The following is a 72089-nucleotide window of genomic DNA, read 5'->3' as shown; positions in this document are numbered from 1 at the left end:
AGGGCCCAATTTGGGAGTGTTTTCAAGATAACTTCGGTGCTGTTGGATAATATTTCGGCACCATCTTTGAAATATTTCGGTATTGATTTGCTACGATTTCGAGGCTATTTACAGATAATTTCAAGATTGTTTGGAATTGGAGTTTGGTACAATTTCTGTATTTGTTTTGGGATCATTTACTGAACAATTTTGATTTTTGAAGTCAATTTCATCCATTTTTCTATTTCTCCCACTTTTTGAATGAAGCTGCAGCCCATAATGCAGTGCAACGTGCCGTTCCCGAACGAAAAGTAAATTGGCACTGAAGATGGCACACGCCGTAACTGGTTCGTGTCCAATAAAATTTGACACGGGATGACGGAAAATCGTTCGAATATACATCAATTACCCACCCCGTCGGAAAATCCACAAACAAAATAAGTCAGTGATCGCCCTGCCTGTTTGGTCGGAAACTTATCCGTATTCATTACGATTCACTTCTTCACAAAGCTTTTTTTCAGCAATGAAGTTTTCTTTGTTTTATGGTTGCCCCAAGAGGCTTGTTTGCTCATTTCTATATTTTTGCATATTTTTCTGACACGCGCGGTTTGCCAGTCTCTGCGTGGAATTTAAGCATTTCAGTTGTGATGTCCTCTGCCGTAGTGTCAGCCGCTTTGGTACTGTGGATCTGTTGGGCGCCGCTTGTACAATAAGGTACAGTCTTGTAACACCAATCTCAGGTGCCAATATAATCAATCACATCATTCCTGAGATGATCGGGTGTGTACCTTAATGTTTTTGTTGTTTTAAAACTGATTCGCCCTATTAAAAAGTTCGACCACTCACAAGTTGTCATCAAAGTCCTCTAACGGAAGTCCAAGGAAACTAGCAATTTGAACAGGGCCATAGAAATGATGTCGTTAAAGGCGTATTTTCCACATTATCATTTAAAGATCTTTGGTGACTTGTAGGGCCACATCGCATGCAGGCCATTTATTACGTATGTCGGCAATGATTTTGAGTTGAATTTGGTTTCCCCGCAAAACTTATACGGCTGTGCAAAATGACCTTGAGCAACACCATCAGCTCAGTCAGAATTGGGAAGGACCTCTCCGAGCCGTTCGAAACTAAACGAGGTTTCAGACAGGGTGACCCCCTATCGTGCGATTTCTTTAATTTGATGCTGGAGAAAATTATACTAGCTGCAGAACTTAACCGCACTGGAACAATATACTATAAAAGCGTGCAATTACTGGCATATGCTGATGACATTGATATCATCGGCCTAAACACCCGCGCTGTTAGTTCTGCTTACTCCAGACTGGAAAAAGAAGCGGTAAAGATGGGTTTAATGGTAAATGAGGAAAAGTACCTGCTGTCATCGAGCAAAGAGTCAGCGCATACGCGCCTTGGCAACCACGCTACTGTTGGCAGCCATAATTTCGAAATAGTAAAAGACTTCGTTTATTTGGGAACCAGCATCAACACTAGCAACAACATCAGCACTGAAATCCAGCGAAGAATCAATCTTGCCAATAAATGCTACTTTGGACTAGGTAGGCAATTGAAAAGTAAAGTCCTCTCTCGGCGAACGAAAATCATACTCTACAAGTCACTTATCGTACCCGTCCTGCTATATGGGGCAGAAGCATGGACCATGACAACAGCAGATGAAGCGGCTTTGGGAGTGTTCGAGAGAAAAGTTCTTCGAAAGATTTGTGGACCTCTACGCGTTGGCGACGGCGAGTACCGAAGAAGATTTAATGATGAGCTGTACGAGCTATACGCAGACATCAACATAGTCCAGCGAATTAAAACGCAGCGGCTGCGCTGGCTAGGCCATGTTATGCGAATGAAAGATGATGCTCCGGCCAAGAAAGTGTTTCTATCGGAACACGCCTATGGAAGCAGAGGTAGAGGGCGCCCCCACTCCGTTGGAAGGACCAGGTGGAAAACGATTTAAACTCCCTTGGTGTGACCAATTGGCGCCGGTTGGCGGAGCGAAGGAGCGACTAGTGCGCCTTGTTGGACGGCCATAACCGTTTAGACGGTTAAGCGCCAATTAATTAAGTAAGTAAGTAAGAGTTACAGAGTCTTACATAAAGTTGTGTCAGCCGGTCTCCCTTGTTAGACTACTTTCTTCTTCTGCACAGGAATGTTTTTCCATATTTATATAGGGGTTCACCAGGCACTACCCAGCAAAGGTGTGCACCGACTCCGTGCGGATTAAGCTTATGGCCTCCTTATGCTTATTGCGATCAAACGGCTGCTTCAGTAGGTGCCCGATCTCTTTATAGTGCTTAGTGAAATGTTTCCTTATACCTCTTGGAGGCAGGGCTAGATAAAGCAGTTGTTTGCTGGGATGTTTAGGTGTGTGACAATTCAGCAAAAACCGTCTGTTCAACATTTCATTATGCCCTTTTATATAGAGCTCTTTGGCCTCATTATCTAGATGGTACTCAGGGATCATAAGAAGACATCCCGTGCCATCTGAGTGCAGTATTTTAGGCGGCCCTGCAGGTCAGGCGACCAAACTGATGACGCATAGCATATAAGGGATCGGTCAATTGCAGTAGCTAGCAGCGTTTCTTTGCGTCATCTGTTTCTTCCACGTTGTAAACAGAGTGGCCGGGGATTTGGTCGGTGATATCACCAGGTCGCACGAAGAAGAGAAACCAGAAAAACTGGGGAGATATCTGTTTATTCTAGAAACTTATTTGTTTATTGGGGGCATATCCTGTTGCCATTATCGCACGGTCTTTGGAGTAGAAAATGATAGTACCTCATTCTGGTAAAAGCAGCTTTCTTATGTAGAAACTAAATAGAAGTGGGGACAGGACACCAGCCTGTACACCCTTTGTTTAATTCTACTAGGATTTGAGATTTCGTTTCTGAATCGAACCGACGTTTTCCCACGATTTCGATAATTTGCGGTCCTTCTTTTTAGGCAAGGAGGAAGCGGTGAACCTTCTATGTCTTAGAGTAGCTTGCCGTGGTTGACTATGACAGAGACTTTTTACACCTCAAGTGTCAAGAGCACCGTGCTATGCTGGGGGTTTTGCTGGTTCAGTCCGTAGTTTATCTGGGTGTTTATGGCGTTTATCGCGATGGTAGTGTTATGCATTTTGCTGCAGCCATGCTGATGGGTGCCTAAACGAAGATTCGCAGCAAAATGAGGGAGCAGGACGGTTGGCAATTTCTTCATTATTGGCGGGAGGAGAGATATCGGTGGATATGAATCACGTACGTTATCTGGTGTTCCGGGCTTTAGTAGTGGAATCATCCTTGCCATTTTTCCATTGTTCGGGAATGAAAAGGGCTTCAACGAAATGTTGAAAACTTGCGTGAGGTAGCTCTCTTCCTCAGCATTGGTATGGCTTTACCGTCTGGGCCTATTGATTTAGAGTACTTGGCCTTTAAACGATTTTTTCAAACTCTGTGGGGTATTGTGTTTATGTGCCCATTTGTTTGCACTACGTCTAGCCTGAAGTAGTCATTACGAAATACCAGCAGAAAGCGCTCGCGCATTTCTTCGACTCCGCCAAAGTTTTATCGCTAAAGGCAATGGATATTTTATCATTATGTTTTGTCGATTTAATAAAGGTTACCAGCGTCTACCGTCCACGCAGCGCCGTATTAATGAAAAGTCTTTAGTCCAACAATCGATTTATCCCGTTTTTTTGGTATAATTGGCATTATTCGCTTTTATGTTGTTTTTGCTATTGTAGCGACAAAGACACTCCCGAAGGTTTTGGGAAGTGTTTTCAACATTGATGGCCCTTTGCAGGATATAGATCCGGTACGTTCCGGTAACAAGAGCCATTAAGGTACAAGCCCTACCATCTCGGGAACGATTTAATATGACCACATTGAAACTTTTAGGCCATCCCTCCCCCACCCCCTAGCTCCATGGAACTTAGGGTCGCCAGAGCGTCGACTGGGGTAGGTGAGGTTGTCAATTGGGTGGGATTAGCTATAAATTGTGTTGGAAACCCCTTGAAAGGGTCGCGGTACACAACCCCTTGAACCATTCCGGTATTTTAGAATATATATAGGGTATAACCTAATTCGCTGGAGTATTCGCTTCTATGTGGCCACCTTTAGCAGTATGTCATTAAGAGTAAGATAGTAGTCTTACAATCAGTGCTGCGCGTGACCTTTTACGAAAATCAGCAAAGTCCTTCATGCACATTAGCCTTGAACTTGTATATACAACCTTTGGATACACATTTAGACTAAGCCAAAATATGGAGATTAGCATAAACGTCGAGTCATAAATGTCAAACAAAATGTATGTTCTATTCGCATAGGGCTGAACGTAAGTTAAAAAATCTTGGCTTAAATATGTCTGTACCTATATAGAATAAGTTCGGGGTAGTGAGTTGGGCCATTGATAGGTAGAATGTTTCTGCAGTTTTTTTTCAAGTTTTCAAATTGTAAGTCCCTTGAAAACGACTGAAACAAAAACTCTTTACCTGTGACAAATAATCGATAAGAAGGTGAATAAACTAAAAACATTTCCTTAATACATTTTGTCACACATACATATGTATATGAATCTGCATACACAAACACCATGCAATAAAAAAATAAAAAACTTGCCCCTCGTTAGCTCTTTATTGTTGTTGTCTGGTATCGCAAGTATCCAACAGAATTTTCTTCGCATATCCTCGAATTCAAAAATAACGAAGTGAAAACGTACAAATCAACTTTTTCTATAAATCAATATATCACCAGATTACGAATGTATATTTATATGATGGACAAACAATTTATCAAACTATCTATCCTAATTTAAACAATTAATTTACTATTTACAAATGTATTTGAAGTTCGATTCAAGCAGAATTCAATTGTCTTAATCCAATTTCAGGCAATTTTCTTACAATCGCTTTCAATTTATTTTCTTTAGGTTGGAAAACTTAGCTCATATACACACAAACATACATGCATATATATATAATACAGTGTACTCTCTCCTAGCGGACACCTCTCATAAACGGACAATTTTTTCAGTACCAAAAAAATCCTTAAGCATTTTTTAAGTTTTTCCCTTTTGAGCGGACAACCCTCCCATAACAGGACCCGGACACTTGCTTTTTACCCAAAAGGGCTTTTCAATTTCCCATAACCAGACAGCTTACAACACTTTTTTTCATTTACTCTTTACCATATTCGTACAGCTGTTGTTTACCCTTCAAAAAACGCGAGTACTCCATAAATAATGTAAGGAATACTCCTTTGGGAGTATAGGAGTATTCCAAAACTAATCTGTATTCATACAAAAAATGTGCTCCAATTAACATTGCGATGTCCTAGGAGAGGAGTAGGTGATCCCACTCTCGCTTTTTTTGTGAGTATTCCATAGAGTACATACATGAGAGTACTTTCCAAAATACTTTCACTGTAGTAATCCATGGAGCACCCACAGAGGATCATATGCCAAAGTACTAAAGAGGAATTGTGTCGGAAAGAATTATCGGAGTGAATTTAATTTAAAATGAAGGTAAATGAAGAGGAGCAATACAACTTTTATATTTTTTACTACGAATATTCTTATGTTATTTAGCATTTGCGTGAATAAAGAAACTAATATTTCTCTATACTATAGTATGTATACATAAAACCAGTGCGCGGTTGCATTTTATCAGAGTTGCCATAGTAAAATTTTATTATCAGTCATTTGTATGCAATATTTTACTTTTGGCAACTCTGTTCGATGGTCATCGTGTCGTGATCACGATCATTAAAAAACAAGCAATGATCGGCTGATGGTGGTCCGCAAACGCATTGCAAAGGAGTATTGTTAGAGTACTCCAACATGAAGAAAATGGAACACGTAATCCAACAATTTTTGCAGGGTATTCACTAATCCGTGCATGGATGTAGGGGGAATCCCCTAAATACGAAGAACCTGTTTTCAATACAGGAAAAAGCATAAAAATGTATGTACCTATTGCATACACGTAGTTAGTATCTTCTTGTGTGTTTACGTACGTCAATCGCAATGCCTAAAGTAGTGTTGAGTATTAAAGACAAAATTAATGTCATTGAAACTCATAAGAAAGGAAAAATAAGCGTACGAGAGTTGGCAAAGAAATGTAAGCATTATCAATAACAAAGATCAAATTTTAAGTTTGTGGGACACTGACGTCAACCCGGAGAGAAAAAGAAGTCTGCTGAAGCCCAAAGGCCTTAATATTGATAAATTGTGCTACGAATGGTTTGTAAAGGCTCAAAATAAGAGCATTCCCCCGTCAGGCACATTTATAAGGAGCAAAGCTAAAGAAATTGCGGTGAGACTCAATTACGGCGATTTTAGTGCATCATCCGGCTGGCTGGAAAGGTTCAAAAAACGTCACAACATAACTTTCTGTACAATTGTTTTGAATATTTTGTGCACAAAACTTTATTCTTTAATTTATGAACAAAGCTTTATGAACCTCCTAAGTCAGTCTTTATGTATTAATATTTTTGTTTTGGAAATAAAACTGTTTAAACATTCATCAATAATACTTTTCTCATAAGCGGACACCTCTCATAAGCGAACAAATTTAGCAGTCTCTTAGGTGTCCGTTTAAGAGAGAGTACACTGTAATACATACATCCATATACATCACTTATAGCTCCGACACATAAGCACTTTTTCATATAGATGAGTTTAACACATGCTTATGCATTATGAGTAGATTGCATGTATTTTTATGGAGAATGGTAGAATGAGCGACACTAGCGCCATCTGATATTGAAAAGTAGCCAACTCCCCAATTTGTTCCAAGCAAATCATGAGAAGAAGAAATTGACATTTGCTTTGGCCAAGGGTGTTGGCACACTTTGCAAGTGAAATTATTTTTCCCAGTGGTTGGTAAATTTTCTAACATTTTTCACAAATAAAAATGCAATGCAACAATCGAATACGACACAAAATATGTTGGCAAGTATTTTTGTTGTATAGGGAGAATGTTTACAACAGTGCTTCGCGAAATTTTATATGTGAATGGGCAAGGCGTAATAAACTTCAATTGCCAAGTCTGAAGTTCCTTCATATTTACAAACGCAACATCTTGGTTGATTGTGGCGATGTTATTGGAATGCATAAGCTTGTGATAAACGCATCTATATGAAAAATGTCATTGTACCGCGGCCTTTACACTTTGTTTAATTACTTTGTCATAAACTTGACCTTCTCCTCTAAAACTTCACCAACCACCATGGCGTATACGTGCCCGAAAGTTGCCAAATCCAAGACTGCATACATCAGGGCTGTCAAAATGCCAAAATGTAATATCGAGTTAGAGCTTTAGCACCTAGGGATACTAACGCACCTTTAACAGCTTGGTAACAACTGATTGTAAAGGCGTATATAGCACTTTTCTTTCACTCAAAGAACATGAGCATGAGGAGTTAAATAAGGTCCTAATATTTACCTTAGGTTATATAAGGTACGTTAAATATTAGAGCTTCTACAACTCGATTAATCGAGTGTTCGAATTTTTCGAATGAACTAATGTTTTATTTTAAGAATTCAAATAATTGCACATCGTCGATTATTCCTCCATGTATCTGGCATAAAATGACACGGATTTCATTTCCTGTATTTACTTTTCTTCCAAATTTTGCATGAAGGCCTCCATAAGAATGGCTGATGGCGTGTTTCTTATTCCAAGACCGTTTGTTTGTCTTTATATTTTGTTGTTAAATTGAAAATAGTTTTGACGTAAAGTGGTTCTTAGCGTGTTGGTGATTTGCATACTTTTGGCTTTGTCTTTTGTATTATGAAGTATATTTTTAATTGACTATGCCCAATGTCTCCCATAAAGGTTTTGATGGTTACATATCTTTTATGGCAACTCAACGGTCTCACGCTTCTCTATTAGTTCTGTTGTGTTAGTTATTGCGTATTCATTCCTTAGCTTCAGAATATCTTTCAAATTTACCAAAGGTTTATATCGGTCTCATGCGAAACTATATCGTAGCTACGCATCGACTCTCTAAGTAGCTTTTGCTAATGTCACCGTTATTTTATGTGGAATCACAACGGACTTTCATGCTTGTCAAGTAGCTTCCTCTACCAGGGAAGCTCCGATTTAACCCAACCTTAGCTAAGCTAAGAAATGAGCTTTATGAAATACCTATTTCAAAATGCTCCGAAATAATATCGAAATTAATCTGAACGAGTTCAGAACGGCTGGCAAAACTTTAAAATAATGCCAAAAATGTCAGTTAATGAATGAGCTTAAATGTTATAGCGAAGTATGTAATACTAAATAAATCCCGACAAAAATTCCGCTATAATCCTGAACCTATGGCTAAATATTCTGAATATTATCACGAAACTAACCCTAACATGTCTGTGGCTGTTTAAAAGGCCCCTCTTCAGGACATATTTAACTTTCTTTCACTCAAATAAATTTTCGTAAAAATAGCCAACATTCTTGGTGCATTTAAATTCAATCCGATGTGCTATATAATCCAAAGTTCACTTTCAATAATTTACCCAAGTATTCCTGTGTCCAAGAAAAACAAAAATTATGAAACAAATTTTATTGAATTTCATACAACTTTTTTGCGTAATTCGTGCTCAAAGATCAGCCGATTGTCAATCATCAGATCTCGGTCGATTGCGAGCGTATTTTTCATTGAAGATGGATCAGATTTCTTACCTTAGAAAAGTATGCACTTCTATTTTATTTCTGTAGCTAAGGAAATTCGCGATGACCACAAACAATCTATCAAGAACAGAGAAAAATGTAGATGTTTGACCATTTGTGAACATTCTTAATTTTTCTAGAAATTTGTGTATGCCCACTTATGCTTTTCTCGCTGGAATTGGAAAATTCAGTTCACCAATCCTTTTCAATCAAATATATCAATATCTGGTAAGCGGTGAAATTAAACAAGATTCAAAAACGACACACGTGGTTTGTGCATGGCGTAAACTTTATAAAAAAAATCGATCGTTCGACTCTCGTAAAGTATTCGAATAATAGTAGAGCTGTGATTATTCGAATAATCTAAGTAAATCAACTATTCAATAATAGTGGAATTTTATTTATAATTATGTAAAATATGAAACCGCATAATAGAAAAATGCGAAAAATTTTAACAGCTCTAGTAAATATGAGGAGCGCGTTCTGGTTGTGGATTTGAAATCAGAAAATCTTGCTTATTGTGATTCTGAATATTGACAAAAGGTTTCAATGTACGTATGTAATTCCTTTTAAGAATGAACTCTAAGCACTTTTTCCGCAGGGTCGAGCGTGCTATCTTTTTTGAGCCGCAGGAAATGTTCAACAGTCTATCTGGTAGTTACTTCTTTACAGATTTTGTGGAATACCACCCTTTTCCTCTATTTTTCATAGCCCTATCAACTAATTATACCCGTTAAAAGTAGATTAAGTGTCCTGTCAAAGTACAGGGATATCACAGCGGACTTTAAAAAGGATCTAAAACCTGTGTGAGGCTGGTGTGGTATCTTCTTTCTTCCGACTATAGGAGACCACCGCCTCCGATGGCATCATTTTCACTTTGAGACCCAATTTCTGAAGAGAAATATAAAACTACTTGGCGTGACTTACGCCTGAAGAGATTTAGGCCGATCTTGTTTTTAAATTTCGTAATGCTCCGTTTTAATTTTTTCCTACAAAATGGCGGGACGAGACCTGCTACGACTGGCAGCTGTATAGCAGATGCATTTTTACTGTAAAGCTTTTCATGGCAGAAATGAATTCGAAGTGATTGACGAGGGGCGACCGCGATTAGTACAACTTTTTATTCTTGAAAAAAACGTGTTCCTAAATTTTTTGTGTTGCTTTGCCCGGGACTTGTACCCAGAATCTTCGATGTGATAGGCGAAGCGTGCTACCAAACCACCAGATTTCTAACCGAATATAAATTTTCGAACATAGCAATGCATGCTATCCACTGCTCCTAAATGTTCACTTCAAAATTTTGCTTGGTTCGATGGTGATAGAGTTAGTTTCTGGCCGAAAGAAGCTAGAACTTCCTCGTAAAGAGTAGAAACAAAATGTTACATCCAAAGTATTTAGTTTCGCGGCATAGTTCGTTAGCCCTGACATACACATTAGGGTTGTGCCAAATATTTCTTCACAGTAGCTGTTAAATGTTTTGAAATATAGTTTTATAAGAACAACGACTTGAGATGTACCCAGACTAAACAAATTTGAATAAATGCTAGAAACTTGAGCTCCATTTGAGAGTTACTCTAGCTAATACAGACCTATCAAGGAAACTATAGATATGTCCTTGCTGTTTGTGGTGCGTACCATGGTTAATGGGTCCACTGGTAGGCTCAGAATCGACGTCTAACTCAACAGTATGTTTGAATAAGGCCTTGCAAGTGGAAGTCGAAATGCCTTGACATCAGTAGTGGTCACCACTGCTCTACCCACAATTGTTGAAAACATAGACAATTTCTTGTCATCTACTTTGTCAAATTTTAATTCTTAATCTGTCTTGAAAGAAACTGGTCAACACAAAGCTTAAAGTGACTTCAATTTATATGAGCTCCCAGAGTTCCTAAGAAATTAGTAGTATCCTAATGTATATTAAAATAACTGCGTATGTTTAGCAGGTGTATATTACATTTACAAATGTAATTCTCATCTATGTATGTATGTGTGTGTAAGCATTAATCCCACTTTACAATTGTGCGCATAGTTAATTGAACGCCCAAAAATTTAACGCCTACTAATTGGATCACCATAACGGCTTCCTTGCGCGACCATTTCGCACACCAGCAATCTATAAAGCCACAGCTCCAAGGCAGATCGTGCGTAGAGCACTGCGACAAGTATTGGTGTAAAGGTGTTAAAGAATTTTCAATAGCCAAAGAATAAAACATAACTATGGAGGTGCCAAAATAATTTTAATTAAGAAGATAAAACTTAAATAATTTTACAAACCAAATTTCAACAAAACTCACCATAGCTGCTAAAGTCAATTTTCTGTTGGCGATCGTGTGTGGATGTGTGTGTCTGTGATCTGTACAGACAGATTTCAAGGCTAAAACATTACTAAATCCAATCACTTCCGTAAATCACCCTCCCACCAAAAACATGGATCCAGCTAAAGACGGTTTACAATATTTTCGCGATGGACGAAACATCAGCTTGGCTGATAGTGTACCCGCTGATATTTATCATATGGTAGATCCTTACTGGTATAAATGGCCACCCATGGAAGAAATTTGGTTTCATATTATAAGTGTTATAATGACTGTGTTGGGTGTGATGTCACTAACGGGAAATTTTATTGTTATGTATATATTCACCTCGACACGTTCACTACGTACACCATCAAATATTTTTGTGGTGAATTTAGCATTTTCTGATTTTATGATGATGTTAGCTATGTTTCCACCTGTCGTGTTGAATGGTTTCTATGGCACTTGGATTATGGGTCCATTTATGTGCGAAATACATGGCTTCACTGGTTCACTATTCGGTTGTGTATCGATTTGGACAATGACATTGATCGCGTATGATCGGTATTGTGTAATTGTTAAGGGTCTAGCATGTAAGCCACTCACCACAACTAAGGCTATGATACGTTTGTTGTGTGTGTGGGGAATTTGTTGTACATGGTCGGTATTGCCGATGCTCGGTTGGAATCGTTACGTACCTGAGGGCAATATGACAGCATGCGGTACAGATTATTTCGCAAAGGATTGGTTTAACCGTTCGTACATTCTCGTATACTCATCGTGGGCATATGTAACGCCATTAACGACCATTATATACTCGTATTATCATATATTGAAGGTGAGTTTGAGAGTGAGATTAGATTTGAAGATTAGCTGTTAGAAGTCGTGAACGGTAAGGAGTTCCTATTGAACGAGAAAGAGAGAAAGAAGACAAGAATATCAACATGTATGCGGCGTCTGTAATTCGATCGACAGTTCTGTAGTTTTTTTAATCGCTTTAATTAGTTTTTAGGCTATATGATCGGTCACTAATTCTAATTCAGGCGCTCCGTTCCATTTCGATATAATTTTTCGACAGCGTCAGAAATTTTGATCAATCAGACTCGATTAATGTCATTTTTCATTACTCCTCCTCATTCAGCGATATTAAAGGTTATTCCATTCCGGGAAGGTATGATTTGTGGGGAACTCATAACCTTAGTTTCCACCTTAATTTCTTGCTTAGACTGATTGAAGTACAAAAGTGTAATACTTCGCCTGGGCTATACACCCGATGTAAGAGTCGAATGACTACTCAGAAATCGGCATGGTTTTGTCACCATTTTAATAGAATTGAACATTCAGCGAACTTCTCTTAAACAGGGTCCATGTTCAAGGAATGTGTTTTGCCAGAACTTCACAATAGCCAACCCTGGCCCTTCACAATCAATGTGACAATCAGTTTGGCTTGCAAACAAAATAGATCAACGACAAGATGAGATTCTAAAAGCACTGTAATGCACAATCTGCCTGCCTTGCCGTTGGCCTTTCGGTCGGTATCAGTTATTACACCATTTCCTTCCATCTTGCCAAATAACTCAAATGTTAAGGGCAATAAAAAGCCAAGTCGGAGTATATAGCTTGAAGTAAATTTTCGGTTGTCACAAAAGTTTTCCTAAGTCGGGGCATGTAATAATATTTTTAGGGAAGCCAGCAGAATAATTTTTTTTTTCAACTAAGCATTTAACCAAATTAATCTATGTCCTTATTTGAGAATAGGGAAGGGGCTCAGTTACAGCATTGGGCTGGTTTATTGGTTCCCGGATTAAAAGATTTTGGAAGGCAAGGTGTAAAAGGGTGGATGGGATGATGTCTTGTGCCACTACAATTCAAAAAGCAAGCATCTACTCAGACAGCTAAGCGGCAATTGGCTCTGATGCCAACGATAGTGCGATCGGGATATTCATATTATATGTTTAACGTGAGTACCTGCAAGCTCAACCTCACGGTGTCAAACACAATACGGATCTAATTACTTAGATTGGCGGCTCAACGAAGGCTCAACGTTGCCTGCCAAGCACTTCTGTACACGATCGTTATGACCAAATTAGCTTGTAATCGGGAGTACAACCACCAGGTCTTACCTTGGTAAGATACAAGGTCAATCTAAACCCTCTTCTATTTTATGGACAATAGAATCCTGTTGCACGGCAACTCTACCGTGAGTTGTAATAACATTCAAAGCTAAGCATAAATAATTCGCTTCATCATATTCTGACCCTTGGAACACCTTCAGATATATGATATAGTTCCACAATTAAGGGTGTGAACAACTTTTTCCGAACATAAGCAGTAAGAATCGAAACTGTATACTACTGCAGAACAATTAAGAGATGCAATTACAATCCTTTCGTCACATCAAATTATTTTGTTTCCGGCTTCTTCTAATGGTCAGAGCATTAATCCAAAGTCATGATTAGTATTTTCGAAACTAGATCGTTGATACGCAGGGATTCCCTAAGTGATTATAGCTGGCATTACTATTGGTTTCACAAAAAACCTCTCTCCAATTGATTATGGGGCTGAGTCCGCATAGCTGCAGCGTCTATCAATATGAATACAGCAACGACCTCCTCCATAGCCTCTAAAAGGCGAAGTGCAAAATACCTTATTCTGACATCCTAGTAAAGGACAAAGTTTTTCAAAGCAGTATTATATCATCAGGGAGATTGCTTTCAACTGCACTGTTAGCTATTTTAAAGGGGCATTAGGCTTAGGTGATCAATATAAGAAACGAACTCTCTTTTTAAGTTAGAAGAGCATAAATGGAACAAGAAACCTGCATTGAGACTAACCAAATCCTTTTTTCTTTAGAGTGCAACCCTAACATTTGACCCTCCTAGACGATGCGTTATGAGTATAATCTAGATTCTTATCTGATCCCATCATCATTCTGAAGTACCTAACCTGAAGTCGTTTAAGAATGGTTCTAAAGAAATTCTAATCCAATTAATTGCATCTTTAGCACATAACTTTTTACATCTCTTTTCGATGCGGCTAGATATAAGCATACCGTCGCCCACTAACCAGAAGCATGAATATGCAATTTTTTTGATATTGTGTTAAAGGCCTCGTTATATTACCCTTTAGATTCTCTAGGTTCTACCCAAATCTAGAGCTTCCTACGCACATGGAAATCCCAATAATTTGCAGTGCCATTTTCACGAATGTGAAATTCAATCACACAAAGTTGAGCCAGAAAAATTAATGTAGCTCATTATGACACATTCGTTGATATGGCTAAACAATTTTTGAAAAAAGGAAGAACAGCACACATTCGTATGTTCGGATCTTCCGGTACACGTGCCTGAAGGTTGGGCACAAATTATTAGAGGAGCTCGTAACTCCCCAAAACTTTTCGAGGTTCACATACAATTGTATGACGATTTTTTTATTTATAATTATTTTACCCAGAGAGCTATAAAACTACCCATGCGATATATATGTTAGTTGAGATACACAAAAGATGAGCTGTATAATGTATTCCTCAAAACAAATTATACCGATGAAGAATTTTTAATAGCTGAATATCCGAGAAAATGTTGTTTTAATTGAAGGTAAACAGGTTTATTCGAAGCCGTTGCCTCTTTCCGAATCAAAACTAAACGACAGAATGTATGAAAAACTGGTTATACCAAGAATATCGATCTTATTATAAAAATCCAGAGGGCAACACTTTACCCGAACCCAACATTTCAGAAGATTCTGATTCTGATGAAAATAAGAACTAGTCCCAAGTTTGCAATAATTGAAATTGAATTGAATGTGTTTATTGTTTTTTTTTTTTTTCATTTACATGCCATACATACTTGCGATAAGTGACAGCCGCGGATGTTTTCCCAAGTTGGTTGGTTGGTTGCTGGGCTGCCCGGCTATGAAGCCGGGCCCAAGTAGCGCTCTAGGCGCCATTTTAATGCACTTTCTGCTGAAACCAATTATATTTTTAGGCTGATGTACCCTGCATATTGTTTTACTCAAACCACTTGGTTAAAACAATATACCTACTGATGTCCTTGATGCGGCAGTTTGACACCGCCATTAAGTCCGGCAACACATAATTTCCTAGAGTTCGGAACCGAAACTTCGCGAGGGCTGGGCACTCGCAGAGGAAGTGAGTAACCGTTTCCTTGGCACCCTCCCATGTACTGAGATGCTCCGAATCCCAATCCGCCCTAACATTATTAAAAAATCAATCTGCAGTGATGTTTTTACGTGTTTTGGGGTTAAGGCCATACAATGACCACTTGGGCCAATTCTTATAGAGTATTTGGATTAAGCGCATCTAAATGTAAAGAAAACATGAGTCGCATTACCTGATCCGAATACTTTTAATTTTTGTGTATAGTTGTGTTAACAATAAATTAGATCAGTTTTTAAAATTTTTGTTGTGCCAGAAAAATGTATGTGCTAAATCTCGGAAAATAGAAGGGATGCAAGCAGAGAAATTATCTCAGTTGAAAGAGCATAGTGTGAATATAATATATAGATACATTTTTACATTATAAACTAATTCTTTTAATTTTGAGGGAGCACTAAAGTTTGAAACTCGATTTCCCAACATTTTCATTTTGGCACATTCTTGCTTCTGGCAAGCGGACGACGATACATATTAACAGCATATTCCTATGATAAGAGAGCTTCCCATGCTTTATTCTCATACAACTTTCTCCCATTCTCATTATTCAACAGGCGGTCAGTGATCACGAAAAAGCCATGCGCGACCAAGCGAAAAAAATGAACGTCGCCTCATTGCGTAATAGCGATGCGGACAAAACTAAATCGGTCGAAATCAAATTGGCCAAAGTGGCGCTTGTGACAATATCGTTATGGTTTCTGGCATGGACGCCCTATACAATCATCAACTATGCGGGCATATTTGGTTCGATGAATCTTTCGCCGCTTAGTACGATTTGTGGTTCGGTATTTGCGAAAGCCAATTCTGTTTGTAATCCAATCGTTTATGGGCTCAGGTAAGTGAGAATAAGTTTAATTCCTTTGAATCGTAAAACGATTTGTTTTTCTCATTCTCCAGTCATCCCAAATACCGACAAGTGTTGCGCGAAAAGATGCCCTGTTTCGTGTGTGGTAAAGACGATATGGCGGCCGAAGTGCGCACTCAAGCTACAGCGGAAATCAGCGAATCGGCGGCTTAAATAAACAACACAGATGTGGAACCAAAGTACAAGACTTTATTACTGGACAATGATTATGACAATGATATTGATTACTTTGCTATAACCCCGAGGTCAAACATGCAGTTGAGGTAGTTAACAGAAACCTCATGAGGATTAATAGAAAGTGATACAAATACAAAAGTAACGGTAAAAAACAAGCTAACAAAAATCTAAAAAAAAAAGCACAAATGGTGTATTGAGAGTAATCTTATAAAGTGAAAAGTGTTCCTCTCACTCTTAAAGCTCTTGAACTATTTTCATGCAAATTAAGTCAATTATTTTGATTCTCAGCCTCTCTTGTTTCTTACTGCTCTCAAGCTGTGAAATATTTATGTTATCAAGCAATTCCTCTCTCTCTTCAATCTTTTATTTATTCTAATTTTTGAATGTTGTTATTATATTTAATAAAAGTGCAATAAAAAAACGACAAAAAAAATTACAAATGCAAAATAAAAGCAAGCAACTGATATAAAATCAAAAACTCAGCGACGTTTTTTGTTGTTGTAGAAGGGTTTTGTAAACAAAAGAAAGATATTCTTCTTCCATTGCACACTTAACCATGCAGTAAAACTCACCACGAAAGTCTAAAAATCCCACAGAGGACCCCCTTGTCACAAGTGCTACTATCAACAAGTAAAGAAGGCTAAGTTCGGGTGTAACCGAACATTACATACTCAGCTGAGCGCTTTAGAGACAAAATAAGGGAAAATCACCATGTAGGAAAATGAACCTAGGGTAACCCTGGAATGGGTTTGTATGACATAGGTATCAAATGGAAGGTATTAAAGAGTATTTTAAAAGGAATGGGCCATAGTTCTATAGATGGACGCCTTTTGGAGATATCGCCACAAAGGTGGAAAAGGGGTGACTCTAGAATGTGTTTGTACGATATGGGTATCAAATTAAAGGTATTAATGAGGGGTTTTAAAAGGAGTGACACTTAGTTGTATATGTGAAGGCGTTTTCGAGATATCGACCAAAATGTGGGCCAGGATAACCCAGATCATCATCTGTCGGGTACCGCTAATTTATTTATATATGTTATAACACGAACAGTATTCTTGCCATGATTCCAAGGGCTTTTGACTTCGCCCTGCAGAACTTTTCATTTTCTTCTACTTAATATGGTAGGTGTCACACTCGTTTTACAAAGTTTTTTCTAAAGTTATATTTTGTGTCAAAAAACCAATCCAATCACCATGTTTCATCCCTTTTTTTGTATTCGGTATAGAATGATGGCATTTTTTTCATTGTTCGAAATTTTCGATATCGAAAAAGTGGGCGTGGTCATAGTCGGATTTCGCCCATTTTTAATACCAAGCAAAGTGAGTTCAGATAAGCACGTGAACTGAGTTTAGTAAAGATATATCGATTTTTGCTCAAGTTATCGCGGTGACGGCGGAGCCGAAGGACAGACGGTCGACTGTGTATAAAAACTGGGCGTGGCTTCAATCCATTTCGCCCATTTTTACAGAAAACTGTTTTTTTTATTTAGTTATCGTCATAGAAGATATGCCCTTATCCAAATTTCACAAGGATTGGTAAATTTTTGTTCGATTTATTGCATCAAGTATTATAGACAAATTAAATGAAAGAGGGCGGAGCCGCGCCCATTTTGAAATTTTCTTTTATTTGTGTATTTTATTACACCATATCATTACTGGAGTTGAATTTTGACATAATTTACTTATATACTGTAAAGATATTGAATTTTTTGTTAAACTTTGACTTTAAAATTTTTTTTTAAAGTGGGTGTGTTCGTCATCCGATTTCGCTAGTTTTTATTTAGCACACATATAGTAATAGGGGTAACTTTCCTGCCAAATTTCATCATGATATCTTCAACGACTGCCAAATTACAGCTTGCAAAACTTTTAAATTACCTTCTTTTAAAAGTGGGCGGTGCCGCACCCTTTGTCCAAAACTTTACTAATTTTCTATTTTGCGCCATAAGGTCACCCCACCTACCAAGTTTCATCGCTTTAGCCATCTTTGGTAATGAATTATCGCACTTTTTCGGTTTTTCGAAATTTTCGATATCGAAAAAGTGGGCGTGGGTATAGTCCGATTTAGTTCATTTTAAATCTGAGTTGAGTGCCCAGGAACTCACGTACCAAATTTCATTAAGATACCTCAAAATTTACTCAAGTTATCGTGTTTACGGACAGACGGACGGACGGACATGGCTAAATGAATTTCTTTTTTCGCCCAGATCATTTTGATAGATAGAAGTCTATATCTATCTCGATTAGTTTATGCCGTTACGGATTACCGTTATGCGAACAAAATTAATATACTCTGTGATCAGCTGAGTATAAAAAAAGTTCGCTGACAGTGGAGAATTTTCCTATATCACGCCATCAAACTTAAACGTCAACTGTAAACAAATCAAATTAGCAAGAGAGAAGTGGGCAATGCTGTTTGGCAGAGAGAATCAATGGTTCGTGTTATTTTCCTTTTTACATTTTGACAACGTTACGCCATCTGCGCCAGGGATGATAAATGGATTGTTTCACTTTGTACCAAACGAGGAAAAAAAATGTACCAAATCATCCAAAATTTACCAAAAGTCTTCGGATGTGAATCTGCTTCTTTATCCAAAAACTGTTTTATTCAGGAAACTTTCTAACACAAATTAAAAGTAGTATAACAAGGAAATATAATTTATGAAGAAATACTTTTCCAGTAAAAATAATAAAAGAAGTTTATCGATTGAAGCTTACGATTGATTGTACGCACAGTTATGTACATATATAAAAACATTTATTTATTGAGTACCAGTAAAGAACATAAAATTAATATTTAAAAAAATAACAGCTGCATTCAAAGCAAAAACATTTTAGGTACAAAAGATTTAGATTCAGGCATAAAAGTGGACAAATTGGCGCCTACATCTGTACTAATAACTCATGTTTCAATCACTACATTAACAGTTCTTCTTCTTTGAGTTCTTTAAATACCTCAGTTGACAAAAAGCTTTTTTTCGTATCTATATTATGACAACTATTGTTAGTTGATTTCATCAAGTCTTTAGTTTTTATTAAAGTCGAAACTGTGTTTATTTGAAGTCTATTTCTACACTTAGTTTTAATTAAATTTTGTATAGAAAATATCCTTTCTACGTTTGTGGATAAATGTGGAATCGACAATAGGCCTTGAACTATTCTATAAATATTGGAAAATATTTGCGCGTTTAATTTATTTTTAACTGATCTTAATTCTTCCCAAAAGCTGCATATATTTAAATTCTTGAATTTTTAAGGCTCTCATGCTCTGCTAACGCTTTAAATTCAGAATTAATTTTCCCTATTTTATCAAATGCAGATTTCGGAAACAAGTCCATAACTAAAGGCACAATAATATTTTTTTCACCGCTTAAAATACTTTCTGGTGAAAGCTTTGCAGCCCACAACAACGTTCTATCATTAAAATTTACTTTCTTTAAAAAAATACTAAAAAATCTTAATATATAAAAATCACGTGTCACTATGTTTAACCGGGATGTACTCCTAAACTACTAAACCGATTTTGAATTTGTTTTGCACCCCGTATGTAGTTCGATCTAACTTGAAATATAGGATAGGTTATATCTCAGTTTATAGTCGCAATATTATTTTATTGCAAATTTTTTTATTTGTTTATACGTAATAATACAATGTTACGTATACGCACCCGCACTCACATTTGCAGGTGGTGCGGATATACGTCCGTGTAATTGGTTGGTGTTTAATTAAACAACCTGCTTATCAATAAAAAATATTATAGCGAATGATATCAAGTATAGCACATCACCAGGCCCGCTGAGAAGGTGGGGGGAGGGGGATTAGCGCGGGCCCGGGGTTTCTGAGGGGGCCCGCGATTTAGAGGTACTATGATATTTTTTTTAATTAAGGAGAGTCTTTAGTTGTTCCATGTGCAATTTTTAGCCGAATTTCAAAAGCAACGAAAATCTGCATTTCGTTTTAATATTATAGTGAAGTGTGAAAAATAAAAATCTATATATATAACAAGTAAGGAAGGTTAAGTTCGGGTGTAACCGAACATTACATACTCAGTTGAGAGCTACAACATAAGGGAAAATAACCATGTAGGAAAATGAACCGAGGGAAACCCTGGAATGTGTTTGTATGACATGTGTATCAAATGAAAGGCATTAAAGAGTATTTTATGAGGGAGTGGGCCATAGTTCTATAGGTGGACGCCATTTAGGGATATAGCCATAAAGGTGGACCAGGGGTGACTCTAGAATGTGTTTGTACGATATGGGTATCAAACAAAAGGCGTTAATGAGTATTTTAAAAGGGAGTGGGCCTTAGTTCTATAGGTGGACCCCGTTTCGAAATATCGCCATAAAGGTGGGCCAGGGGTGACTCTAGAATGTGTTTGTACGATATGGGTATCAAATTAAAGGTATTAATGAGGGTTTTAAAAGGGAGTGGGTGTAATAGGGAGTGGGTAATAGGTGGTCGCATTTTCGAGATATCGCCATAAAGGTGGACCAGGGCTGACCCTAGAATTTGTTTGTACAATATGGGTATCAAAAGAAAGGTGTTAATGAGTATTTTAAAAGGGAGTAATCCTTAGTTCCATAGGTGGACGCCGTTTCGAGATATCGCCATAAAGGTGCAGCAGGGGTGACCCTAGAATTTGTTTGTACAATATGGGTATCAAAAGAAAGGTGTTAATGAGTATTTTAAAAGGGAGTAATCCTTAGTTCCATAGGTGGACGCCGTTTCGAGATATCGCCATAAAGGTGGGCCAGGGGTGACTCTAGAATTCGTTTGTGCAATATGGGTATCAAACGAAAGGAGTTAATGAGTATTTTAAAAGGGAGTGGGCCTTAGTTCTATAGGTGGACGCCTTTTCGAGGTATCACAATAAAGGTGGACCAGGGGTGACTTTAGAATATGTTTGTACGATATGGGTAGCAAATGAAAGGTGTTAATAAGTATTTTTAAAAGGGGGTGGGCCTTCGTTCTATAGGTGTTCGCCTTTTCGAGATATCGCCATAAAGGTGGACCAGGGGTGACTTTAGAATATGTTTGTACGATATGGGTATCAAATGAAAGGTGTTAATGAGTATTTTAAAAGGGCGTGGGGCTTAGTTCTATAGGCGGACTCGTTTTCGAGATATCGCCATAAAGGTGGACCAGGGGTGACTCTAGAATGAGTTTGTACGATATGGGTATCAAATTAAAGGTATTAATGAGAGTTTTAAAAGGGAATGGTGGTAGTTGTATATGTGAAGGCGTTTTCCAGATATCGACCAAAATGTGGACCAGGGTGACCCAGAACATCATCTGTTGGATACCGCTAATTTATTTATATATGTAATACCTGCCAAGATTTTAAGGGTTTTTTATTTCGCCCTGCAGAACTTTTTCATCTACTTAATATGGTAGGTGTCACAACCATTTTATAAAGTTTTTTCTAAAGTTATATTTCGCGTCAATAAAACAATCCAATTACCTTACCATGTTTCATCCCTTTTTTCGTATTTGGTATAGAATTATGGCATTTTGTCATTTTTCGTAATTTTCGATATCGAAAAAGTGGGCGTGGTCATAGTCGGATTTCGTTCATTTTTCATACCAAGATAAAGTGAGTTCAAGTAAGCACGTGAACTAAGTTCATTAAAGATATGTCGATTTTTGCTCAAGCTATCGTGTTAACGGCCATGCAGAAGGACAGACGGACGACTGTGTATAAAAACTGGGCTTGGCATCAACCGATGTCGCCCATTTTCACAGAAAACAGTTAGCGTCATAAAATCTATGCCCCTACCAAATTTCAAAAGGATTGGTTAATTTTTGTTCGACTTATGGCGTTAAAAGTATCCTAGACAAATTGAATGAAAAAGAGCGGAGCCACGCCCATTTTGAAATTTTCTTTTATTTTTGTATTTTGTTGCACCATATCATTACTGGAGTTGAATGTTGACATAATTTACTTATATACTGTAAAGATATTACATTTTTTGTTAAAATTTTATTTAAAAAAAAATTTTTTTTTTTAAAGTGGGCGTGGTCCTTCTCCGATTTTGCTAATTTTTATTAAGCGTACATATAGTAATAGGAGTAACGTTCCCAAATTACAGCTTTCAAAAGTTTTAAATTACCTTCTTTTAAAAGTGGGCGGTGCCACGCCCATTGTCCAAAATTTTACTAATTTTCTATTCTGCGTCATAAGTTCAACTCATCTACCAAGTTTCGTCGCTTTATCTGTCTTTTGTAATGAATTATCGCACTTTTTCGGTTTTTCGAAATTTTCGATATCGAAAAAGTGGGCGTGGTTATAGTCCGATATCGTTCATTTTAAATAGCGATCTGAGATGAGTGCTCAGGAACCTACATACCAAATTTCATCAAGATACCTCAAAATTTACTCAAGTTATCGTGTTAACGGACGGACGGACGGACATGGCTCAATCAAATTTTTTTTCGATCCTGATTATTTTGATATATGGAAGTCTATATCTATCTCGATTCCTTTATATATGTACAAACAACCGTTATCCAATCAAACTTAATATACTCTGTAAGCTCTGCTCAACTGAGTATAAAAAGAAAGGCTAAAATGTGTGTTAGTTGGTCGACGGTGTTTGAAGAGATGCGTCGGTCGATTTTGTTCAAACTTTCCCACAAGTTGCGTAAACCTCACGCGGTGGTAACTACAACTTGGTTGCGATCGACGTACAGGGTCTCGAGATTTAGGCCGAAACGTGGACCCGAGTACCCCTAGAATGTGTTTATACAATATGGGTATCAAATGAAAGCTGTTGATGAGTGCTTTAGTACAGATTAATATATTATCCAGAGACGGACTGGGACTAGGATTAGCACTAGGACTTGGACTGTGACTCGGAGTGGGACTGGGACTGGGACTGGAATAAAATACATACCACCCTCTGGGGCAGACGATAAGGGATGCAGAAGAATGAGAAGAAATTGAGAGAAGAGAAAAGATAGAAGGAGATTGAGAAAGAGATAGAATGATACGAAGATGGAGATAGATGAAGCGAAAAAGACGGAGGGAGGAGTGAATAAAAGGATTAGGAAAAAGTGAAGAGGGGGGAGGGCAGAGTCAGACGGAAAAAGCTTATTAAAATGTATGCAGATAGGCCAAATTTCGGGCAGGACAACGTCTGCCGGGTCTTGTAGTTGTACATAAAAATGTTTAGCAGAGCTCTTAAATATTTGTTCGTCATCTTTTTCGAAAAGGTTGTTTGATAGAATAATATCCACATTAAAACCGCAGTAAACTTCATCTGGGGTTGTGATTTTCGTCTGAATAAATATTTATCATCCAAATAGGACTGGAGTCTAAATAAGATTTTTTATAAAATTTTTAATTTGGCAATAAGTAAATGTATGCGAATATCTCCAGACTGCATTTCTATATTCACATTATTTATTTCATTTAAAATACAAGAAAGAAATGTAAAATATACTTTATAAATAGGACTTTGAAAATTTTCAGATATAATTATTTTCAAATACGTAATGATTAAAATAATACTTGAGGGCATCACATTGCTCAAGAATTCTATCTGTGACTACTTGTCTAGAAAGCCACCTTGTGGGGGCGTACTTTAGTATAACATGCATTTCTGTACCGAAATGTTCTTGAAAACTCTGAAAGTCTGCCCTCCTAAGGGGGCTGTTACAAAAATGATAGTTTACGTCTTTTAAAAATTTATCAGTTTTGTTGGGAAATACATCACAAGCGGCTATTGGAGCTAAATTTCAAATGTGACAAACACATCCACAACACATCGGCAGTGAAACCAGTAATTTTTTCAAGTGGTATTGAATGGTCTTTCAAATATTTAATAATGGCATTAAAAATACCCTCCGTGCTACTATCGGTCAAAGGTATAAAATCTAAAAATCTATCAATGCACTTTTTATCAAAAATTTGAATCGAAACTGCCAATTTTTTTAATATACATATATCAATCGTTTCATCTATTATTAGAGAGTAATAATTCTTCTGACAAAACGCAATTATGGATTTATAATTTTCTGGCCCTGTTATTTGAGTTATTATTTTCTGTGCTTTAATTCTATTGATGCAAAATTTGTTCACAATTTTAGAATCAGTTATGCTATTTTTCTTAAATGATCCATAATTGCAAATAACAAATTGTGCTCGGCAACAAAACAACTTTCTTCGAAAGATTAAAAATTTTTTTGTACATTCAGAGCTGCTTTGCAAATGACTGGAAGTGTAGTGCTGAATTTTACAAAAATGTACCAAATATGTCAATGTACTATCGGGAAGCGAAATGTACCAAAGAAAGTACAAATGTACCATGATTATCATCACTGATCTGCACTAACTGATGACCTAATCGGCTTGGGTGCCGATTCAGGGCTCTCTTTCAGCAGCTGCTGTTGCAAAGGTTCAACGGTGGTTAAGCACATAAAGAGAGGCACATCACAGGGTGGGATACTTTCTCTATTTCTATGGGTATCCACACTTAATGAACAGTTGTTTCGTCTTTCAGATCTTCTTCCCCTTCACTCCATCTTGAACATCTTGTCAAGCAGTCGACGGATAAGATATCACACTTGTTTTACCCACAATTATGGTAGTCAGGAACTGATCAGACCTACATCTATCGATACATTCCAAACTGACTAATGAAACTTCATCAATCGCCCCTAGGCTTTTTAGAAAGCATTTGCTATTAATTAATTATAAAAACAACATTTCGAGCAGCAAATATTAAACATTTTACATACAAGAATGTGCAGAGACCTTTCCAACCCTAACCATAAGTTGTCATTATTTCGAAAATGAAAAAAAAAAAAAAAACAAAAAACATTTTATAATAACGTCGCACTATGGCGCCTCTGCCCGAAAAGCCTGGCAAAAATCAAAAATTTCATGAAAGCGTTATTTAATAGAGAATTTCCCAGGGATTGCGAATATATAACTCTTATTAAACAGGAAATGATATTTTAAGAGGTAGAGCCGCTCAAAATTGATTAATTTTTAACACTTAGAAAAATTTGTGTTTTTTGTTCTTTTTTGTTTTATTAAAAATTGTTTTGTCTCTAAACAAAATGGCATGCTACCGCTTTCTTATATTATAACGAAAGGATATTTAATTCTAGGTTGAAGCAAAACATAAAATTTTTTGTAATCTCGATCTTTTAATGTCGATCTTTTCCCCGAATACAAACAAATCACTCAAGCAAAATACCCTCCGTGCTACTATCGGTCAAAGGTATAAAATCTAAAAATCTATCAATGCACTTTTTATCAAAAATTCGAATCGAAACTGCCAATTTTTTTAATATACATATATCAGTCGTTTCATCTATTATTAGAGAGTAATAATTCTTCTGACAAAACGCAATTATGGATTTATAATTTTCTGGCCCTGTTATTTGAGTTATTATTTTCTGTGCTTTAATTCTATTGATGCAAAATTTGTTCACAATTTTAGAATCAGTTATGCTATTTTTCTTAAATGATCCATAATTGCAAATAACAAATTGTGCTCGGCAACAAAACAACTTTCTTCGAAAGATTAAAAATTTTTTTGTACATTCAGAGCTGCTTTGCAAATGACTGGAAGTGTAGTGCTGAATTTTACAAAAATGTACCAAATATGTCAATGTACTATCGGGAAGCGAAATGTACCAAAGAAAGTACAAATGTACCATGATTATCATCACTGATCTGCACTAACTGATGACCTAATCGGCTTGGGTGCCGATTCAGGGCTCTCTTTCAGCAGCTGCTGTTGCAAAGGTTCAACGGTGGTTAAGCACATAAAGAGAGGCACATCACAGGGTGGGATACTTTCTCTATTTCTATGGGTATCCACACTTAATGAACAGTTGTTTCGTCTTTCAGATCTTCTTCCCCTTCACTCCATCTTGAACATCTTGTCAAGCAGTCGACGGATAAGATATCGCACTTGTTTTACCCACAATTGTGGTAGTCAGGAACTGATCAGACCTACATCCATCGATACATTCCAAACTGACTAATGAAACTTCATCAATCGCCCCTAGGCTTTTTAGAAAGCATTTGCTATTAATTAATTATAAAAACAACATTTCGAGCAGCAAATATTAAACATTTTATATACAAGAATGTGCAGAGACCTTTCCAACCCTAACCATAAGTTGTCATTATTTCGAAAATGAAAAAAAAAAAAAAAACAAAAAACATTTTATAATAACGTCGCACTATGGCGCCTCTGCCCGAAAAGCCTGGCAAAAATCAAAAATTTCATGAAAGCGTTATTTAATAGAGAATTCCCCAGGGATTGCGAATATATAACTCTTATTAAACAGGAAATGATATTTTAAGAGGTAGAGCCGCTCAAAATTGATTAATTTTTAACACTTAGAAAAATTTGTGTTTTTTGTTCTTTTTTGTTGTATTAAAAATTGTTTTGTCTCTAAACAAAATGGCATGCTACCGCTTTCTTATATTATAACGAAAGGATATTTAATTCTAGGTTGAAGCAAAACATAAAATTTTTTGTAATCTCGATCTTTTAATGTCGATCTTTTCCCCGAATACAAACAAATCACTCAAGCCAAGAAAGAAGCAGTCCAAGAGCCAAAATAACCGAAGTATCAGCTGAACTTAAGCTCCAAATCTCAATGGATCATACGTCTATGCGACTCTTGAAAAGTTTTTCTGAAGAAAAGTTGAAATAACTCCCAAAAAGGCTAGCATTGGTAAATAAATGGGGCTGTGATGGATCATCAGGACAAAGCGCATATAAACAAAGAATAAATGTAGACGATCGAACAATTACAGATGGTAATATGCTTATGGCTTCTATTGTTCCCCTCCGTTTTAAAGATGAAGCTTCAAAATATTGGAAAAACCCACGGCCATCATCAGTTAAATTGTGCCGGGCGATATTATTTAAATATGAGAAGGAGTCTTCGGAACTCATAAAAGCTACAGTGAGTGATATAAAAAATCAAATCTCAAAATTAGAACCAACAATAATTGAAATCGAAGACGGGAATGTTATTACCATATAACAATGATCGATGGAAAAGTTTGAAACTAACTAAAAAACACATCATCTACATTAAAATGTCCAATCTGTAAAAAGAGTCAAAAAGACTTTGAAAATCTTGATGATTCAATTATTGACGAACTAAATTATGAGTATGGAATATCTCCTTTACATGCGAGCAAAAGGTACATGGAATTCGTTTTGAAAATGGCTTCTACACTACCAGAACAAGGAGAAGTTTTCGACGACAATGCAACATCTAAGGAAAAACAAAACATTAGAAAAAAAATAATTCAAGATGCATTCTATAAAGAGCCATTCATTAAATTGCCATGAAAAAGTTAATGGACCTAAATTTGGAGAATATGCATCGAAAACTGCAGGGCTGCTGCTTCAAAAGTATCCTGAGAAAAAGCTCACACCAACGGTACATAAAATTTTGGCCCATGGATAAGATTTAATAGAATACCAGTGTTTACCATAAGGGGAATTGTCTGAAGAAGCTCAAGAGTCAAAAAACAAGGACTAAAAACCAACGCTTGCAAAATATCACGAGTTAGGCAAAACGAGGACATTTTCAACATGTTGGCCATCTCTTCTGATCCGTCATATTATTTATGAGGTATGTAAGAACACAAAAAGATCTTACAGATGCGTATAGCTCAGAAATGGTTGCTTTGTTAGATATATGTTCCAGTGACGATGACTCTGTTAAGATAAAATAAGTTTCTCACTTCTTATCACAAAAATGAAAAAGAGATTTTTGTTACTTTATTGAAAAATAAGATATCTATGTACAAGTTAATTTTTTATTTCAAATAAAAGAATTAATTAATTTAGTAATTTATAAATATATACTTTTCGTTATTGCATTTCTCTAAAGTTTATCAAATTTATTTTAAAGCTTAGGCTTTTCGCCTTCAAACGAGTATTAAATTTTTATAGAAATCAATACGTCTATCGAGTTTGGTACAAATTGGTAAAGCGGTTACTAAGATCAAACTTGTTGGCATAAATGGGCAGTGCCACTCCCCTTTTCCAAAATTCGTTGTCTGTTTAATCTTTAGCTCAAATAAAATTTCATTGAACCACTTTCAATAACTTTTAGTTATTAATAAAATATATATTTGGCTTGTAAATTAAAAAAAAAAAAACATGTAAAATTTTACGATATATTTTGAAGCACCTTGTTATTGTGGCACCAAAAACGGATATTCGAGTTTTATAAGAGTATTGCCATTTAAAAGAAACAATACGTCTATCGATTTTGGTAGGTATTGATTACGTGACTACTTAGATACAACTTTTTATCATAAGTGGGCAGTGCCATGCTGTCTTATCAAAATCATTAGTTTATCTTATTTAATGCTTAAATACGTCATTATAAGACAAATCTCATTTTATTTCTTTTATTTTTTACTAAAAACATTTTGTTTTTGCATTTTTCTAGAATTTTTTTGAAGCACCCTGTATCTGTGACATTCTGGGCTTTCACACAATAAAACTTCAAATAATTAGCTTTCATATGCATTTTAAATTTTTTAAATATCTTCATTGGTTCAAAAGTTATGATTTTTGCAAAGAAAAAACTCAAAAGGCGCCACTGTGCGACGGGAAGTAGTGAGCTCCTTTAGTGGCATGTTTAAGAATTGGTCTGGCCATTTCCTCGTTAAGGGCGTACAGACGGTTCCCCCCCCCCCCCCCCCCATTTTTGTTTACCAATTCCTCATTGGTGTTTTATTGCCAGGCGGGTATATACATTTTGTCAGATTTCTTCATTTATTGTTTTTGTTTGTTCCTCATTTCTTAACGCATCACCAAACATCGCTCAATCACGAATTGTATGTATGACCTGAGCATGTTTTGTGTTATCAGGTTTTCTAAGCAAATGTCTGTGAATGAGAGGAGATTGGGGTACTTTACTTAACTCACCTTCTTAAACTCGTCTCAAACGGCGATGTTTAGTTTTTGTATCATTCAAACTTTGCCTTTTATTAGGCATGCCCGCTATAGCGTATCATAAAAAACTTAAGGAGACGAAAACATTTTAACCCCTTATTCCCCCACCAAAGGGTCGTCATTCATTCGCTACGTCAAAACAATAAACTAGCGAGCAGGATATGTGGTTTGAAACGGTTAGGTTGAACTGGTCGTTCTGCCAGGACCTCGCATAGACTGAATGAGTCCATAATGCTGCCAGAAGTTGGTTCAACAAACAAACTGAGAAACTCACAAACCAGGAACACGGTATGTGATGGTATTATCTTTCTGACTGGATCCCTATTTATGTAAATAAAAATTTGGTTCCAACAGGGCTAGAGCCGTAGAGCAGAGGGTGCCCAGCGACACACATACACAGCAGAAGTTCGGAGCTAAATACGTTGAGCGACTGATAATGAAAGAGTACGTGAAACTACCCTCGTAATGCGCACATTTTAGCAGCATTCTGTAAGCCAGTAATGAGTTAGCAGGCCAAATGGACGACTGCATTGTACGAATTTTGAGAAGTTACTGATAATTATACATATTCTGCTAATGTTCGAATCCCTGCACTGTCGAATAAATAACTCCAATACTCAGAATACACAACTATACTTCAATAATAGCGTGTTTAGATCAAACTGATTGGTTATTCCTCAGCTTGCGCTGCTTTTATACTCTATGTTGCCTGGTTCACATATTTTTCAAAAGGTCTAGACTTTTCACGAACATGGAACAGTTGTGCCGCATACTTGGTTATTTAGCTATATGCGTGTTTATGTGAGAGTAACAACTTCTGCTCTTAGCTGATGACTACATGTGTGTATGTGAGATATCTCTTCACTTCGAGCTGCTGGTTATGTATGTGAAATATTCTTCGTTACCTTCTGCATAAGCATAGCTGCTTGCTTTAGTGTGTACATGTACATAAGTGTGGCTGCTTACTGTTTTTGTTGCTGTGATTAGTTATCAACTCATGGCTAAAGAAACTGGCATGCATTTGGACTGGGAATTCGCTAGTACTCCACGCGAGTTTTCCAAATTTCCACCTATTTTACCATACGCCCTAAAGTCTATTTTCGGAATTCTCCTTGTTTAATATTCCCTTGTTAAATACTCCCATGCTTCTAAGTTTTTCAACTTTAGTAAGCTTTTGTTGTTATCAATAACTTCAACGCTGCGAAAACAAAACTTCCAGCCAGTGTTAGCCAGCTTTGTAACAATTTGTAGTAAACTTTTGTTTTCTTAATTGCTTTTGATGTTTGTTTTTTTGTTTTTTTTTTTTTGTTTCTATGACTGAACAACTGATCGTTGCAGGGGTTTTGGTGTTGTTATTGTTTTGAGTGGCCTTGCTTGATGACTTTGCTAAAAATAGTTAAATGCTAATGAAAGAGTACAATGCTAAATGCATCAGGTGGATTTATTTTTTTATTTTCTTCTTGTTTCACGATTTTATCTAGATTCGCTTTTCGAATACGAAAAATGCCAGTGCCTCACTTTGAGAAATATAATTTTTGATAAAGAACGCTTCAATAATAATTATTACGTGTAAATCGTGCTATTGGCAATAGAGCATAAGAGGCCTGCAAGATTGTTTTCTTCATCTCTGGCTACTTCCGTAAATCCACTTATCTGCATATACGCCTATATATTGAAATATGTACATGCATATATTTAAAGTAACTATGGCTGTGTCATACGGCGGCCCCCGACTTGTGGTGGTAGCGCGCTTCGCCTACTTCACCGAAAATCCTGGGTTCGAGCCCCAGGCAAAGCAACATCAACAATTTCGAAACAAGTTCTTTCAAAAAAAAAGTTTTCCACGCGGGGTCGCCCCTCGGCAGTGTTCGGCAAGCACTCCAAGTGTATTTCTGCCATGAAATGCTCTCAGTGAAAACTCATATACCTTGCAGATGCCGTTCGGGGTCGGCATAAAACAAGTAAGTCGCTTCCCGCCAATTTGTAAAAAAAAATTAAAAGGAGCACGACGCCAATTGGAAGAGGTGCTCGGCCCAAAATATCTTCGGAGGTTATCGCGCCTTACATTTACTGTTGAGCATAGCTTCCCAGCGGAGAAGCTTTAAATATTCGATGCTCCTGTGAAAAGCACGTTCCCCTAACCAACGTTTGTTACCCATGATGTGTTCAAACATTAAGGTTTTTGTGCAACCAGATTTTGTTCGGTATCTAAGATATCGGCTGAGATATGGAAAGAAAAATTATTTAAATTTCGACGCTAGCGAAGCGCAACAGAATAACAGAGTGAAAGCGCAATATATAGCTTCTCCAACACAATTGTCAACCTCACCTACCCGCGACGAATCCGGTTTCATTAACAGACGAGGCTCTGGCGGGACTGGCTTCTCATGGAACTAGGGGGTGGGGAGGGAGGTATGGCCTGAAAGTTTAATGTGGCTAAATAAATCGTTCCCGTTCCCGAGATGGTCGGGCTAGTACCTTAATGGTGCTTTGCTACCGGAACGTACCGGATCTATATCCGGCAAAGGACCATCAACACCGATAACACTCCCCAAAGCCTTCGTGGAGTGTCTTTATCGTTACTACAACAACAACAACAGCGTGAAAGAGTGTCATCATAAAATCATACTAACTAGCTCGAATTCGAACTAGCGTGAGAGCATATTAGCGTAAATTAAAACTATCGTAAAAAAGGAAGATCGAAGTTCGTAACAAAGTTGTTGCGATCCATATGGATCAATTTGTTGTTGCATTTGCATGTTAAATCTCTATCCGCATCTGGATCACGCTTCATTGGAACGTGAAGAATATCAGAGCACAGACTTTGTGACGTATTGGCCTAAATTCGTAGTAGCATATTACCGTTACAGCGTGAAACAAAACCTATTGGAACCATTTTCCTTTGGTTGTGAGTCTCAAATACGATTTTCGAAATAAACATAACCTACACGATTCCTATTTCGGTTTTATAAACCCTAATGTACAATCGCACTTATATCTTGATTATCGACAGAAGGTTAGTCTATCTATAAGCATAGATTTTTATTAAAACATCTAACATACTTGAACTAAACAAGGGTCGGTACGGTCATGCTACTTGAATATGAGTAATCTTTTCTACACAGTTTCTTTACTCTTCTATGAATCAGATATGACGCTGATCTTTGAGTAGCACAATATTTTGCATTCAATTGATGTAAATAAATATTTTTGTTTAACAAAATGACGGTTAAAGTGAACTAACAATGAAATTTACCTGTAATATTTGTACTAGCACCGTTGATGTCCCCCCGCCAATGTCATTTACTTGCGGGCAAACCGCACAAATTCTGGTGATGCCAGTACAAGATCATATCATTTTATCTTATCACATCGTCTCTGCTTTGTAAATATTATCCCTCCATATCTGCATACAGTTTTTTTATAACTAACTTCTAATCTTTGCTTTCTCGATATTGTAGACGACATGATGTAATGACGTCAAAAAAATGACGATGTTAACTCACGAAATTTATATTATAGGTATACATTGGCGGTGACCTACCTACCATATCGGAGAATGAACGTTCGGATCCCAGGGATGGTAAGTATAAAAAAAACATGCTAGACAGTCTTTCGAAACGGGACCACAAATTCGACAGTGGTGTGTAAGCATAATTTTGAAATTGAAAAAAATTTCAGAAATAACCATTCTACCGTTCGAAGTCGAAATAAAAATTGTTTGTCCAGCCAACTTGCAACACAAATGAATTTAACATCTACTCTGATAGCTAAGCGGCATAGATGGGCCTGGAATCAGCTCCACAAGCATTGGGCAGACACACCCTTTTCAAGGGAGCAGGATCCCTCTGGCCGGAGGTAGATGGCAATAGGTCTACTGAATTGACTGGGTTCACTAAGGCTTATCTATCAATGGTCATTGAGGTTTTGACAGGGCACTGTCCAATGGAGATACATGCGGTACGTCTCAATATACTGAAAACCCCATTCTGCCACAGCTATATGGAGGATGATGAGATCGAATCATCGAGTCACCTTATGCTTGATTGCCCAGCTTTTGCCAGTGCTAGGCGAAATCATTTCGGTCGCGATTAACTTAGATCTCCGGAGGATTTATCCAAGGTGTCAACTTCCGTCTCATTAGAAACTATATAACGTGAAAGCTTTCGCCGTATATGACAAACAGGGTGACCGGGTGACCAGAAATCGAGCTTCTCAAATATTCATCGAATTCTTCCAATTTTAATTGGTGAGGGAAACCACTTTCAATTTCTCAATCTGTTCTGCATATACGGCAAAGATAAGTTGACAAGGCGAATACGTCAACTTCTATGCATAATATGGCCGGACACATGTCTGACGATTGGAATGTGGGAAGTGCTCTTTGATTTGCTGCTGGTCAAAATTCTACAAGCTACAGAACTGTAACAATATTTTATAAGAGCATGAATTACTGGCGTTTGCTGATGACACTGAACTCATCGCCCTGAGCACGCGCGCTGTATTTTCGGCTTCCTCCAAAAATGAAGCGGAGAAGATGGGTTTGAGGTGAATGACGACAAAACGAAGCATCTGCTGACATCAAGCAAAGAGTCAGCGCATTCGCAACCATGTCACTGTTGGCAGTTATAATTTGGAAATAGTGAAGGACTTTGTATATTTGAAATCCAGCATTAACACAAACATCACTCTGAGCCCAGAAATCCAACGAGGAATCAATCTTGCCGACAACTGAACTTTGAACTGAGTAGGCAATTAAAAAGTTAAGTCTTCCCTTGGCAAATGAAAGTCATGCTCTACAAGCCACTTTTCGTATCCGTCCTATTATTTATAATGCAGAGGCGGCTCTGGGAGTGTTCGAGAGAAAAGTTATTCGAAAGATTAACAGGCCACCACACGATGGTGAGGGTACCCGTACACAGCGCCCACGCTGGCTAGGCCATGGCATGCGAATGAAAAAAGATGATTCGGCCCTGAAGGTGTGGTGAGGTGGTAGTTTAATTCGCCGTGCTTCCGCTCGTACTATATTCCGAACTAACATGAAGGTTCAGCGCTCTCTCCTCGAATCTTCCCACCGTTCTTGCCACCTTACTTGTCCGTGACCATCCGCTTTTCTTGTCATCTTCATGATGTTGGCGGATTACAATGCCATACAGATTGGCCATTTCAGTTGACAGTAGATCTACTGGGATTTTCCGAGATAAAACAAGGATTGCGTAGCCGGACACCGTCCAATAAGCACATGCTATTCTTATAGCAGTATTAAGGTAGGCTTCTAGTATATCTCTTTGGTGGGGCATTTTAGATCCGTACCATACTGTTGCTGCATATAATTTTATCGACCTCTTCATGTTGACGGGTAGCTTCGCATGTGATATGATTCACCTTCATTAGCTGGTTTTCCAGGCTTTTGTAGTGAAATCATACTTGCCATTTTTCATTTTTTCGGGAATGAAATGGGCTTCAGCGAAAAATTTAAAACGTGCGTGAGGTAGCTTTCTTCCTCAGCATTGGTATGGCTTTACCGTCTGCGCCTATTGATTAAGAGTGTTTGGCCTTTTAACGATTTCTTCAAACTCTGTGGGGTAATGTGTTTATGTGCCCGTTTGTTTGCACTACGTCTAGCCTGAAGTAGTCAATACAAAATACCAGCAGAAAGCGCTCGCGCATTTCTTCGACTCCGCCAAAGTTTTATCGCCAAAGGCGATAGATATTTTATCATTGTGTTTTGTCGAGTTAGACAAGGATTTTACGGTTGACGATAATTTACCGACACCCGGAGAGACGTAACAGATCTCCAGACGCTTTCCCCATTTGACACGTTTGTGTTCATTTACCAGCCGCATTATATAGTCCTTTCCCTCAACATACCATGTTACGTGGTTGCCAGCGTCTACCATCCAGAAAGAATCAGCGCCTTATTATTGCACTATATATTCATAACTATGATTGAGTCAACAAAAAAGTCTCTAGTCCATCTATCGCTTTTTCCCCCTTTTTTTGGTGTAATTGGTATTATTCGCTTCTCTGTTGTTGTAGCGATAAAGATACTCCCGAAGGTTTTGGGGAGTGTTATTGACGTTGATGGTCCTTTGCAGGATATAGATCCGGTACGTTCCGGTAATTAAGCACCATTAAGGTACAAACCTGACTATCTCGGTAACGATTTAATATGACCACATTGAACCTTTAGGCTATGGGAGGGCCAAACCCCCTAGTTCCATGGAACTTGGGGTCGCCAGAGCGTCGACTGCTAGAGAAACAGTATTCGCCACGAATAGGTGAGGTTGACAATTGGGTTGGATTAGCTATAAATTGCGCTAGCAAACCCTTGAAAGGTTCGCGCTACACAACCCCTTGAACCATTTGGGTATTTTAGAATATATATAGGGTATTATCTAAAGCGCTGGAGTATTCGCTTCTATGTGGCCACCTTTAGCAGTATGTCATTAAAAGTAAGATAGTAGTCTTACTCTCACTGCACGTGACCTTTTACGAAAATCAGCAAAGTCTTTCATGCACATTAGCATTGAACTTGTATATGCAACCTTTGGATACACATTTAGACTAAGCCAAAATATGGAGATTAGCATAAACGTCGAGTCATAAATGTCAAACAAAATGAAAATGTTCTATTCGCATAGGGCTGAACGTAAGTTAAAAAATCTTCGCTTAATAGAATATGTTCGGGGTAGGGAGTTGGGCCATTGATAGGTAGAATGTTTCTGCAGTTTTTTTCAGGTTTTCAAATTGTAGGTCCCTTGAAAACGATTGAAACAAAAACTCTTTACATGTGACAAATAATCGATAAGAAGGTGAATAAACTAAAAACATTTCCTTAATACATTTTCTCACACATACATATACGAATTTGCATACACAAACACCATGCAAAAAAAAAATAAAATAAAAAACTTGCCCCTCTTAACTCTTTATTGTTGTTATCTGGTATCGCAAATATCCAACAGAATTTTCTTCGCATATCCTCGAATTCAAAAATAACGAAGTGAAAACGTACAAATCAACCTTTTCAATAAATCAATTATATCAGCAGATTACGAAAGTATATTTATATGATGGACAAACAATTAATCAAACTATCCATTCTAATTTAAACAATTTACTATTTACAAATGTATTTGAAGTTCGACTCAAGCAGAATGCAATTGTCTTAATCCAATTTCAGACCATTTTCTTACAATCGCTTTCAATTTCTTTTCTTTAGGTTGGAAAACTTAGCTCATATACACACAAACATACATGCATATATGTATATAGTAATACATACATACTTATATATCACTTACACTTTGTTTAATTACTTTGTCATAAACTTGACCTTCTCCTCTAAAACTTGACCAACCACTATGCCGTATACGTGTCCCGAATGTTACCAAATTCAAGACTACATAATAGATTGGGCCAATTTATTAACCGATATCGCGCCGTCTATTTTTCGATAGGATTTGGAAAAAAAAAGCTCCACTACGCATCGACGTCGATTTTTAAGGTTTTTTTCATGACCTACTAAAGAATGTTTCATTTGATTGTAAAATTTTCATGTATACCCTGTCCGACCCAAAAATGTCCGTTAAAAACATTGGCGATAACAGTTTTTTGAAAAAAAAAAAATATATGAAAATTTTTTAGTGGGTCATGAAAAAAACCTTAAAAATCAAAGTCGAAAAAGTCAAAAAAATTTAATTTCGCAGGCTCGAAAATTTTTTTTTGGGTATTCGTAGTGGAAATTTTTTCCTGAGCCCAAATCCTATCGAAAAATCGATGGCGCGATGTCGGTTAGCTTTCGTTCATACAAATCGACCCAGTCCACTACAAACACCAGGGCCGTCGAAATGCCAAAATGTATCGAGTTAGAGCCTTAGCACCTAGGGATACTAACGCATCTTTAACAGCTTGGTAAGAACTGATTATAAAGGCGTATATAGCACTTTTCTTTCACACAAAGAACATGAGCATGAGGAGTTAAATAAGGTCCTAATATTTACCTTAGGTTATGTAAGGTACGTTAAACATTAGAGCTTCTGCTACTCGATTAATCGAGTGTTCGAATTTTTCGAATGAACCACTGTTTTATTTTAAGAATTCAAATAATTACACATCGTCGATTATTCCTCCATGTATCTGGCGTAAAATGACACGGATTTCATTTCCTGTATTTACTTTTCTTCCAGATTTTGCATGAAGGCCTCCATAAGAATGGCTGATGGCGGGTTTCTTATTCCAAGACCGTTTTTTTGGCTTTATATTTTGTTGTTAAATTGAAAATAGTTTTGACGTAAAGTGGTTCTTAGCGTGTTGGTTATTTGCATACTTTTGGCTTTGCCTTTTGTATTATGAAGTATTGTTGAGTTGACTATGCCCAATGTCTCCCGTAAAGGTTTTGATGGTTACATATCTTTTATGGCAACTGAACGGTCCCAAGTTTCTCTATTAGTTATGTTGTGTTAGTTATTGCGTATTCATTCCTTAGTTTCAGAGTATCCTTCAATAAAGTTTCTAAATATTTAGACAGTTTATAATATAGTGCCGATTTAAAATTAGTTATGGGCCTCATTGTAGTGTCCGGTTTGTGTATTTTTGGTAGCGCAATAATTGGAAGAACCGATGGGCGCATTTGGACCAATGTATATGCCTTCTTCGAATCTACTATATTTGTTGCATTCTTTATACCTTTCATGAATATGAAATGGTATATTAACTTTGTCACGAATCTAAAAATTGTTATTCCTTAACGGACAATAGAGAGACCCACCAATAAGTACACCGAAATGATCAGGATGAAGAGCTGAGTTGATTTAGCCTTGCCGTCTCTCCGTTGTATGCAAATTAGTGCCTTTATTTCTGAGATATCTTGATAAGGTATATTTAGGTGTCCGATTGGACATTTGACGGATCGGGCCACTATAGCATATATTCCCCATACAACCCAGTTTTCAGAAAAAGAGAATTTGTGTCATATCTTCCTTAATTCATCAGATTGAAGCTTCAAACTTCACCATATGCTTTCGTATGTTGCACATATTGTTGTTTGAAAAAATGGATGAGATCGGTCGTATATATAGCATATATCCCCCACAAAAGATTGTTCGGATAAGAAGCTTTTCGTAATTACTGCCGCATTTTAACAGCAAGAGGCTCAAAATTTTACCGAATGCTTACGTATAGAGCATTCGTTGTTGTCTGAAAAAATTGTATAAATCGGTGGTATATAAAGTATATATTCCAACCAATTGTTCAGATAAGAAACTTTTCGTAATTTCTGCCCCATTTTAACGGGTAGAAGCTTCAAATTTCATCAAATACTTACGTTTACGTTGTATACTGTTGAGATAAGTGATTCATGGTTATAGCTATTTCATGTAAACCACAAAAAACGTGGAAACACCATCCTGCTGTAGCTGTATGGAGGATGATGAAGTGGAATCACCGAGTCCTTTTATGCTTGATTGCCCAGCTTTAGCCAGAACTTGGCGAAAGTATTTCGGTCGGAAGATTTATCCAAAGTTGATAGCGGTCTCATTCGAAACTATATCGTAGCTACGCATAGACTCTCTAAGTAACTTTTCCTTACATCATCGTTATTTTATGCGGTAATACAACGAACTTTCATGCTGTTCAAGTGAGCTTACTCTATAAGGGAAGCTACCACCTAACCTAACCTTAGCTAAGCTAGGTAATGCACTTTTATGAAATATCTATTTCAAAATGATCTGAAATAATATGGAAAATAATCTGAACGAGTTCAGAACGGCTGAGAAAATCTTAAAATAATGCCAAAAATTTCAGTTAATGAATAAGCTTAAATGTTAATGCCAAATAAATCCCGACAAAACTTCCGTTATAATCCTGAACCTATGGCTAAATATTCTGAATATTATCACGAAACTAACCCTAACATGTCTGTGGCTGTTTCAAAGGCCCCTCTTCGGGACATATTTAACTTTCTTTCACTCAAATAAATTTTCGTAAAAATAGTCAACATTCTTGGTGCATTTAAATTCAATCCGATGTGCTATATAATCCAAATTTCAGTTTCAATACTTTACCCAAGTATTCCTGTGACCAAGAAAAACAAAAATTATGAAACAAATTTTATTGAATTTCATACAACTTTCTTGCGTAATTCGTGCTCAAATATCAGCCGATTGTCAATCATCACATCTCGGTCGATTGCGAGCGTATTTTTCATTGAAGATTGATCAGATTTGTTACCTTAGAAAAGTATGCACTTCTATTTTATTTGTGTAGCTAAGGAAATTCGCGATGACCTCAAAAATTCTATCAGGGAAAACAGGGAAAAGTGTAGATCTTTGACCATTTGTAGACATTCTTAATTTTTCTAGAAATTTGTGTATGTCCACTTATGCTTATCACGCTGAAATTGGAAAATTCAGTTCACCAATCCATTTCAATCAAATATTTCAATATCTGGTAAGCGGTGAAATTAAACAAGTTTCAAAAAAGACAGACGTGGTTCGTGCATGGCGTAAACTTTATAAAAAAATCGATCGTTCGACTCTCTTAAAGTATTCGAATAATAGTAGAGCTGTGATTATTCGAATAATCTAAGTAAATCAACTATTCAATAATAGTGGAATTTTATTAATAAATATGTAAAATATAAAACCGCATAATAGAAAAATGCGAAAAATTTTAACAGCTCTAGTAAATATGAGGAGCGCGTTCTGGTTGTGGATTTGAAATCAGAAAATCTTGCTTATTGAATATTGACAAAAGGTTTCAATGTATGTATGTAATTCCTTTTAAGAATGAACTCTAAGCAATTTTTCCGCAGGGTCGAGCGTGCTATCTTTTTTGAGCCGCAGGAAATGTTCAACAGTCTATCTGGTAGTTACTTCTTTACAGATTTTGTGGAATACCACCCTTTTCCTCTATTTTTCATAGCCCTATCAACTAATTATACCCGTTAAAAGTAGATTAAGTGTCCTGTCAAAGTACAGGGATATCACAGCGGACTTTAAAAAGGATCTAAAACCTGTGTGAGGCTGGTGCGGTATCTTCTTTCTTCCGACTATAGGAGACCACCGCCTCCGATGGCATCATGTTCACTTTGAGACCCACTTTCTGAAGAGAAATATAAAACTACTTGGCGCGACTTACGCCTGAAGAGATTTAGGCCGATCTTGTTTTTAAATTTCGTAATGCTCCGTTTTAATTTTTTCCTACAAAATGGCGGGACGAGACCTGCTACGACTGGCAGCTGCATAGCAGATGCATTTTTACTGTAAAGCTTTTCATAGCAGAAATGAATTCGAAGTGATTGACGAGGGGCGACCGCGATTAGTACAACTTTTTATTCTTGAAAAAAAACGTGTTCCTAAATTTGTTGTGTTGCTTTGCCCGGGACTTGTACCCAGAATCTTCGATGTGATAGGCGAAGCGTGCTACCAAACCACCAGATTTCTTACCGAATATAAATTTTCGAACATAGCAATGCATGCTATCCACTGCTCCTCCATGTTCACTTCAAAATTTTGCTCGGTTTGATGGTGATAGAGTTAGATTCTGGCCGTAAGAAGCTAGAACTTCCTCGTAAAGAGTAGAAATAAAAAAAGTAACATCCAAAATATTTAGTTTCTTGCCATAGTTCGTTAGCCCTGATATACACATTAGGGGCGTGCGAAATGTTTCTTCGCAATAGTTGTTAAATGTTTTAAAATATAGTTTTACTAGCGGCCCGGTAAGTGCTTCGCTACGTATAAAGTGAAATATTAAATCAAACCCATTTATAACAAAAAAAATATATTTTATTATTTGCTAGCTATTTTAAAACTTAATACAAAACATTTGGATAAACAATATTTTTTGTTTTTCCATTTTGAACATGAACAAACAAACGGCTGGGGGTACCGACTCTGGAAGAGGCAACATAAAGTTGGCCATGTGAAAAACATGATTCCTCCAAATTCACACCACAAACGTTAAGTGTTTGCCCTTGGGCTTTATTGATGGACATCGCAAATGATAAACGCACAGGATATTGTAATCGTTTGAATTCAAATGGCAAATCAGTTGGAATCACAGGGATACGCGGTATTAAACAAACTTCTCCTTTTGATTTACCAGTTAAGATCGTAGCTTCAATCAAATTTGGCAATCAATTTTTCACTGCCAATCTGTTGCCATTACACAGTTTTGGTGGATTAATATTTCGCAATAATATAATCAAAGAACCCACTTTCAGATTCAAACAATGCGGTGGCATACCAGCCGGTTCTAATGATTTATATGTCGTGACTACACCTAGGACTTTTGCTTGAATTTGAAAATTAATGGCATTGATATGAATGTTCTTCGGTGCTCAAATGGCTAGTTCTCTCAACCAATCATGATTTCTGTAATTCTGAAGAATATTTGGAAAAACACATTCAATCAATTCATCTATCGATTTCGTAATTGTACAAAAATTGTTCGGTACAATGATCAATCCGTTTGTTCTGTCGATTTGTATTTTGCCATCACCAATTTCTAACAATTGTTTTGAAAACTCATGGGCGCTGGATCATTTTGTAGGTGGATACGCATATTAATGTTCAGTGTCAATTTTTTTACATATCTCCAAAGAAGTGATGACTTCAAACAGGCATTTATTTCATCAGCAGGAGTTGATCAACGAATGACAGGCAATGTTTGTCGAAAATCCCCTGACAGTAATATCAAAGCACCACCAAAAAGCTGTTGATTACCACGTATATCTTGCATTGTTCGATTAAATGCTTCTAGTAATTTTTTATTCGCCATTGTACACTCATCCCATAAAATAATTAACGTTAATCGCAGAACTTTTGCCATAGCAGAATTTCTTGAAATATTGCAAGTTGGAGTTCCAATCACCTGTACATTCAATGGCAATTTTAACGCAGAGTGTGCTGTCCGACCACCTTCTAATAATGTAGCAGCAATTCCCGAAGATGCAAGTGCCAATGCAATTTTCTGTTCCGATCGAATAGTCGCTAAAATCAGTGATATAACGTACGTTTTGCCTGTACCACCAGGTGCATCCAAGAAATATAATCCACCTCCATTATTGGAAATGGCTTGCATGATTGTGTCATATACATGTTTTCGCTGAATATTCATTTTGGTTATATTCGATTGTACAAATAAACGCAAATCATTAGAATTGAATTCCTGCTCACGTTACAATTCATGATCAAACAGATCATGCATCTCACGATTTGGTGCGATCATACCCTATTGTACTAATGTTTTATTTCAATCGTTAGACACGTATCTTCAATTATTATCAAAGCTTCGTTGTACATTTCCAAAGTTATCAACAAATCAGGATTTCTTGCATGATGACGCATACGAATTAAAATATCTTCTGCAATATAATGTTTATATTTGTTCCATAATTCAAGTGATTTGATGGCATACATGTTGATAATATAATGGCAAATAGCATTCGTATTTGTTAAGGATGAGCCGAAATAGATGCATCATGACGTGTTGAATCCCAATGTGCATCATCCCCCAACAAATGCAAAACTTGGCATGCTTCACGGTATGTTTGACATAAATGACCGTTGACTGTTCTCAATCCTTGAAATGATTTTGGGCCATTCACGTTAGCTAATAACAATCTCAAATAAAAACACTCAACATTGTTTGGATGTACTGTATATATTCTCCCAATTGCATCTGTTTGGAAAATGCCAGGATGGCCATGAACTGCTGTTCCTTGTTTACGTCTTTGAAATTTTTTCGAAGACACATTCCATGTGTAAGGCTGAGGCACTTCAGAATATAACAAAGTTATCGCAAATGTATCAGTTTCGCATAATTTGAAAAAAGCTGTTAACGTATTTGCTGGTGGTTGTGCTGCTCTTTCCAATACATTTGCTACATTAAAATAAACACGTTGGCCATTCTCAAGATGTACAGCCAAGTGAACAACCGCAGGATGTCTTTCACGCATTGGAAACGACATAATCCTCCAGACAGCGTCATTGCTACTAATATAGCGCCCCATTTGATACTGAGTAATTTGATCATTTGTATTATCACCAGCAACACCGAAAATTGCCATATCGCTCCCTTTATTTACATACTTGCAAATATATTTAATGGATTTGACAGAATTACAATATTCCACATTTATATGAGCATTGAATATTTTCGATAATAATGGACAATACGGAACCACCCAACGATTATCAACTTCAACTTCCTGGTTATGCATTCTAATGGTTGCCGTTTTGCCATTATCATTAGGTGATCTACGTCGATACAACGGATATCCGTCATTGCCCGTTATTGTGTCTGGGGTAAATTGCCTTGGGTATCATTTCGAACATTTTTCATCAATCATACATGGTGAATTCACATTTAGTTCACCGCACGGTCCATGTATCATGTTTTTAACGACAACTTGAAATAACTCAGGATCAGCAGTGTGATCAGGAATTTCAGCTGATATAAGGTTATCGATTTGATCCGGTGTTATTTTATGTACCAGCCAAATTAGTATATGTGCGTGCGGCAATCCCCTTTTCTGCCATTCGATGGAGTACATATGGCAACGCATCTCCCCAAATACATATAATTTCACAATTAAATCCATAAGTGCTTTACATTTTTGCCGAAAAACACGCGATCGGTTGTCGACTGACCTGCAAATAAATTGTTTTTGATGTCATCCCACTGCGGATTACATGTAAATGTAATGAACAGATCCAGTCGACCGTATTTTCGTACATAACACATTGCGTCTTGTGCATATTCGAAGATGGCAATATAGTTAAACGTCCGATGTCATTAATATTAGCATCATTCGGTTCGCATCTTGCAAATGAATATATTGTTCAGATCTTGATTTTGCTTGGTTGAAACGAATAAAATTAAGACGTTCTGTTTCTGTTTTGGCATACATATCAACAATGTACTGATGATATAGTTTACCACATCTCAAGATATAATTTTGTTCTTGTGGACGAACCATCAATCGATACGAATAAAAATTCATGGCACTAACTTTTTTCTGTACATGTAGACCTGAAAATAAGTGCAAAATGTGACTTAAGAAATTTACACAAATGATGAAATGTCAACACACTGAAAATATTATTTACCTGTTCGTGGATCAATCATTGGTATATTGATATGGTAGCCATCGTCACCTTTCCAATGCAATATTGGGTATTGTAATGCGTCGTAACTACGATGAAGTTCCGAAACACGTTGCAATTGCTCATTTCTGCGATGAAGTATAATATCACGAGATTGAAACTGATCACCAAGAATTACAGTTTTTTATTACGATTTTGTGATTATCAGATGGCATACGATCGAGAGCAATTTTGAAAAATTGAACTAATGCGTTATGCTGAGGAAAAACCTTTGTAGCTCACAAATAATTTCTCGTCTGGTATTCAAAGCAATTGCACAACGTTGATCCAATTCACGATTTTCATCACCAATAATATAAATTTGCAAAAATTTATAATCAGCGTCGGGGTATGGCAATAACGAACCAGCTTGATGATAAATTTGGCCCTGAATCTGCAACATGTATGCAATTTTAGGTATATGTTGCATAATAATTTTTAAAACTATAGAATACTTTTATGATTCAGATTGATTGAGACAATCCTGTTTAAGTATTTACCTTAAACGTCGGCATAAAATTATCTCTAATAATGTTAGTAGCACCAAAAGAAGACATTTGAAATGCCGAATTGTATTGTTGAATATGACTCAAAAAGTGCTTCGAATTTTCAGAAGTCCCAAAAACTAATGAAGACAATGGTTCGGGTGGAGTTTCTAATGCTGGCAATCTCACTTTGCCATTAGCACAACACATCCCGGGCGTTTCACCTGGAAATTTAGCCGCATCACAATGTGGACATATTGCGTCCATTACATACTGTAATCAATCTGACTGTTGTAATTAGAAGCAGCACGCATAATTTCAGGTACAACAGATCTATTTCGTGCATTACGTTCACGCTGCGATGCATTAGCTTGTGCTCGTTCATCTGGAGTCTGTGATCGTCTTTGTAATGCCGCAGCATTTGCATGACGAGTTCGGCGACCTATATTTCCTCGTGTTGGTCGTGGCATTTTTCTTTCAATTAAAAAAGAATAAATTAAATCTAAAAAAATTTCTACATTAATAGTGGTACACCATATGTTTTTTCAAATAAGGAAACACACATGCATTCGTGTAATTCACTTCAACAGTTCAAAACTTACCGTTTTTCGCTCGGAAATTCGCTTTGCGCTATATTTCTTCTTTTCACAAATTCACACAAACTTCAATAATTATTAAACAAAAACACTATTTGCATTTTTATGTAATAATTTGCACCGCGGTAATTTCGGACACTACTGAACGTATTGGGCTGCTTCGTTTGTTCTGCTAACGAATGGTGTTGAGGCCAAAGGAAACGCTCCAGCGATGTTAACACTCCAATGTCATTTATTCTCCTAATTTGAATTTTCTTATTGCTAAGAGCCAAAGCTCTATATACCTATCTATACAAAATATTCATGTATTTCTCTATGGAAAAAAATACACCGTAATATTGTTCAATGTCTTTTCAAAGCCCACTTTGTTTGTCGATCTGCCTGCTGGCTAAGTGGGATGAATCTGACCAAACAAATGGGTTTTTGGTGTGTTTTTCAAAATAATTTCACCATACATTGAGCGCTTTTCAGCGCCTTCAGGTAAAAAGATTATATAGCTATGTGATTAAGTATACCATTTTAACTGGTTGTAGTACATAAGAATGCAATCTCTTAACCTTAAGGCGAGTTCCCAATTGGTCTATATCTAGAGTCCTTAGTTACCCAGCGAAAAGAAAAGCCCTCTTTTCATTAGCATTTATCAACAACTTACAATGGATACTCATGTGGTTCAAACACATCCTAGGGTTATCCGGTTCCACGTTTTGGTCTATATCTCGAGACCCTAGTCACGGAGAGGCATGAAAAATAATTTATACTATAGCAATCATCAACAGCTCCCATTTGCTACCCATATTGTACAAACACATCCTAGGGTTACCCGGGTCCACGTTTTGGCCTATATCTCGAGACCATATTATCCGATTCTTAAAATTTCAAAACACAAACCATCTACTGAATAGTCAGAACAAAGCATAAAAATTTGGTTTGAATAGGTGAGCCCATTCTTGAGTTATAAAATCACAATGAAAAATTGCATTCATTTTATATATATAGAGATAAGAACAACGATTTGAGATGTACCCAGACTAAACAAATTTTAATAAATGCTAGAAACTTGAGCTCCATTTTAGAGTTACTCTAGCTAATACAGACCTATCTAGGAAACAATAGATATGTCCTTGCTGTTTGTGGTGCGTACCATGTTTAATGGGTCCTCAGAATCGACGTCCAAATCAACAGTATATTTAAAAATATTCAATAACACTGCAGCTCAAGCATTTAATAAGGCTTTGCAGTAGTAGAAGGCAGTATTGGTCACCACTGCTCTACTCACAATTGTTAAAAGCTTAAACAATTTCTTATCATCTACTTTGTCAAATCTTAACTATCTAGACGCCTGCTCATGACTTCGTTGCTGTATTGAAAGAAGCTGTTCAACACAAAACTTAAAGTGACTTCAATTTATATGAGCTCCCAGTGTTCCTAAAAACTTAGTAGTACCCTAATGCATATGAAAATAACTGCGTATGTTTAGCAGGTGTATATCACATTTACAAATGTAATTCTGCATCCATGTATGTATGTGTGTGCAAGCATTAACCCCACTTTACAATTGTGCGCATGGTTAATTGAACGCCAAAAAATTGTACGTTTACTAATTGGATCACTATAACGGCTTCCTTGCGCGACCATTTCGCACACCAGCAATCTATAAAAGCCACAGCTCCAAGGCAGATCGTGCGTAGAGCAGTGCGACAAGTATTGGTGTAGAGGTGTTAACGAATTTTCAATAGCCAAAGAATAAAACATAACTATGGAGGTGCCAAAATAATTTTAATTAAGAAAATAAAAATAAAATAATTTTACAAATCAAAATTCAAAAAAACTCACCACCGCTGCTAAAGTCAACTTTCTGTTGGCGATCGTGTGTGGATGTATGTGTCTGTGATCTGTAGAGACAGAGTTCAAGGCTAAAACATTACTAAATCCAATCACTTCCGTAAATCACCCTCCCACCAAAAACATGGATCCAGCTAAAGACGGTTTACAATATTTTCGCGATGGACGAAACATCAGTTTGGCCGATAGTGTACCCGCTGATATTTATCATATGGTGGATCCTTACTGGTATAAATGGCCACCCATGGAAGAAGTTTGGTTTCATATTATAAGTGTTATAATGACTGTGATGGGTGTGATGTCACTAACCGGAAATTTTGTTGTTATGTATATATTCACCTCGACACGTTCACTACGTACACCATCAAATATTTTTGTGGTCAATTTAGCTTTTTCTGATTTTATGATGATGTTCACTATGTTTCCACCTGTCGTGTTGAATGGTTTCTATGGCACTTGGATTATGGGTCCATTTCTGTGCGAAATATATGGTTTGACTGGTTCACTATTCGGTTGTGTATCGATTTGGACAATGACATTGATCGCGTATGATCGGTATTGTGTAATTGTTAAGGGTATATCATGTAAGCCACTCACCACAACTAAGACTATGATACGGTTGTTGTGTGTATGGGCAGTTTGTGGTACATGGTCGGTAGTGCCGATGCTCGGTTGGAATCGTTACGTACCTGAGGGCAATATGACAGCATGCGGTACAGATTATTTCGCAAAGGATTGGTTTAATCGTTCGTACATTATCGTCTACTCATCGTGGGCATATGTAACGCCATTAACGACCATTATATACTCGTATTATCATATATTGAAGGTAAGTTTGAGAGTGAGAATAGACTTGAAGATTAGCTGCTAGAAGATGTGACCGGTAAGGAGTTCCTATTGAACGAGAAAGGGAGAAAGGGAGAAAGGAGACAAGAATATCAACATGTATGCAGCGTCTGTAATTCGATCGACAGTTCTGTAGTTTTTTTAATCGCTTTACTTAGTTTTTAGGCTGTATGATCGATCCCTGATTCTAATTCAAATGCTCTGTTCCATTTTGATATAATTTTTCGACATTTCATTTCATTGATATAATTTTCCGATTTTCATTTTTCATTTCTCCTCCCCAATCAACGATATTAAAGGTTATTCCATTCTTGGAAAGTATGATTTGTGGGGAACTCAATCCCTTAGTTTCCACCTTAATTTCTTGCTTAGACTGATTGAAGTACAAAAGTGTAACACTTCGCCTGGGCTATATACCCGATCTAATGAGCCGAATGACTACTCAGAAATCGGCATGGTTTTGTCACCATTTTAATAGAATTGAACATTCAGCGAACAGGGTCCATGCTCAGGGAATGTGTTTTGCCAGAACTCCACAATAGCCAACTCTGGCCCTTCAGATTGAAGTGACAATCAGTTTGGCTTGCAAACAAAATAGATCAACGACGAGATGAGATTCTAAAAGCACTGTAATGCACAATCTGCCTGCCTTGCCGTTCGCCTTTTGATCGGTATCAGTTATAAACCATTTCCTGCCATCTTGCCAAATAACTCAAAGGTTAAGTTATTTGCAATAAAAAACCAAGTTGAAGTATATAGTTTGAAGTAAATTTTCGGTTGTCGCAAAAGTATTCCTAAGTCTCACGATGGGGTATTTGATCAATCTAGCTGGCCAAAAGTCGATTTTTCAAAATATTCCAATTTTTTTTAATATGCTCCCTGTCGTTCCTATATGTCCACTGAATAGTATACATACCCACAAACCCATCTGCGACGTCAACGGAGCTAACCGCGCACATCTAAAGTTGTATAAAAATTGTGTGCAGTTCGAAGTGTTTTTGGATTAAAAAGCAATATACCCTTCTAACCTAAATACTTGTTCACTAGTTTAGCCTTAATAAAATCTAGTTACATTTTCTTTTGGGACAGGTACATGTGTTTTTAATTCATATGTTAGATTTTTTATATCGCATATTTTAACTGAGCTATTCGACTTGTAATACTACTACTTTTCAATATTAAATTTTCTAAAAACCTTGCAAACAAAAAGGTTATCTTTTTTTCATGGCATATCATGTCAGCAATTTTTAGGCAATACATAAGCTTGTGTTTGTTTCAAAGTTTAATAACAAAACCGGCTGCGCATAGGCGCGATTTTTTGAGTGGTGATCAATTTTGTAAGAGACTGATACCCCTATCAGCAAAGTGTGGCAACCAAATTTGATTCAAATGGGTTAAGCCGTCTCCGAGTTGGTAGTGCATATACAAAGAAATATAAAAAAGAAGGTGAGGTGGCAACCCTACTTAAAAGTGTGAGTAGAAATGCGGAGTAAAAAACCTTTCGTTTGATACCCATATTGACATACATATCTCATGTATTGCCAAAAAATGGCCCCGAGTCCCTCCAAAACCGGGGCTCGGTCCATAGTAGTTCTGCGCGAAACACCGTGAATTTATTGTCAAATATTTCCTTTCATAACAATGAATTGAGACAACTACTTTTTAAACAGAAATAACTGCTGTTTTAGTTTTGGGCAGCTAGATTGATCAAATACCACACCGTGAGTCGGGGCATGTAATAATATTTTTAGGAAAGCGCATGGAATAATTTTTTTTTCACTAAGCTTTTATATTATATAATGTTCAGAGCATTAATCTAAAGTCATGATTAGTCTTTTCGAAACTATATCGTTGATACGCAGCGATTACCTAACTGATTATAACTGACATTACTATTGGTTTCACAAAAGAGCTCTATGCAGTCTTCAAGCTCCAGTTGATTATGGGGCTGAGTCCGCATAGCTGCAGCGTCTATCAATATGAATACAGCAACGACCTCCTCCATAGCCGCTAAAATTCGAAGTGTAAAATATTTTCTTCTGACATCCTGGTAAAGGACAAAGTTTTTCATCAGGGAAATTGCTTTCAACCGCACTGTTAGCCATTTTCAGGCTTGGGTGATCAATATAAGAAACAAACTCTCTTTTTGAGATAGAAGAGCATAAATGAGAAAAGAACCCTGCATTGAGGCTAACCAAAACATTATTTCTTTAGGGTGCAGCCCTAACATTTCCCATTCCTATCCAATTAATTGCATCTTCTAAATCCAATTAATTGCATCTTCAGTACGTCACTTTTTAAATTTCTTTTTGAGGCGGAAAGATATAAACATACATATTAACAGCATATTCCTATGATAAGAGAACTTCCCATGCGTTATTCTCTTACAACTTTCTCCCATTCTCTTTATTCAACAGGCGGTCAGTGTTCACGAAAAAGCCATGCGCGACCAAGCGAAAAAAATGAATGTCGCCTCATTGCGTTACAGCGATGCGGAGAAATCTAAATCGGTCGAAATCAAATTGGCCAAAGTGGCGCTTGTGACAATATCGTTATGGTTTCTGGCATGGACGCCCTATACAATCATCAACTATGCGGGCATATTTGGTTCGATGAATCTTTCGCCGCTTAGTACGATTTGTGGTTCGTTATTTGCGAAAGCCAATTCTGTTTGTAATCCAATCGTTTATGGGCTCAGGTAAGTGAGAATAAGTTTAATTCGTTTGAATCGTAAAACGATTTGTTTTTCTCATTCTCCAGTCATCCCAAATACCGACAAGTGTTGCGCGAAAAGATGCCCTGCCTCGTGTGTGGTAAAGACGATATGGCGGCTGAAGTGCGCACTCAAGCCACGGCGGAAGTCAGCGAATCGACGGCTTAAATAAACAATACAGATGTGGAAGCAAAGTACAAGACTTACTTTATTACTGGACAATGATATTGATTACAGCTTTGCTATAACCCAGAGGTCAAACATGTAGTTGAGGTAGCTAACAGGAACGTCATGAGGATTTCAAGATATTCTTTTAAAGCTCTTGAACTATTTTCATGCATATTAAGTCAATTATTTTGATTCTCAGCCTCTCTTGCTTCATACTGCTCTCAAGCTGTGAAATATTTATGTTATCAAGTAACTCCCCTCTCTCTTCAATCTTTTATTTATTCTAATTTTTGAATGTTGTTATTATATTTAATAAAACTGCAATAAAAAAACGACAAAAAAAAATACAAATGCAAAATAAAAGCAAGCAACTGATATAAAATCAAAAACTCAGCGACGTTTTTTGTTGTTGTAGAAGGGTTTTGTAAACAAAAGAAAGATATTCCTCTTCCATTGCCCACTTAACCATGCATCAAAACTCACCACAAAAGTCTAGAAATCCCACAGAGGACCTCCCTTGTCACAAGTGCTACTTTGGTCCACGAGCCATCCAAAAAAAAGAGTCCGCTGGCAGGGGAGAATTTGCCTACGTCACGTCATCAAACTTAAACGTCAACTGTAAACAGTAGTGAAAGTAGCAAGAGAGAAGTGGGCAATGCTGTTGGCAGAGAGAATCTGAAACTGATGCACTAATCGGCCTCGGTGCCGATTCAAGGCTAGTGAAACTCCCTCAGCAGCTGCTGTTACTAAGGTTCAACGGTGGTTAAGCACATACGGAGAGGCACACCATAGGGTGGGATACTTTCTCTATTTCTATGGGTAGCCACACTTAATGAGCTGTTGGTTCATCTTGAGGAGGAGGTTGCTGCAAGGTTATCGCATATGACCTCGCGCTGTTAGTCAGCGTGGGAAGAAACCAACGGTGACACTGTATAGCTGTAGTGGAGCTGTGGCTATACACTGCTGTGGTTAGGTCAATCCTTTCATACAGGGCTCTGGTCGGGTGGACAGGCTTAGATACTGAATCAAACCTACATGTATTCCAGAAGGTACAAAGAAGTGCTCTATTCTGCGTGGGGTGCTCTACATACCACCCCTGTAGAAGCGCTGGACACTATTTTTAATGTCTATAATTAATATAATGACCAAGCAATGCGCGGCCTTTTCTGCTTTGCGGCTGCGAGAGCTATCCAGCTGGAAAGACAATGTGGATGGCCATGTAGCCATCCTTAAGAATCTGGATTCGCCTTCGTCGGACTACTGCGACTGTTTCTTTCGATATAAAGTACGATGTTTTCATCCCGGATAGGGATTATTTTTTTAAGAAGCTGCCATATCTGGGAGTTGGGCTTCATATATATACTAACGGCTCCACACTGGATATTAAGATGGGAAGCGGTATCTTTGCACCTCAACTGGGGTGGATTCTATCCTTTAGCCTACCAGTTCTTTGGAGCGTTCAGCGTTAATGAGGCCGTTGATCACCAGAGAAAAGCTGTTCACGACTATATCAAAATTAATATTTATTCTGATAGCCAGACTGCACTAAAGGTGCTTGTATCAGTCTCCTGTAAGTCCAGGACAGTAGAGAAGTGCCGCAAATCTCATAAGGAGATTGTGATCTGGCTTATTTGAAACCTAAGAAATTTCTGAGATTTGCTGAATCGACCCATTAGTTTGAGTAGTAGAGAGATCCACATGGTTTCACAACGGAACCTTTATGAGCCAAAGTTCACTGGTTTCGCACCAATGGCCGCTCTAACCTAACCTAACCTACATTTTGAATAGAGCCAGTGCCAATTGGCAGCAATTTATTATGGGGAGCAATCATTTGAAAATTTCTCCAATTTCAAACTGCAAGAGCCTGAAATTATATTGACCTCATTTCTGTTAAATATTTCGACTCCAATATACTTTGCTACGATTGACACAGATTCTTATACTAAGTTAGTATTTGAAAATTCGCCTATCTATAAATAATTATCAGTAGTTTAGCGAATGTATTGCTTCTTATCGAGGGCCTTGCTTTCCGCGTGCCTTTTCTCTGTTTCGATCTGTAATAACATCCGGCGTGACAAGATTGAAAATTTCATTGTAGCTGACGTTCCCTAGATCAGGACCAATTGATCCTGGTGTTGCTCACATGTGACTTTCTTGGCTTGTGGGCCAAGAGAGCTTTGGTATAGTATATTCTCCAGCTCTGAAGCCATGCTGCCTTGGATCCAACACAGTTTTCTAGCTGTGTCGAGCATGCATAATGGCTGACGGCGAGTTTGAGTCCCCCTACCCTTCCCAATTAACTTGAGCTGTTCCTTTTTCCATGTGGCAGGGCATAATCTCTTCTTTAGGCATGTAGTTATTATACTTATCCAACGGGACCCCTGAGTGCATTTTTGGAAAGTCTTTAATGTGTTATGATGGGAAGTCATCTGACCCTGGGGCAGATTGTTTTCAGGTTTTTTTTTGCAACTCTTCTCTAATAAGTAGCGGATGTTTGTAAGTAGACACCCCACGCAGGTAAGAAAGCATGGAGTGAAGATCCGTCTTTTGAGATAAAAAGTAAAGACAAAAGGAATGGTGGTGAGGACTTAAAAGGCTTGAAGAAAGAAATATAATTAGCAGCAGCTTTTGCTAGAGCTTGCTACATTCTATAGTTCTGATTCAGTAATTGTGAGTTTTGAAATGTACACTTTTCGTTCAGATAATTTCAAAACTCACACTTACTAAATTTTGCCTCTGAGAAGAGCACAGACCATGTTGGTCATTTGGTTTTGAATACCATAGATTTTTAGTAATCGGCATCGTGGGAGCCACTTGCAGCGTCGCCGTTGTAGCATAAAGAGCACTTGTTGTTGTTGTTGTTGTAGCGATAAGGTTGCTTCCCGAAGGCTTTGGCGAGTGTTATCGATGTGATGGTCCTTTGCCGGATACAGATCCGGTACGCTCCGGTATCATAGCACCATTAAGGTGCTAGCCCGACCATCTCGGAAACGATTTATGTGGCCACATTAAACCTTCAGGCCACCCCCCCCCCTACCCAAGTTCCATGAGGAGCTTGGGGTCGCCAGAGCCTCGTCTGTTAGTGAAACAGGATTCGCCGCGGATAGGTGAGGTTGACATGTGGGTTTGGAGAAGCTATATATTGCGCTGGCAACCTGAAGGGTTGCGCTACACACCCCTTGAATCTGGTATTTTAGCCGCCTCTTACGACAGGCATGCCTACCGCGGGTATATTCTGTCCCCCTTACCCGCTTGGCCATAAAGAGCACTCGCTGGTACCTGTTACTTATGATTTGTCCATCCCGATTTTTGTTTCCTCCAGAAGTCGGCAGTTGAGTTGGATTTTGGTCCTTGTTTGGTTGGTTTGCTGAAACGGATTGGATGTTTCGAACCTCGTAACATAAGATATTCTGAAGAGGTTCGTATTCGTTGTCGTCCTTATCGTTTAATTATTGTATTTATTTTTATTTTTTGAGTTCATTTTCTGACTCATGTGGAGGATGGACTTATACAACCCCCATTCCCCGAGTATCAGAGCGTACTCTTGGAGATCAACAATTCAAGCTTGCCCAGCATCTCACAGTAACACGTCTACTAAAGTAATTATATATTAGTATCTCTTGTCGTCGGTGTGCACGACCTTAACAGTTGACCAAAGGGTAGTTTGAACTTACCGATTCATTAGGCCTTCACAAAACTCAGTTACCAGAAGCTTGCTCAGTGACTCAAAAACCCTATCAAAAACTAGAACCTTCAACAAGCTTTATAGGTCCGATGCTTCTAGACCCCATAGCCTTGTAACTAATAAAAGCTTTAACTTAGCTTGCTCGGTCGTTTCCTCGCAACCCGCACTTCGAACAGCTACTACCACGGACGAGGCCTAATTTAAAAAAATTGACGCCAGAAGGCAGAGCCTACAGTCTTCTCGTAGTGGTAAAAGTAACAAGAAGCATGATGTTTGTTGTTTCCACACCTCTACTGCTTGGTTGCTCATTTCCAACTCTCGCCTTCTGTGAATCTCCCCCAATCTGATTGGGACATCCACGGTGCTGTAAGTTCTGATGGGTGCGCCCTTGTCAGCTAGCTCATCCGCTAGAAGCTTATAAGATAAGTTTATTTCCCGATCAGCAAGGTATTCGTCAGACTCTGCCCCTTTCATTATTTTGAAACCATCAATGTACCCGTGCATCGCCTCGTTCTTAATTTCAGCACCCTTGCGCCAACCGTCACCTCTAATGTGGCTCTTATCCCCATCGAAGCGCTTTTCATGGCAGAAATAGACTCGGAGTATTTGCTAAACTATTATCGAGGGGTGACCCCGCATATAAAAACTTTTTTCTAATTGAAAAAACTGTTTAATAAATGTTGCTTTGCCCGGAACTTGAATTCTGGAGCTTCGGTGTGGTAGGCGGAGCACCCTACCAGCTCACCCCAGTGGCTCCGTGTCTAGAATAATACCCAGGTACTTTGTAAAAGGTTTTTTCTGCAAGGTCGTAGTTGACCAAAGCTTGAGAACCCATCTTCTTCCATTTAACTGTGAGGCTGTCGTCCCTTTATCTGTTCCAGGAATGTGTACATCATTGTGGTGTGATAACTTCTGTATAGACGTCAAAGTTACAAATAGAACCGATCACCTGATTACTAATTGACTAAGTGGTCTCATTCTGTATCTCTTTCTATCACCCGCTGAAGATAGCCGGCCCTATGCGCCGCCATTTTGAACATCCTGTCAGGCAGTCGACGGATAAGAACGAGTAACTTTTTTTATCCACAATGATTGTGGATAAAAAAGGAGCTGAACAGACCTACATCTATCGCCCAAGATACATACCAAATTGAGTAATGAAACTTCTTCCATCGCCCCTGAGGCTTTTTTAGAAAGCATTTGCTATTTATTCATTACAAAAACAACATTTCAAGCAGCAGATATTAAAAATTTTTCATAAGCAGTTGCAGAAACCTTTCCAACCATAACCAGAAGTTGTCATTATTTCGAAAATGAAACAAAAATAAAACAACATTTTATAAAAACTTAAACCGTTGATGAACCTCTTAAATGATTGTGTGATGAATATTTTCTCTGTATATTCGACCTTCATTACGAACTGGTGTCAATTTGTTCTCGTCCCTAAACATTCCAATTACAGCCTTACCGTCGTCCGCATTTTCATCGTCATCACCGTTACTGCGATTGCGCTCGGCCAACGAATATATAGAAGCACGTCCTTGGAGGAGTATGGAATCAATAAGATGCTGGTTGCTAATGGACTTCATGATATTCGGATCGTTTCGTTTGCGCAGATAATTAAAACAACAAGTGCTGGAAGGTTGATTCATATTTTGAAAATTTTCTTATTAAGTGGTTTTATCGAATAAAGTAAGACTCACCGGAAGTTTTTAGTGCCGCATGCATTCGTACATTCATTGCCACACGAATCGCAAGTGAAAGCACTTTTTTTCTCAATTAGCGAATTGGGTTCCAGATCATAACGAGAGCCATCAATCATATTGCTTGGGTGTGGTGAGTGGAAGGCGTGTGTCGTCATCGTGGTGTTTAAAAATATTGTGAAAATACCTATTTTTGAAAGCATATGGTTAGTTTTAAAGTACTTATGTATATAAAATGACAGCAAAGCTGGACTCAACAAGATCCTGGGTTCAAGGCTTGGGAAATGCATCATCAAAATCCCTACAAACAATTTTTCAGGTTGCTTCCGGGCGGAGCACACTTAAATTTAAATTAGTTGGCATGCGCTCATCCGAATATATTTTGCATAGCAATGACGCACGATCCAATACTAAGTGTAGAAGTTCTTCTTTTCTTTGCGCCAGAGGTCCCCATTATCATTCCAACACGCATATGCTCCGGTTTTGAAACCTTCCGTCATCCGCCGAATTTTTCGGTAGCATTTTCGGACATTACTCTTATCAGTCAGCATCTGAAGCACTTCGCACTTATGTCGTTCTGTTTCACGTTTTTGGCATGGCGTCCTTTTCTCCGAGGCGGCATGTAGTCCGTCAGCCCAGGGCTAATAACGCCATGCAACTATAGCCAAACGGCCTTTAGTAAAGCTGGTCCGAGGCCTTAAGCTTTGTTGAAGTTGGTAATGCTATGTTCTTTCTGGCCATTCGGATTGCAGGAAGAGATGTACAGAATGGCATACCACTCTGCTGTCAGGGTATTTTTCAAGGCTCTCGATTGGAAACTCCCTATCCTTTAAATTATTGAACAGGTAATTTGTAATTTAATACATGATAAACTTGCGTTAGCGACACTCTTCTAAGACCTTTATATATCTGAGTGACTTCAAAATTGCCGCTGGTTTTCCATCATTCACACTAATCGCTTTAAACTGTGCAAGATCCTGAAGTCTTGCAACAAGGCCGCAGTAACATTCACTTCAAAGGCGGGAGTCCGCTCTCACGTATCTCCTGAAGTCTTTAGCCTAATCAATTTCTCGTCATGCAGTCATAAGGCGCCTAATTTACAGAAGGAAATGTTTTGGAATTTATTAAAAAACTCTTAGGCAACACAATTACCGCAATGGAATGATATTTCATCCAGAGAATAGAGAGTGCGGAGGTATGCTACAAGGGGGTGTTCTGCCTTCTCCGTGTTTAGCAGGGTAACCTATTACTGTGTGAGCTGAGTTAAGCAAGTCGGAAAAACTTTTTTACTCGAGAAGATGTAATATAGGTACCTACAGGCTTCCCTCTAATGGGGTGAGTATTGCAGGTACTTCTGCTGGGCTTAAATGTTCTAATGAATAGGAAGCCGTTTTAAAAAATATATGAGATGGACCGTGGGGTTATAAGACTTCAGTCGTTATGTACATCTGTACGGCGGCCTTCATCAAAAACTGGGATTTCGCTCCAGCACCCACTCCCTTTATAATATGATAATCAAACCGTTTCTTTTGAATGGGGTGCTTCGTGTAAGGCACTGGAAACAGAAGTCACTGCACTTTTATGCCGGAGTTTTTAAAACAACACCCAACTACAGATTGAATGTAAAGTAAGGCGTATGTAAATATTCAATGAAATTAAGGTACAAGCCCGACCATCTCGCAAACAATTCGATATACCACATTGGAGGCTTCATGTGGTCATACTAAATCGTTCCCAAGATGGTCGTGCCATCCTTATCGCTACAACAACAACAACACCCACATTTAACCTTCTAAGTCATTCCTCCCCCACCCCCTAGTTCCATGAGGGACTTGGGGTTGCCAGAGCTGCTAATGAAATATGATTCTCCGCGGATAGGTGAAGCTAGCAATTGGGTTGGGGAAGCTATAGACTGCGCTGGTATCCCTAAGAAAGGGATTTTAGTTGCCCCTTACGACGGGAATACCGCGATTATATTTTATGTACGTGGTATGATAAACAAACCTTCATGCAGTTCGAGTGAGTTTCTCCAACTGTGCATTTCTACAATAAAAAGCCAAGAATATTTTTATCTTTCCTTGTTATGTCCTTAGAGACCCTCTCAACATAAACTTTAACGTTGTGGACGGCCTTTGGCTACTTTTTTTCGTATTGGGACCGGTTCAAAAATTTTATTTAAAAACAAACTTACACAAAAATAGTATATAACCGTGTAATTTATAACGCATCTTAGCTTTCATCTTTTATTGGGTGGTCTCATGGAACCACACTTGCACACCAACAACACACTAACATGCAATTTATACTTAGCAAACTTATTTTAAAGAAAATTATTGTTTTTCTTATGCCCGTGAAACACAAATTTTGAAAACACTTCCGTTAACTTAAACGGATTACGCTTAAAAGGACTCTTACGAAGCGTCAACGTCTTTTATATTCTCAAGCTGACCAATCGGCCTCATACCTTCACGCACACACTCACACATGTATGCATATTTGCTTATCATAGGTAGCATTTGAATAGCGATAAAGATGTAAATATGGTTAAGAAAATAAAAAAATAGAATAAATATACATATATAGGTTATGTTGAGCAATCTAAGAAAACTGCCAAGTTTTCCAATTCAAAAAAATTCAACGATGCATAAAATGTCTGCATTAATTGAACCGTAGACATTACAAACTTGTTGCAAGAATTTCAAAGTACAAAAATGACTTGCATGGAATACATAATAAATGTACTATTATAATAACTGCATTCATACATACATACATATATATGAATATTTACTCACAATAATACGCAACAAAGCGACAGTAGCGGGAAAACGCATTAGGGTGCTAATTTATTCGAAAATGGAATTAATTGGTTCCATAGAATGGAAACCCATGAAATTAATTGGTTTCAATTTTCTTCGATTCGAAAATTAATACCTGCGATCTTTATTTAGAATATTCAAGTCTTAAGTAATTCAAATTATTTTGTCGTTATATGTTGATGTGACATAAGGTCAACGGTCACTAAGTCAATTGACCTTATGACCACCTAAAATGGCCAAATAGTCAATTGAAGTTATGACTATATGACAAGGTCATAACAGGGGTCATAAAAAGACATCCCGCGACAGTTCTGAGTGCCTTTTCCAGTGTTTGTTTTTAAGTTCAAGTGACCAGACTGACGACTTGTAGCACATGAGCGGCCGCCCAATTGGTTTGTAAGTCATTAGCAGCGTTTCTTTATATTTTCACCAAGTGCTGCCGGCAAGCGACGTGAGGATTTTGTTGTGACTTTGTACTTTAGATACAATTTCGGAGACATGCTCCTTGAAGATAAGAGTGTTATCGAACATTACCTCTAAGATCTTTGGGTGACTGGCTGTGGATTTGATCGGTGATAGTACCGGCCTAGCTGTTGTTGTTAATGTAACCGCAACACAACTTCCCGAAGGTTTAGTGGAACTTAAAACTAATTCTAAAACTGCTCGAAATGCCATTCTAGCTGCTCTTTCTGTATGACATAGAGCACCCTGCAAGAGCAGTCAACTTTATGTGTCAGCCAGCTCCAGTTCCCTTTTCTGTTTTTGTACCGTCTGTGTAGAATGTAATGTCCCCTCATTATGTCTTAAAGTGTAGTTTTTTATTTTGGGAACTGCCGTTTCTCAAACTATTTTCCTTTCTTGACTTGAGATGGCCGTTTATGATTAGATTAACAATTTCATCTGACATACATATTGTGGTGAATATTAGCATTTCGGTTCATCACTATGCTGCTACTAAAGAAATGCGCAACAACAATAAAGCAAGCAGCCACACTTATGTAAATGAACACATCAAACAAGCAGCCACACATACACATAACCAGCAGCTTGAAGCAAAGAGATTATTTCTCATACACATCACGTTATCATCAGCCAAGAGCAGAACACATACACACGCATATAGCTAAATAACCAAGTATGAGATACAACTGTTCCAGAAGGCATGTACATAAAATGTCTAGACCTTAGACAAATAGGTGAACGAGCTAACTGAGAGTATAAAAGCAGCGCGGTGCAAGCGATAATCAATCAGTTTGATTTTAACAAGCTTTAGCGAAGTACGCAAAGATTTGGCATTGTGAAGTACTACTCCCAAAGTAATCTTAATAAAGAAAATATAGCTGTACTGAACATTTGAGTTATTTATTCGACATTTCAGCGATTCGAACGATAGCAGAAGGTGCAAAATAAGAAGAACTTCCCAAAAGTCGTTACAATATATACAAGATGTATTAAATGTATACCTTGAGGATGAGTTCAGTTCATCCTGTCCAGACAAAGCGTTTCCAAAGAATACAGAACCTAAAGGTATTCAAGAGAAAAGTTCTCCCATCCAATTGCAGCTGTACACAGTTATGAATACGGTGCAGACAAGACGTCCTTATCCATCGCCAAATTTCGCATCAGAAGGAAATAGAGCCCATTGAGTTTTGTGAAAGAGGTGCTCCCAATTGTCAGGGTAAGAAGAAATGACTGGCCTCTTTTGCTACGACACGGATAAAATCACCTCTGCGATTCAGAAGAAATGCGTGAATGAATGTAACCGAGTTGGTTCACACTTAGGCTAGACTTGACCCAGCTTGTTAAAAATAAATCCGTGGGATTCGACTGAAGAAATCGGACTATTTGATGCTCGATATATCTAGATTTAAATAAATTAATCTATAAATGTTTGAATAACTGGTTAAAACCGGTGTGGAAGAACCACCCTACTACTTACACATATATGTATATGCACAAACGAGATAAATTTAGGTGGTGTGTGGGTGTGAATTAATGCAAAAGTATTTGCACCTACCAATCATGAGTGTGTATAAATTTTTGAATCTGCAAAGGGTTGAGTTAATGCTTTTTAATTTAATTGCGGTCTGACTTTATAGGAGCCATCCCAATTTCGCCCCTTCTGCTAAGTCGTAAGTACCATCTGGACAAGTATTGTATCTCTTAATCTTCCTAAGGAGGGCTTACTTTATTCGATGCATAATTATACCAATATCTTCTCAATCCCATGTAGCTTTCAATGCGTATTCTACAGTACTTACTATTGTCATGGCCCATACCTCCCTGTAACAAATTTGCTTGCCAATAAGAAAGCCGGAACCACGTAGTCTTCAATACTACACAACTGTGAGTGCTAGGGAGTGTAAAACTTACTTACTTAAAAGATGCTTGGCATTGATTCTGGATAAATTGAATCTGGTTAAGTAAGAGTTTAACCTATTGCAGTATTCGGATCGATATTGTGCGAAAGTGAAGCGCGTCTTATTATGAAGTCTGCTTTCCTCAACTGTGAGTTTCGGGTGTTGTACTCTGAGAACGGGGATCGCCGGGCCAACTCTTCGTGGGAGAGGCTGATGGCCTGTTTATTCTAATCTAGTTCAAATGCTGAATTCTTGTGTGCCAAATTTCTTCAGAGTGCTGCCTTGATGACTCCTTATGTATCTGCGGGCGGCCTCTTCAAACAAATGTCTGTAAGGATACCTGAGTATGTAATAGAAAAGGGTTGTTCAGCATTTCGTTTTTCTCCTTTATGGCGAGTATTCTTGCCTCTACGTGTAAATGATGTTCTTGCGACATATGAAGACATCCCGCGGCAGTTCTGAATGCGGTGTTTCGACAGGCCTGTAGCTGCTTTCTTCGTGTTTCTTTAAGCTCCATGGCCTTATCAAAGATGCGTAGCTAGCAAATTGCTTTATAAGAAATCCAAACTTTTGCCTTTGCCCCAATCGCTGCCAGCGAGGCTCTCTTTGGGTACAATTTCGGATGAAAGCTCGCCAAAATGCAAATCATTATCGAACGTTACTCCAGTACTTTTGGGTGCCAGATAACCGGTATCGTGGATGTCCAATATAATTAGTCGACACTTGCCTTGTCCACGTTGTAAATAAGATTGCCGAGAGCTTGATCGGTGATAGGGTAAAGTTGCGCGGCAAAAAAATTTTTTGCGAAAAGAACGCTCGCTTGGAACTCGGTGGACAATGGTTGGAAGTGAGAGGGCAGCAAAAATATTATCTGAGTATACTTTAGAGTCGGCCCCTTTGATTTTTTTCAAGTTGATGAAAGTGAGACGCTCAAGAGTGAAGAACTAAGCTGATCGCTACAGCGAGAGGATTATAGGTAGGTGGTCGGATGCTCATGTTAGCATCGGCTGCCCGTTGACCCAGTTGACAAGTCTTACACTAACGGTGGTGAGGTCTAGCGAACTATAACAATTTCCCACCACACGTGTGTGTGTGTCCCTGCTCACCGTGCAGAACGTCGTGTCGTCTTTTTGATCCACCAGCATTTCACTCCTGCTGTCAGTTTGCAGGTTGGTGGTACATATGGCTGTTGTTCTTAAGTAGAGTCCTGGATAAGGGGCACTTGCTTACCGGATTGAGTACGGAATAACACCTTCATAAGTGCATTTATGGTCGAACTTCGGCTTTCATATAATGCTACATTTTTCAAGTACTAACTGTCATCAAAGAAAGAATCGGCGCGTTCGCGCCTTGGTAGCCACTTCACTGTTGACGAATATACATTTTGAAGTGTAAAGAATTGCGTTTATTTCGGAACCAGCATTGCGAGTATAGAATCGAAGTAAGTATAATTATGACCGGTATGAGCTTTACGCAGATATGACGATAGTGCAGCGAATAAAAACCCAAAGGCTTCTCTGGCTAGTTTATGTTATGGACGAAAACGTTCCGGCCAAGAAAGTATTTCAGTCGACGCCGCAGTTTGTAGGCAGAGGAATGGGCAGACCTCTACTGAGTTGGGAAAGGCAAGTGGAGGAAGCCTTGATCTTCGTTGGTGCTCCTAATTGGCGTCCGTTATAGCGAAACAGGGATTGCTGGCGTGACTTGTTACGAAACGGCCAAAATCGCTTAGATAGCTAAGCGCCAATTAATAATGATAATGATGTTTAGCCTGCCGGATCAGCATTGACATCAACATCAATATTTCATACCTAGTAGCTGCCAGCTACTGTGATTTAAAAAATTGTTTGTAACCACGTGTGCGACAGGAATACATAGAAAACCCAGCTCCTCAATTCTATATATATTGAGTACTTATCAAGCAAAATATGAGAATAAATTGCTGGTGAAGATGCACGCGTCCGGCGTGGTGTGGTGGTAGCGTGCTGCGCCTACCACACCGAAGATCCTGTGTTTTGTGTGCTTAATAGTGTTACAAGGCTGCGCAATAATACATATACATATGGTTCTATTCTGAACTAATTTTTCTTCGAGTTATGGCTCCCGAAACATAGAAAATTGCTTAGTCACATAACGGGCGGTGTCTCGCCCATTTTTTTAAATTTGAAGTTTTTCCTATTTATTGTTATAAATCCACTTGGGAAATGAAATACCATTGATATAAAACTCTTTTTTGCAAAGAAATACACACAATCTAAATATTCTCGCGGAATTTTGTTCTCGCGGATTTTTTTATTCCCGCGGAAAATTTCTCCAATTATTTTCTGCTAGGGAGAGGAATTATTATTGGGGAATAGGAATTTCGAATTTTCGAAGTTGGCTGTTTTATCAATTGAAATTTCGTTGCGCATTTCTTATTTTGTTTAAAAAGGAGAAAAGTTTAATTATTGTTGCGAATTTCTTTGAAATTAAGTAATAAAATATAAACAATGCACAGTATTGCATTTCATGTGGAATTCACTGAAATGAGTAATGAATTGGTGCCACAGCAGCATCAACAGAGGAGCATAAGAAGAAGACGGCGGGATAACACAAATCCGCCGGAGTTGCCTGCTTTCATTCAGCAAAACTATTTTCTGGCAGCCAAGTCGAGTTGAATTAGTCTTTCATCATATGCGAACATCTATTTAAGCCTTCTTAAAAATCCTTGCGCAATTTCTGGATGGCTGCATCAAATATACGAAGAACTCTTCCGTTGCTTATGATATACTTTTCCACTTAAAATAAAGAATATTGTGGTTGTTGTTGTTGTATTAACAGTGAGAATATTGTGGTAGAATGTAAATACATATTTTAGCACAAATTTGTACAAATAAATGTTCTTTCTTAAAAGAACCAATTTCCTTTAACTATTTTGATACATTCCCTTCAATTTAACTAGTGAAAAAACTCCTATGAAATGGCAGAGAAATCTCCCTCTCTCTCACATTCATAATACCTACTTTTCTCCCATAACCGGTTTCCGCTTTTTCGAACATTGTTCAGAATAGGAGGAATGGGAGAAGGGAAAAAACTCGCACGGAATTTTCATTTAGAATTGCGCTGATAGCTTATTTTATTCCTCCACGACCCTCTTAAAAATCTTTTATATCAAAGTGGGCGTGGTTGTTAACCGATTTCGTTAATTTTTCTTCAAAGCATTCCTTATAGTAAAGGCAACCTCTCTGCCGAATTTTGTTACGATAGGTTTAACGATTTTGGATTTATGATTAAAATTTGTAAAATTGATTTTATCACAAGTGGGCGGTGCCACATCCGTTTAAAATTGTTTTTTTCAAATTTTTATCAAGCGCCTCAATATCAGTCCACACGTCAAATTTGAACATTCTAGGTGTTTTATTTACTAAATAATCAGGTTTTTTTGTGTTTTCCAAAATGTTATATATATAAAAAGAGGGCGTAGTTATCATCCGATTTCCCTCATTTTCAATACCAATCTATTCTGGGTCTAGATAAGCTCGTGTGCCAAGTTTGGTGAAAATATCTCCATATTTAATCAAGTTATCGTGTTAACGGACAGACGTCCGTCCGTCTGACATGGCTCAATCAAATTTTTTTTCAATATTGATGATTTTGATATATGGAAGTCTATATCTATCTCGATTCCTTTATACCTGTACAACTAACCGTTATCCAATCAAAGTTATAATACCCTGTGTATGTGCAGCTGGGTAAATAAAAGGAGCACGACGCAAACTAGAAGAGAAGCTCGGCCTAAAATCTCTTCGGAGGTTATCGTGCCTTACATATATTTATTATTTTAAATACGCTCAGGTTATCAGAACTGGAAATCTTTTAAATCTAAAATCAATTAAAATTCAATATAGCCAACAGTAAAACTTGAGCTACTGGTTTGGAAATAATGAAAACGTCGCTTGTGCTCCTGCTATTAATATATTTTTTAGCAGCAACTTCACAAAGGATGAAATTGAGGCATGGTAAATTATAACGGCGAATTAGTCTGCAACTACACACTTATAAGCTTATGGAAATTCGTCTTTACTTCTTCAATCAATAGGCGACTCTTGTCAATGCCAATTCAATTCTTGCACATGCCAAAGTTGGTCCCAATGCGATCTGCTGCACAATTGGCCAACGCAAAATATAACATTTTGTAATAGAAGGAAAGGTATTGTGTGTTGCCCCGATGAACCAGAGGAGCCAGAAGACTTCCAACCTTTATCTCCAGCAGAAGTCGGTATGTACATATGTATGTAATCTTGATCTATGCATGTCAAATTTCCATTTCTCGTAAAAACTACATTTTTATTGCAGCTTGCAGTGAATTCACAAAATATGCACCAGAGGCTTGTCCACGTCCATTTATAGCCGGTGGCGAATTGGCCAAACCTGGCGAGTTTCCAGCTTCAGCGTTGATCGGTATATTCGATATAAAGAGTAATGAAACCGAGTGGATTTGTGGTGGGACGTTGATAAGTGAACGTTTCGTTTTATCTGCGAGTCATTGCACAATGCGGTAAGTGAAAGAGGCCTTCGCCTACCACACCGAAGATCCTGGGTTCAAGTCAAGGGCAATGCAACATTAAAAATTTAGAAAATGTATTTCTAAGCGGGATGGCCTCTTGGCAGTGGCTTCGAGTGTATGTCTGCCATGAAAAGCTTCTCAGTGAAAATTTATCTGCCTCGCAGCTGTTGTTCGGAGTCGGCATAAGACATGTTCGGCCGATTTGAAGGAAAAATTTAAAATTAGCACGATGCAAATTGGACGAGAAGTTTGGCATAAATCTCCTCGGTTGTAAATCAATAAAAGTTGTTTGATGTGTAAACATATTTGCTCACTGTATGGTGGAATGCTGAATGTAAGCGTAAGATGTAAATTGTAAGCGTAGGCCTAAGCGTAGTCTTTGTAAGTGGTATGCTATAGTCGAGGTTTATACAAAATATAAATGCAGGCGCAGTGTGATGTAAATGTATGCTTTTTAGAGTAATACAGAATGTAAGCGTAAATGTAGTCACTTCATCGTAGCGTAATGTGGGAGCAAAGAAAGGAAAGAAATCGGGCTCGAACCCGGAACTGAAGCCGAATTGGAACTGAACCGGTACCGAGGTCGGAAGGAGTTTTATTAATTTTTTTTTTAATTGTAACAGCTTGTTATCGATGAATTATCGGTTTGTTATATGCACGAATCGACGGGGTATAGATGAGTTATCGCTTTGTTATCGAAGTGTTGCAAATTATCTATCGATTAAAAAGGTTAACAATGACTTACTGATTCTTTGTGGACGAGTTACCGAATTTTTACCGAAAATTAATTGATCTGTTTTCAAAAAGTTATCGAATGTTATCCAAACATTATGGATACACTGTCGAGGTTATAGATTATTCATCGAAAAGTTATCGGAAAGTTATCGATTTACAATCGACGTGCCGTCTACATGTTATCGAAAATTTATGGATTTGTCATAAAAAATGTTTAGATTTGTTATCAAAAAACTATCGATTGATATCGAAAAGGGTCGATTTTTAGTGGAGTGTTACCAATTTGCTATCGACGCCCCCGGTTTATTATGAGGGAGATACCGATAAAACTTAACTTTTAAATCAATGACTCACCTGTTATCCGGCTATACCAATCCGGTGAGACACCAATAAGAGGCCTATAAATCAGCGATCCCCCAGCGGGTTAAGGGGTTAGAATATACCCGCGGTAGGTATGCCTGTCGTAAAAGGGGACTAAAATACCAGATTCAAGGGGCTGTGTGGCGCAACCCTTCAGGTTGCCAGCGCAATATACAGCTTCTCCAAACCCAATTGTCAACCTCTCCTATCCGCGGCGAATCCTGTTTCACTAACAGACGAGACTCTGGCGACCCCAAGCTCATCATGGAACTTGGGGTGGGGTGGGAGGGATGGCCTGAAGGTTTAATGTGGCCACATAAATCGTTCCCGAGATGGTCGGGCTAGCACCTTAATGGCGCTGTTACCGGAGCGTACCGGATCTGTATCCGGCAAAGGACCATCACATCGATAACACTCCCCAAAGTCTTCGGGGAGCAACCTTATCGCTACAACAACAACCACAACAGTAGTTCGCTGTCGATAATAAGCCTATCATAAAAAAAATAACTTGTTAGGTCGGTAGTAACAGACAAATTATTTGTATCTGGAAAACTTACCTCTGTAGTGGTTTAACCCCAACTCGTGGGTGGGTACGCTTTAGTTGATATTAAAATATAGGTTTTCTAAACGTATGTACACCTGCATGTTTACACATCGAACTCCATGGGTATTTGGTATTCATTCCTTTTTTTTTTTGTAACGCTAGGCAACAGGGGAAAGTAGAGGTCTTCTCTTAGGTAGGGAAAAACCACGTGGATGATGACTTGGAATCCCTAACTATTTTCAATTGGTGTTAGTAACTTTTCCAATTCCCTACTTAAAGCTTTCTTCTAACCCCACTATATCTTTGTTAAAAATGCCATTTTCCGCACTACCTTGAGAAAATTTACATAAATAAATAAATGTAAGGCGCTATAACCTCCGAAGAGATTTTAGCCCAAGCTACTCTTCCAATTTGCGTCGTACTCCTTTTTTGATTTTTCCTACAAATTGGCGGAAAGGAACCTAAATATTTTTCGTCGACTTCGAGCGGGACCTGCAAGGAATATGAGTTTTCATGTCAGAAATACACTCGGAGTGCTTGCCAAATTACTGCCTTGGGGCGGCCCCGCTTAGAAAAACTGTCTTCTAATTGAAAATACTTGTTTTTAAAATGTTGATGTTGCTTTGCTCAATGCGTGCACCCAGGATCCTCCTAACTAATTAAGCTCATCTTGACATTGGTTTCTTAGCTAATACATGTAACCCCTCTTAATTAATTTGTATATTTCCAATAGTGGTGCACCGAATAAAGTTCGTCTTGGTGACTTGGATTACAGTACAACATTAGATGATGCCGGTTTGCAGGAGTACACAATACGCCGTCTCATCTCTCACAGACAATTCACGTTGCAACGTTATTTCGATATCATGTTGATAGAATTAAATGGGTCTGTCTCATATACCAAATATGTTCTGCCCGCCTGTATACTCACAACCAATATGATGAAATATAATACAGGCCTATACTGGGCCGTTGGTTGGGGTCGCATAAACGAATCAGCAACTTTCTCGCCACAATTGCGTCGAGTTCAATTGAAGCAACAGGAGAACTGTAATGAGATTGCAACCGAAGAATACGATTTGGCACGCGGAGTGCTGGAACGAATACAGTTCTGCGCCAATGGGAAAATCTACGATACTTGTAGTGGTGACTCGGGTGGTCCATTGTTCGCAAAATTTCCCCATAACCAACTACTTTACAGATGTATGTATATGGTAGGTGGTATAGTGTCGAGGGGCCAGGAGCATTGTGGTGTTGAAGATTTGCCTAGTATTAATACGAATGTGACAGCTTTCGTAAGATTTATTGAAAACTTTGTGTGGCCTTAAAATAAGTTGTGCTGAATTAATCGATTTAGAAATAAAAAAAATTTAAGCATTTTCCATCAGCTGATGTATATTGTTTTCTTCATGGTTCTTGTATTGATCCACTGTAAACATTAGCTATCATCCGGTGGTAAAATCCTGAGCCAGATAAATAATTTTGCATGTAAATGCAACAACATTCCGTTCCATTGTACAGGTCTACAAGTAGGATATGTAGCAGCACGCACATACACGGCCACGCTCACCTGATAAAATGCTGTTCTTGTTCGTTTTTTTTGTGAATGCTATTTGGCACTGTTGTACTTCTTAGGACAAAATAAAAGTTTAGTAGCTGCTATCGAAAACTGCTTAAAATTTTTTTTTCTTATATTACAAAGAAATATACTTATTTACTTTCAAACGAGCACTTAATTACATCTCTCTTTAATAACCATATATTTTGGACAATTTTAATTAACAAATTGTGATACTTTATTACCGGGGACGATTGCTAAAACACGACCAAAACCGTCGGGGGAGGTATTAATAGACGCGTTTTGGCCTCGCTTCCAATAATTCGAATACCTTTTCTCTTCGGACTATTGACAACAGGTCTATTCATTTTTCTTTCCGCTTTTTTGGACGGGTTATTGCAGTCGACCTCGGTTTCAAACTATTTTTCGCGGAGAACTTTTGAACGGGTAGAAAAACTTAACTCACGTGTTTGTATTCTTAATTCTGAAATAACTACGTGTCCTCAGATACGCCAATTGAAGACTTTTTTATAATTTTCTGAAGGACCCATATGGGTGCACTTAAAATTTCCTACTAAATTCGTTCAAAAAAATTTACCATCACAGCAACCCTTATCTGATATTCCGATCGCTTTTTTGCTTCCCTGTGTCGCTTTCGACGAAGCAACCCCGGTAATTTTGACACTTCGTTCAGTTTCAAAACTCATGTTCCACGCAGGTTCCACTGGGTTCCACGCTAGTTTGACACTGACCGAAGTGTCAAACTGCGTGTGTTAGAAAGGGAAAGAAATTGTTTCCCTCTCATACATATCATACTTGTAAACCTGTACAATGATTCCGTTCTAGTCGTACAGTCAGAGTGGTCGTGCGGGTCATCCTCGGCTCAACTGTAATTTGTAGGGCTTTTTTAGTTGAGTCGAAAATTTTAATAGGCCTCAAGGTTGGCTTTGTGTTTCCTTCTGGCTTTTCGGCGGAGTTGGGAGATGCAGTGCTTCACTGATATGGTGTCAGATAGTGGTTGTGCACTCCCAACAGGAATCAGTGAAAGTATAAGTGAAAGCATATTGAAAAATTATAATTGATAACCTGGCGTGGGCCACATAATATCAACTCGATTTACGTATAACTGTCGTAACGGGAAAATGTTTAGCACATGGCAACAGACCATATACTGGAAATTAAGGAATTATAACCGAACAAATTACGGATTATAATTTTATGCTGAATAAGCAGCTCGTTTTAAAAGCTATGCAATACTGTGCATATCTATGAACATTAAATTGCAATTTTGATTGCAAAAATTTTAAAATCACTTTCTGTGAACATTAATTAATTTATTGACAATTTGAATCGAAATACCAATCTCAATTGAATTTGAGAACAATTACAATAATTGACATCCATTCGCAAGCTGCTACACGTGGTTCTGGCCTCTTTGAAATTACATCTCAAAAAAAAAAAAATATAACACTAAATACGAAGACTATTTGAATATAACCTGGCGTGGTACCATTTAAATACCATTTTACAAATCACAGATAGTCAAATACTAATAGCAAGCTGCTACACATGGTTCTGGCCGAATTGGTATTACCATTGTGTACTGATGGAGCTCAACGTGCGTCTATACAACATTGGAAATTTAATCCATCAATTAAACAATATATAATATTGATAATAACCTGGAATATGGGACTTTTAATATAGTCCCCTCCATTAAACCAAATTTCAAAAAAAAAAAATGCAACTACAACGATTTGAGCCAGATAAATCCAGATAGAAGTCTGGTTCAATTTGTGAGCCAGATAATTTGTTAATTACTTCTTTTTAGGATGGCAACGCGGCCTTTAATATACCTAAAAAAAAAAAAAAAATATATAATATACCTACTTTTTCAAAAATAGATGTCGCTGCTTAGCCTTTCGCCGTATGAGTTACATGAAAAACAGCGGCGACATCTGCCTATCACATTTCACGTTTGCGAAAATTTCACGACATCTGCTTCTCAAGTCTCTTAATGATCCAGAGCATTCCCGTGAGAATTGAGCGTGAGCCGGAGCTGTAAAACTCACTGAAAGACGGCAATTGTTTACAATATAGTTTGGCACCTTAAATTGAGGTTATGTTGCGAATAGAGTGGAAGGCACTCGAATTCAGTAAAAGAGACACTCGAATGGAGTGGAATGAAGAACAGTAGGAAGAAGAGAGTCGCATTGGATCAATCATTGCATCAATATTAAAGATAAATTTAGAAAAAATAATTAAATACTTGAGTATAAGTAAACATTTTCTTTCAATTACTGCAATTAAGGTGTCCTAGATGCTATATATTCCAAATGATAACATTTTATGTCTGTTTAAAAATATAACTTCAATTTCCCTAAGATTTCCGTAATATGGCCATTAGTGATGTTTGTGTGTGTGTGCAAATTTTGAGCGATCAGCTGTTAGTTGCGCTACTTCCCTACAAGAATACTGGCTATCATATGACTATCATCTGATTGTCAGCAATGTCAACCTAACGATCAGCGCCTCATACAAACTTTCTATCACAAACTTAAGGGGACTTGCGCAAATGTGATGTAAACAGCTGTGTACGTGTGAGTTTTTGTCTCCTTCTTATACACCAACATCGCCTACTGATTAAGTATATAGCCGTACTGCTCACTCTCATTCCTTTTCCTGGATCAGTGCTGACACTCTAACTATCAAAAAGTGTCATAAATGATAGTTTACTGTAGATATCAGGTTTGACTGTTATACTATCATAAATGACCATTATTATATTCCGCCAAAAATGAAACAATGCTTTTTGCTTTTTATTTACTTTATTTCATTACGTTTTTAATTTTGTACATGATAAAAGCATACGTGTTTCT

General features: G+C 37.8%; 4 protein-coding genes across 6 annotated transcripts; 3 read left to right on the top strand and 1 right to left on the bottom strand.

The window, feature by feature from the left end:
• Positions 1-10818: 10818 nt before the first annotated feature.
• Positions 10819-16595, top strand: LOC137236616 (opsin Rh6-like). Its single transcript, XM_067759432.1, has 3 exons — positions 10819-11762; positions 15653-15933; positions 15996-16595. The coding sequence occupies exons 1-3, from the start codon at positions 11058-11060 to the stop codon at positions 16114-16116; spliced, it is 1107 nt and encodes a 368-aa protein (XP_067615533.1). The 5' UTR covers positions 10819-11057; the 3' UTR covers positions 16117-16595.
• A 30414-nt stretch (positions 16596-47009) lies between these two features.
• LOC137236614 (opsin Rh6-like) lies at positions 47010-51289 on the top strand. The gene is made up of 3 exons (XM_067759423.1): positions 47010-48002; positions 50437-50717; positions 50780-51289. The coding sequence occupies exons 1-3, from the start codon at positions 47298-47300 to the stop codon at positions 50898-50900; spliced, it is 1107 nt and encodes a 368-aa protein (XP_067615524.1). The 5' UTR covers positions 47010-47297; the 3' UTR covers positions 50901-51289.
• Positions 51290-55759: 4470 nt separating this feature from the next.
• On the bottom strand, positions 55760-58663 carry Trissin (trissin). Of its 2 annotated transcripts, none has more exons than XM_067760200.1 (3): positions 58480-58663; positions 56289-56475; positions 55760-56220 (listed from the first exon to the last, which is right to left on the bottom strand). In XM_067760200.1, exons 1-3 carry the CDS (start codon positions 58526-58528, stop codon positions 55953-55955), a joined length of 504 nt encoding a protein of 167 aa, XP_067616301.1. In that variant the 5' UTR covers positions 58529-58663; the 3' UTR covers positions 55760-55952. The 2 variants fall into 2 exon arrangements, with proteins under 2 accessions (XP_067616301.1, XP_067616307.1); XM_067760206.1 differs by lacking the exon at positions 58480-58663 and adding an exon at positions 58293-58405.
• Positions 58664-65361: 6698 nt separating this feature from the next.
• On the top strand, positions 65362-69036 carry LOC137237032 (venom protease-like). Of its 2 annotated transcripts, none has more exons than XM_067760189.1 (4): positions 65362-65465; positions 65546-65725; positions 65803-66004; positions 68386-69036. In XM_067760189.1, exons 1-4 carry the CDS (start codon positions 65390-65392, stop codon positions 68978-68980), a joined length of 1053 nt encoding a protein of 350 aa, XP_067616290.1. In that variant the 5' UTR covers positions 65362-65389; the 3' UTR covers positions 68981-69036. The 2 variants fall into 2 exon arrangements, with proteins under 2 accessions (XP_067616290.1, XP_067616280.1); XM_067760179.1 differs by having other exon boundaries at positions 65546-65737.
• The last annotated feature ends 3053 nt before the right edge of the window (positions 69037-72089 follow it).

This window comes from Eurosta solidaginis, chromosome 1 (assembly GCF_040869045.1).
Source record: "Eurosta solidaginis isolate ZX-2024a chromosome 1, ASM4086904v1, whole genome shotgun sequence".
NCBI classification, from domain to species: domain Eukaryota; kingdom Metazoa; phylum Arthropoda; class Insecta; order Diptera; family Tephritidae; genus Eurosta; species Eurosta solidaginis.
Note: the sequence above shows the minus strand (reverse complement) of the source record. Positions and strands in the feature narration are given on the sequence as shown.

Bases quoted from the DNA above. Each gene is read 5' to 3' on its own strand.
- LOC137236616 (XM_067759432.1), top strand. From the start codon at position 11,058: ATGGATCCAGCTAAAGACGGTTTACAATATTTTCGCGATGGACGAAAC. The intron at 11,763-15,652 runs GTGAGTTTGAGA...ATTATTCAACAG, and splicing joins CGTATTATCATATATTGAAG to GCGGTCAGTGATCACGAAAA. The intron at 15,934-15,995 runs GTAAGTGAGAAT...CTCATTCTCCAG, and splicing joins CCAATCGTTTATGGGCTCAG to TCATCCCAAATACCGACAAG.
- LOC137236614 (XM_067759423.1), top strand. From the start codon at position 47,298: ATGGATCCAGCTAAAGACGGTTTACAATATTTTCGCGATGGACGAAAC. The intron at 48,003-50,436 runs GTAAGTTTGAGA...TTTATTCAACAG, and splicing joins CGTATTATCATATATTGAAG to GCGGTCAGTGTTCACGAAAA. The intron at 50,718-50,779 runs GTAAGTGAGAAT...CTCATTCTCCAG, and splicing joins CCAATCGTTTATGGGCTCAG to TCATCCCAAATACCGACAAG.
- Trissin (XM_067760200.1), bottom strand. From the start codon at position 58,528: ATGAAAGCTAAGATGCGTTATAAATTACACGGTTATATACTATTTTTG. The intron at 56,476-58,479 runs GTAAGTTTGTTT...TTTCAAAAATAG, and splicing joins CGGTTATATACTATTTTTGT to GTATTTTCACAATATTTTTA. The intron at 56,221-56,288 runs GTGAGTCTTACT...TCAACCTTCCAG, and splicing joins TGCGGCACTAAAAACTTCCG to CACTTGTTGTTTTAATTATC.
- LOC137237032 (XM_067760179.1), top strand. From the start codon at position 65,390: ATGAAAACGTCGCTTGTGCTCCTGCTATTAATATATTTTTTAGCAGCA. The intron at 65,466-65,545 runs GTAAATTATAAC...TTCAATCAATAG, and splicing joins AAGGATGAAATTGAGGCATG to GCGACTCTTGTCAATGCCAA. The intron at 66,005-68,385 runs GTAAGTGAAAGA...TATTTCCAATAG, and splicing joins GCGAGTCATTGCACAATGCG to TGGTGCACCGAATAAAGTTC.